Here is a 72,089-nt window from a genome sequence, read left to right on the forward strand (position 1 = left end):
AATGATAATAATAATAATAATGAAATACATACATACAAACAAAAGTGTAGTTACAGTTGAAATTTGATACATTCATCGTGTAATGTAAAGTTGCATTTCAAAAGATTAAGCAGAGAAGTATAATTAATGATATATGTGGAAGACTCAAGTGAACAAAAAAGATATCGATTTTTGAAAATTGTCAGTAAACACTTTTGGCCCTTGCGTCTTCCAAGTATACTAAATAGATCATTCACACAGCAAATCTGGATATCTATGAACTAAATGTTTAAAATTATTTAATAATAATCGAAATTTTCCCGCCATTTCAATATATAAACGGAAAGAAAAAACTGCAATATTAAAAAAAATCACAATTAAAATAATATTTACTTCGATATATACTTTACTACACTGTTTATTTATTCACAATGATTGAATGCTCTTCCCCTCATCAGTGTACACAAAAAATGAATAAAATCACGACGAATAAAATTTGATTTTTCTCTAACAAATATGGAAAACCTGTGAATGCTGGTGCTTTCAAATCATGGAACGTACGTTTTTTTTGGCAAAATCCTTGGCCAATCTATGAAGACGTTTTAATTCAGGACAATTTCATATATTCAGAATAATCCAGAATTGCCGTCTTTCTTGGTCGATAGGTGTGGGTTGAAGCTTCTCTTATTATAAAATTTTAGGTAAACAATGTTTCCAATATGGAAAATCACAAGATATTTTGATGGAAATTGTATCGGGATTTTTTTTTACATTCCCCCGGTATCTTATTCCTTGATTGAGTTTTTGCATATAATAAATAATGAATCTTGGTGAAAAGATAAACTATAACATCACTCTCTGATGACAAGTTGTTTTTTCTTTGGTAAGCGAATACTTGTACGTGTAATATTTCAGAATTTTTCTTTTTCAGTAACAGATACGATTTCTTTCGGAAGAACAGCATGCAAGAGCTTACATGCGGTTGGCCCCTTTAAAATCATATATTCTTGATCTGCAGACTGCAAGATTCGTAAGCATGTGTTTTTTGTACAAGTTTAAAAAGTTATATTGCCAGATGTCAGGGGGAATTCCCATTTTCCAATCATTTCTAATTCAGCTTCTTTTGGGGGTTCATTCTGAGTGACAGATGTTTTGATTTCTCGCGTTGAGATAATGATGCCAATTGATCTAAGCCGATGAATTGCTGGTAAATGTCTGAAAATTTCACGGATATGTCAATCTTCTTCAGTGAAATCTTCGTGCTTTTAAGTCGTTTTACTTGTTTTCTCACCTGGTGAAAACTATGCACATAGTTTAAACAATGTTTTGTCGTCTTTGCATTTTGCATTGTGTTTTTACAATGATTTGAAAAATCAAGCAAATCGGAAATAATTTCCATATTTTCATCCATGGCCTTTCTTGCTGATTTCATTGCTTTTGCCAACTTCTCTAGATGATCATTTTCAAGGCTATCTAATTTTTCGATAATTTGTTGTTTAATTTTCTTTGTTTCCCCTGTTATTTCATCGGCTTTATCTTCAATTTTGGTTCGATTTTTTTCCTGACGGTTCTTGAATTCATGTAGATGTCGATGAATGTTTTCTATTTCAGACAACAAAACATCATCTTCTCCTCCTTCGTCTATCAAGTCAGCCTCGTTTTCGATCGTGCCTTTATTTCTGCATAGCCCGTGCTCATCAATGCTGCATACGACACAACAAGAAGTTTTGTGATCATAACAAAAGACCTCTAATGGTCTTGAATCATGCCTTTCACAAACCATCTCTTGTTGACCACCATGCACTAATTTTTCGAATTCATGCAATGGAATGACATCATGGTGTCTTGTAACCGTTCCACGTTTATGATATTTTGCACACATTTTACATAATGGTTCCATACAGGTCCTACACATCTCATTGGCTTCTTCTTCTTCGTTGTCGTTTTGGCACGGTTTGCAGTGTTTCAGGGCTGCAGTACCTCCGTTGTCGATGATAAATTCTACGGCAGGGTTTTTCGGAAAATATTCCGCCCATTTCTCCGGCTCCGCAAACTTTGCTGGATTAGGAACAAATTCACGACAGATTGGACAATGGAATCCCATTAACGATGCTTTTTTGGACATTGCTGCCACAATATGTTTATGTAAACAATCCTGACAAAAGGTATGTAAGCAAGGAATGTACCTTGGAGTTTTAAATGTATCAAAGCAAACGGGACATGCCGTTATATCCTTAACATCCTCAAAGAAGTCCTGTGAAGCCATTTTTGTAGTAAATATTTCACTAGGAATTCAGAGAAAATCTACTTTCGATTTAGCTTGACATTTCTTCTAAATTCAAGTCGGTTTTACTCTTCCTGGTGTGATTTATATATGACAACCCCAAACGAGCGCAAGCACCCTGAAATATCTTGTCGGAAATTATCGGAATCACGGGCAGAATACCAGTGATACTTAGGGCTGGATTCTTTTTACTCCAATTCCTTGTGTTGGCTTCATGACTGAATGGATTTTAATTTAAATATGTACGACGTATTTCGTAATTGTCATGTATCTATGAGTTATCTATCTCATAATATCAGACCATTCGAATGAAGAACATTGAGTACATTTTTTATTGCATTTTACTGAACTATAGAGTGTTCTTTTCATCAAATGAATAATAATTGTTGTTGAAATGTTGCTCATTGTTTGAGAATCAATCGGGGAATATTTAATTTTTACGATTTTATATTTTCCGTGAAGAAGCAGTCGTTAGATTTTTATAAAGTTTAGGAATCTAGCGTAGGTAGGGCTGATCGAACTTTATCATTGATGTTAATTTTTAAGGCTTGAAAATTTAATCATAAGAAAGTAAACATTGAGCACAGGCGCTTGACGTTTTTAACCTTTCTTTTCATAAATAAAAATATCCTATATACTATGATAATATTTTTTTATGAAAAGGAAGGTAAAAAACGTCAAGCGCCTGTGACTTGAGTAAAAATTGGATTTCAGAAGAATTCAGACTTCTTCTACAATGCATTGTATATCGTTCTTGTACATCTTTGAATTCTCTAAACTCGACTCTTTCAAGTTTTTTTTTAAATATCAAAGACACCTTTAAAAAATTACGCATTTCAAATTAATACTCTAAGGACTGATACTGCCCCCCAAAAAAATGCTTGGATCGATATATATTTTTAAACCTATTTTGATTATAAATGATGTCACCCATTCCTGCATTCATGTTTCAACTTGATAAACTTTACAATTTTGTTGAATCATTTTTTGTCACTTTAAATACCATTATTGTGGAAACGCTAAATATAAGATAAATACATACGCTCTTAAACTTTTTTGTAAAAAAAAAAAATTAAACATAAGTTGTTTTTTCAAGAATTTAATAAACTTAAAGTTTATTTGTGTCATCTGTAATGTGAAATGAATTCTTATGAACATCACATTTGTGAAATTACCTTTATATTGTTCATGTTAAAAATAGCTTGAATCTAATAATATATTACGTGATATATATATATGCTTTTCAACAAAAAAGATCCACTTTATCTTAAGAACTTTCAAATGACTTAAAGAAAAGATATGAAAGTAAATATCTAATTCTAAAATTAGTTTCCGATTAGTTCTTTTGTTGAAGACATGTGTTAAAAAAAGAAGTAGAAACCCCTAATCTTTTTATATCATTCTTGTAGATATTGGAGACAGTGAAAGAGAAATATACAAACATGCTATGTAAATTAATAATTTGAAATCTATAAGACAAAAAATGAGGAACTGACTTTTCTCTGCCTCTTTCTAGTTTTTTTTTTAAAAATCAAACGTTCGTACATATAATAACAACTTCTCATCAAAAAACTTTAATTACTGCAAAAAGTATATTAATATTTATATCTATATGATACTGAAAGTAAATACATGTACAAGTATTTCTTTTATATATTTTATAACATTACTATTAATTTACAATAAATCATTCTCCATTTGATATTTCTTTTTTTTCAAAATTGACATGGATTTCGATTTCAAAGGAAATATTTTTAAAAATTGAACATAATCAATTATCAATTAAATGACGCACACTTGACAGTCTATGAGTGCGACGCGTTGTCAAGGGATGCTTACTCGCCCATGGCACCCGATTCTACTTCTGGTGTTTTAAGAGGGTCTTTTTTGCGCTGCAAACTATTTGTGATGGCCATTTGGGCTTGTTTCTATCCGTTATCTTTATATTGCATTGCACTCAATTCCTTTTTATGTAAGTTCTATGAACGATATAATGACCTTGTCAGCAAATACAATTACTTATCACTGAGTCAAATGATGACTGATGTTTTCATACTAATTGTTAGTCCATTGTTTGTACACTGAATTGGCGACAGATTTCTCCGTCATTTCCAGATCATGATGGGGAGCACACGGCGGGTGTGACCGGTCAGCAGGGGATAGTCACTCCTCCATGGCACCCGATCCCACCTCTGATGTTTTGGAGGTCCGTGTTTGCTCTGCTCCTATTTTGTATTGTTTTATTGACTTTTGATCTTTAATACTGTTCGTTACCTTCATATGCTTCATCTTTGATATCAAAAATTAATTGCTGAAATAAGACCATATTACAATGAGCCTGATTATCTAATACTGTGATAGGGAAGTGGAGATATCAGAGTGAATAATTTTTCAGAGCCTATATAATGCTTTGAAATTGATGGGACCCCATTATTACTTACACGAGGAATTATTTATCTTGTTTAATAATTTCGAATTATATCGGGTATCTACTTTAAATAACTATATATATTGTTTTTCATGAATGTAATTAAAATCTCCCTGACAATTACATTCATGAATAGTAAACTATAGTTTTTTACAGTAGTAAATTAAAGCTAGTTCCAAAGTTCTTACTACAGTAAATCAAAGTCGGGTTTGTAAATTAATGTTCGCTGAAGATTTTATGAGTTTTGACAAAAAATATCTTAAAATGTTAAGATTTGGAATCAAAACGTAAACATAATTCCACAAGATTTTATAAAGTTTATCAAAGTATCACTTTGATGATGTAGTTTTCCTATAGTAAATCAAAGTGTCAAAGTAGTTCTATTGTTTTAATCAAAATTGCAAAGTTTTTACAATATAGTAAATCAAAGTTCTAAAGTTCTTATTAAAGTTAATTTATAAATTAATTTTAAAAAAATATTTAAGGTTTTATCAATTTTGACTAAGAAATACTTTCCTATTAGTAAATCAAAGTCTAAAATAAATCAAAATTTCAAACTGTTTTTACCATAGAAAATCAACGTATCAAAGTTTAAACTATGGTTAATTAAAGTTTAAAAGTTTTCTCTATAGTATAGAGTCAAAGCACCAAAGTTTTCAATATAGTAATTTTAGTCAAAGCACCAAAGTTATCAATACAGTAAAGTCAAGGCTCCAAAGTTTTCAATATAGTAATTTTAGTCAAAGCACCAAAGTTTTCAATATAGTTAAGTCAAAGCTCCAAAGTTTTCGATATAGTAAAGTCAAAGCTCAAAAGTTTTCAATATAGTTATTTTAGTCAAAGCACCAAAGTTTTCAATATAATAATTTTAGTAAAAGCACCAAAGTTTTCAATATAGTAAAGTCAAATCTCAAAAGTTTTCAATATAGCTATTTTAGTCAAAGCACAAAAGTTTTCATTATAGAAAAGTCAAAGCTCTAAAGTTTTCACTTTTATTTACTATAGTACTTTTTGATAGAACATGCAAATTCTAAATAATGTGTATTTGCATAAATGATCTATTTTTTTACCCTGTTTACTTTAAAAACACATTTTTTTGTGATAGCATAAGCAGTAAAAAATTTAATTGCATACTTCAGGCCGTCCAACAAGCGACATCAGAATTTCAAGACAATGATAACTAAGGCGATTTCTTGAGAATCATTAACATCTTACAATTTACTAAAAAAAATATATATATATAATAATAATAAAAATAAGCAGAGGGCGTATGTATAAATAGTAAAATATTAAATATCCTCGGGGACGTACTGTATATTTGTGCTGTGCTTAGTTTTGAAACTTAAGGACTTTAAAGTTTCTATTTATAGAATCCTCTAAGACATTAAATATTTGGCAAGACATTTTTTGAAAATAAGGAAATTCCAAAATATATTTATAGGTTTAAGTGTCTTTAAATAAAACGTCACATGTTCCGGTAAAATATAAACCACATGCACATTCCACGTACATCTTGTACATGCGCAGAAGTTTGGCAAATCTACCAGATATTGATCAAATCGAAAAATCTTAAGGTAAGAAAAATATATAGTTTTATATTTCTTTTTATATATCATACAATTTTTGTTTATCTTTATGGACTATTATTATGCTATGCTATTTGTACATTATGACAATGTCCAGACTGATGCTAAATTTAACTCATACAAATTGACCATATCCTCTGATTAAAAAGGAATTTAGATTTAAAGTTTTAATATAAATTGAAAAATTTATAATGATCTGATTTATTCTTCATTATTAAAGTTATTTTGAAGTTTATATTTTTTCATTACTAAGATCTTCTTAAAGTATATGTAATTTGTTCATTTTACAATACAAACAAAATGCTCCAAACAAATCTAACTCAGATATTACGTAATATATGAAAAGTATGAATTGAATTGTTTTATGAATGCTATATTTAATACTATTAAATATAGCATTCATAAAACAATTCAATTCATACTTTTCATATATTACGTAATATCTGAGTTAGATTTGTTTGGAGCATTTTGTTTGTATTGTAAAATGAACAAAGCCTCGTTCCAGACGCTTTTGTATGATAGTGAATCGTGCGGATTAATTAAACATCTAGATTTCTTAAATGCACCTTAAAAAAAATCAATTCCAATACATTTCAATATATTTTCTCTGAAAGGCGAAGCTTCCAGGATCTTATTAATTGTATCCAAAAAAGATTTATTTTCTTATCTAGTCAATTTTATTTTCGAATCATAAAAAAATTAATGATTCTGTATTTTTATTTTAGTGATAACTGTTTTCGTAACTATTTAGATATATCCTAAGTACATAAAATGTAGAGATTATATATAATTTTACATTGAACATTTTGTCTTTTCGCGAAATTGTATCTTTCTATATTTTTGTACTTGTACAAAGGACAAGATAGAGTAACGACTGACTTTGGCTCCTTATTTGATGGAAAACACTGGTAAAATTGTGATAGTTTGCTTTAAGGAGGCTAGGGGATCAACAAATTAACCACCAGATATAACTTCATTTTTAAGATATGATATCTTAAGCTGTCAATTATCAATTGGCAAAGAAAAAAATCATTAATTTTAATTTTAAAATTTAATCATTTTATTACATATTTATATGGAGCTCTTCTTCTAAAGGAGATCAAAATAGCCTAAAAATGGCCACAACCAGTCAGCTCCTTTAAAACCAGCACTTATTTGGCTTCAAAGCTTACATAGAGGTCAAGAGAGGATGAAGAAGTGGGACATTTTTCCAAATTACTTCACTTCTGGAGAATTCAAATTTGGTAGATAGGCAAGCTTGTGCTCTATGTTTTCCGAAACAAAATGTGCTTTAAAATCGATGAAAATTTGCATAAAATCGAGAAAATTCGAAAATTGACCCTTTTTTGACCTCTCTGTGACCATTGTATTTTCCAAAACTTAGAACCATTACTCATTTTGTGGCATTTTTGTTGACAACAGGTTTTTATTGATAAACTGTTGCATCATTCTACAAGACACGCAAAATCAGGGGCCAAACAGAGGTCTTAACTTATCTTGTCCTTTCAAATGTACAAGTTAAAAAGACAAAAATAAATAGATCGTATATACAAATCGTATATTTGATTATAGATAGGCCGTCGTTTTATTTCAAAGAGGTCTTGCATATGAGTGTATTTTTATGTAGATATGTGATATAATTTTTTTGGCAACATTGATGATCATGATAGCTTGTCTAAAAATAAAATCGACTCAATCAATTCACACTTATTGATTTTCAATACCTATACATTGCACACATGGCACCTAGAAATCTTTTTTTATAGAAATTATTTTCAAAGAGTTTAATCAACCGTGCTGGTATATGCTGTCTGCATTTGTCTGCAAGTGTTCTTTCAATGTATTTTAAAAAATCAAATAACTGATCTCTAAGCGCACGAAATTTAGAAATCCTGAAAGAAAAACTATTTCAAAATTATTTGGATTGTTGATGTCAGGCAATACGTCACATGTGGACAAATGTTCAAAATCATTTGCCAAGTCTGGAGTAACCTAACGCCAAATATACAGTATATATATCGATTTTCCTATTATACGTATCTATACAGCTGTATTTTAAAATTCGAATATTCAAGAACCCATTTCAAATAGTATAATTGAGTAAATTTACATGAAAAGAGAATAATAACTATGGGTTATTACTCTTTGCAGATTTTTGAAAGAAAGAATAATAGCTGAAAAATTGAATTAAATTTTTCTTTGGCTGGGTTTTTTCGGGTTTGTTTCCTTTCTGTCTATATATATCTTTTGTTTTGTTTTGTTTTGTTTTTTTTCAAATTTTATACATGTTGAAAAATCAGTAATTACGAATTGATTGAGCCGAAATTATTTTTAGAAAAGCTTTGGATTTTTTGAATTTATTATTATTATGTTCTTTTTTTTTAAACCGTGCTAAAAGTCATTTGAAATTAGATATATTCTTCTTAAAGTTATATGGTTATATTAATGATGGATTTCGCAATATACATCATGGCATATGATAGTTGAAATTCTTTTTTATACCCCGGGAGGGTATATATATAGTGATCTGTATGTCCGTCTGTCTGTATGTTACGCTTTGGGGTACCCATCTCTTATCCGTAAAATCCTCTCATACCACTGAATGAAATTTGATGAGACTTTCACAGAATATTACATATTGCCATTGTGCACCTCCTATTTTACTTTTTTGATCCGACACATATATATTTTGGGTTTCCAATAGCAAAGCATGGACACTGCCATTATATTCATATGGGAGGCGGGGGTATCATTTACTGAGCTCTTTGCTCATAGTACCTCTAGTTACATTTGTTTTGAGCGAAGAAAAATTTTATTTTGTCATATATATGTATATAACACTCTGAATGCCATAATCCTATGAAAGGGAAAAATACAGATTTTTACAGAAATGTGAAGATGCCAAATTTTGACGAGTATTCAAAATCATTTGCCAAGCCTGAAGTAACCTAACGCCTTGTATATATCAATTTTACTATATTTATCCACATTTCAAGTTACAATCCGGATAATTGAGAACCCACTTCAGAGAAGTATAATTGAGTAAATTTATGAATGGAGAAAATTAAAATAAGTACGGGTTTTAACTGTTTGCTGATTTTTTGAAAGAAAGAATAATAGCTAAATGTTAATTTCAATTTTTCTTTGTTTATTTGTTTTTCTTCGATTATTTTTAAAGTTGATTTTAATTTTTGTACATGTTAAAAATCAATTAGTAAGAATTGATTGAGTAGAATTTATTTTTAGAAAAGCTTTGGGGTTTTTTTTTGGAAGGAGGGGGGTCATTCTTTCTTTTCTTTCTTTCTTCTACTTCTTTTTTTTTTTTTTTTTTTTTTTTTTTTTTTTTACTTTTATTGCACCTTGTATTCTTTCTAAAGTTATGGGATAACATTTATGAAGGATTTTGCAATATTATATATGATGGCATCTGAAAATTGAAATTCCTAAGTTTTTTTTACATCTCTCTCGAGCAGAGAAATTATATATTTGTCATACATATGTACATTTTGTTCATAAAAAGTTTAAATGTCTTACATACATGTCTGCGTAATCCTATAAAAGGACCGGTGTAACGTTGAATTTTTAACCGGGTTGAAAATTGACCAGGGGGTCATTTTTCAACGTTGAAAACTGAGACCAAAGGTGTTGAATTTAGAACCTAGTCCGTTGAAAACTGAGCCGGGTCGTGGAATTATGATCATAAAACAGGTTCAAAATTCAACAGTATAAAAACGCATATTTATGACTAGGTTTGCACAACTGTGATTTAATCCATAGGTCTGAGGCGCCGTTTTGGTATTTACTGCCAAAAAGTTATATCACCTGTTTGAATAGGTGATATCACCTATTCAATTGGTGATATCACATATTCGAGTAAGTGATATCATCTATTCAGATTTTGAATACTAGTAGGTGATATAACCAATTAGAATGGGCGATATTACTTATTCGAATAAGTTATTTCATGCACCTATTCAAACTTAATATTAGGTGATATCACCTATTTGAATAGGTGATATATCCATATCATTTTAAAAATGGATATAATTTATTCGAATAAGTGACATCACCTATTCAAATTATGTATGAAATAACAACGGCTCCCAGGACTATAGGTCCCTAATTCTTATTTACGTTCACTTTCGTTTTATAACTTACTAGTATCATTCTAGGAGACAATGGATTACAGTTTTGCAATTAATTTTAAGCAATAGTAGTTTGTTTTGCTCACAAATATGAAAACTGGGTAGTCCGAATTTTTTTGGTTCCAGTGGTAATCTATATATTATAGGCAGCATTCATTATTTATTGTTGTAAGAAATTCAAATAGGTATTATCACCTATTTGAATTGGTAATAACACCAATTCAAACTGAATAGGTGATATCACTTATTCAAATAGGTACATGATATTACCCATTCAGCACGAATAGGTGATATCACGTACTCATTTCCAATAAGTGATATCACAAATTCGAATTGGTGATATCACCTATTTGAATAAGTGGTATCACCTATTCGAATAGGTAATATCATCTATTCAATTCCAATAGGTGATATCACCAATTCGAATGGGTGGTATCACCTACTTGAATAAGTGATATCACCTATTTGAATCACCTATTGGAAATGAAGGTGATATCAACAATTAGAATAGGTGATATCACCTTTTCGAATAAGTGACATCACCTTTTCAAATAGGTGATATCACTTATTGGTAGTAAATACCAAAACGTACTCATACATAGGCGTCGGGAACGGGGAGCAGAATCAGAATATATATTTTTAAAAAAACTTTACATGACAAGAAGAAAACACTTGCTGTAGGATTCAACTCAAAATTTAGATACACCGATGACGTATGATCAAGTAACAATAGTTAGTTCATATGTCGACTCGATATATCCCAGTGAACTTTAAATTAAAGTCACCACTAAATGTGCCACAACTATTTCATGTTTGGAAGTTTTACTGACTATGGAAGATGAAGGCCAACTGAGACTTTACTGTATAAGAAAAGAAATGATTTCTTTTTCTTCTTTTCCAAAGTGAACTTTCCTTATTTGTAAAGTAATGTTCCGCTATTACCTGTTTATGGTATTGCGAGTAAAAAGTTGCATAAATATACTTTTATGTTATCTAAAATGTTGGTTTCTTTTTCTAAACCATGTCATTTCTGTTCGATATACTAGTAATATAATTCCTATTCGATTAGTTGTGAGTCTTTGCGAAAAAAAAATTTTATTTATCGAGAATTCATCACCTTCAAGTTGTTATTCTAATCGAAAATTTGTGTTTCCTATTCGATAGTTTTGTCATTTCTATTCGATAATAAAAATGATTTTTATTCGATAATACCGTATAGCGGGATTTCTTGGCGGGTGTAATATTTGGCGTTTTACTTGCTCAAAGGTATGCCATTATTTTGGTGCAATTTATTTTAGCGGACACAGCGTTTCAGCTCTTTGCAGATTCACACTTAGAAGAGAACTTACTATTTTAGCGATTAAAATTTTAGCGGGCTACCATTAAAATGCCAAAATTAGCACCCCGCTAAAATAACCCGCTATACGGTAATGTAAAACGTGTCATTCCTATTTAATTGAGTTTACGACCAGTTCCAGTTTTATCATATTTCCCAGAACGCAATTATTGAAAAAGAATAAGAAAAACATCGCATACTGTGGAATCATCAATGTTCGTGGGGGACCAATGTTCGTGGATTTCGTGGGTCACCTTTATCCACGAATTTACATCCCCACAAACATTTATTTTGTCAACATATTTATTGATTGAATCTTCTGTATATATGAGTTACCCACTAGATATGTCCCCACGACCCAACAAAATATTGCTTACCCACGAACATTAACCCCCACGAATTAAAATGATTCCACAATAGAAGAGATAAAATTATGCAATAAGATAAGAAGTTTATCGAATAGGAATCGTATTTTTCGAATAGAAATGGATGCTAGTATGTTTTCGAACAACAACTTTATTGCATATAAACCAAATAATTATCGAATAAGAAAGATAAAATTATCGAATAGAAATGGCAAAATTAGCGAATATGAATCGCATGTTTTTAAATGTGAATGACATCGAATAGGAAATGCGTGTTTTCGAAGAGAATGATATATCAATATGAATCATACTGTCACATTTCCTCCAGTGGGAATAGGAATTCATCGAACACAAATTACAAATTATTGAAAAGAAATAACAACTTATTTAATAGGAATCACATATTATCGAATAACAGTGGTACTTTTAAGAATAAGAATAATCTCATTCTCAAGATTATGCTCAGAAAACGATCAATTTTTAGGCCGAGGCAGGCTACTGCACAGATAAGTTTGTTACAGGGATTTCACCAACCTTATTTAAAGTCAGCATTACTTATATCCAATGGTCGGTATATTGATATTTTTTACAAATATAACCTATCATTGGATTAATTTTGACCGATGTGTTTTATTCTAATTTTTCGGCTATTAATTTTGTTAATTTTTATGTTGATTTTGACTAGATGGCCAGGGATGTTCCGACCACCTGATCAATATATATAGGGCGGCTCACTTTCTAGACACCAGATCTCCAGGATTTTTGTTTTATGCCCTTTTCATAGTTTTGCAGTTATTTATGGATGCTATGGATTTAAAAATAAAGTTGTCATGTTTGAAGATAACTGAAATCGTGCACAGATCATAGTGTACATATATACACGGGATGATATGTTTATTTCTATTAATCTTGAAAAGGGAAAACATTGAAACCGAAATATAAATATAGAGATACTGATAAATCCCGTAAAACAACTTCCCAGTTCAAAAAATGTTCAAACTCTGAGATGGGGTCAATATTCAACAGGGTCAATTTTCAACTTGTTGAGGTCATCAGGGATAAGAAAACAAAATATGAAGCTGTTGAAAAATGACCCGGGTATAAATTCAACGACTTTCGGTCTCAATTTTCAACGGAGAAAAAACACCCCCGGTTCAATATTCAACGTTGAAAAATGACCCCCGGGTCAATTTTCAACTCGGATCAATATTCAACGTTACACCGGAAATAAAATTTTACAGAGATGTGAAGCTTGTCTATTTTTTAAAATCTTTTTCAACCAGGTACGATATGCAAGATAATCTGATTTTTCATCATGTTTCAAATTAAAAAAAATCAAATAAGTTTGAAAGGACGATATGCTGAAACGTAACTTACAAATTAACATTGTGATATCAATTTATTCTATTGATATCTTTATTTTTATAATTTTTATAATAATAATTATTATAAATTGTTATAATGGAACTGTAATTAAAACATTTTATTGTAAATTTTGATGTGTAATTGTGTATGTTTTACGTATTTGATAATTTAGGGGTTTTTTGTTTTCAGAAATGAAGCTGTTAATGCCCGGAGTCACTAAGGCATTTTTCTTCCATATCATCATATCAATTACATGCACTTCTGCACTTCCTCTGCATCTTGAGGCAAAAGACGTTTGTGAGGAAATTGGAAAACAAACTATGCAGTGTTGCTTTCATAACAGAAAAAATAATAGAAATAGAGATATCTGTTTAAGAACTGAAGAAGAGACAAGAAACACATGCTACGAGTTTCAAAATAATTCGAAAAAAAATCTTATGAAAAAGTACACGGAGTTCGTAAATTTTAAAAGTGATAACTATATATCAAAGAAAATTGTTTTTATCTGTACAAACGTTTGGAAGTATTCAATAGATATTTCTATTCATAACTCATTTATGGACAAAAATACAATAAAAAATGGTTCTAGAATGGCAAACGAAACCGAAACAAATTGTTCTGAAGGTTTAAGACAAATATTTTTAGATGCATTCAAAAATTTTATTTAATCCTCTCTGCTTAGAATTTTTTATGTCAAATTTTAAACGAAAATTAAAAAATAGACCCCATTTCAGAATCTAGTAAATGTATGTACATTAACAATGAAACAAATTATACACACCTTTTTAAGGCATGTTGTACATACAAAATTGATTCGAGATAAGAGATGATGTAATTTATATAAGGCGAGGAAAAGAGATGTTGACTTCAGTGTGTTAAAAAAAATCCATGGAGAAACCTTCAAATGATTGCGAGAAAGAGAAATGTTGATGTCAGCGTGTGAAGAATAAAAAATTCCACAGAGAAACCTTCAAATGAATATTTATTACGATTGTCCGATATACCGGTATAATAGACAAGGAGAACATGGCGGCTGTGCCCAGTCTTAAGGGGATGCTTACTTCTCCATGGCACCTAATCCAACCTCTGATATTTCTGGAGATTCCTGTTTGATCTGCTCCAATTATATATTGTTTCTATGAACTTTTGAGTTGGATATTAACTGTTCGTTTTCTCCATATTTCAACTCAGCATAGTGGAATATGAAGCAAAAAAAAGAGAGACACACGGTTAAAAAGACTAGATGAAAAAAGGGAGGATCCACAACGGAGATGTTTAAGAGATCCGTGTTTACACTGCTTCAGATTTGTAATGTTTTAATGGAATTTTGTGCTTGGATATTGTTCGTTATCTCCATATTTCAATTAAAAGGTCAGATTGGAATATGAAGCAGGAAAAGAGGCACAAGGTGAAAAAGACCTGTCAGAGAAGAAAAGGGATGATCCACCTCAAAGGTCCGTGTTTGCTCTGCTCATTATTTGTTTTCAGAATGGACTCTAGTGCTTGAATACTGTTCGTTATCTCCATTTTCGATGAAAATTCGGGGATGAATAGCACGTGCATACAGGAACACTTAAAAGAAATTGGTTGTCAAGGCATATTTGTGTGCATGGCATTCTGTCTACTGTTTGTGCTTAACCGTTGACAACATAAAAACATAAGAAATTCAAACATCTGGCGCTCGGGGAAAAAACTGGAAAGAAAGGAAAAACTAAAGCAAAAAAAAAAAAAGAAAAAAAAAACAAAAAACAAAACAAAACAAAAAAAAAACAACAAAATAAAATAAAACAAAACAAAAACAGATCAACAAAAACAAAAACAAACAAACAGCCAAAAACAAGAAAAATAACAGATCACAACAACAAGAACAACAACAGAAGGAAGGTAAACTTCAAAAATTAAACATGTTGCTCTCTTACTTCAATCCTCCTTTTTGACATACCTACCAAACAATTAAGTGCATGTTATAAATACATGCAACTACATACAGATACTTGTACATTGTCCATTGAAAAGATGATATTTGCCGATTGTGTTTGAAAGTTGGAAGATTAAACTTACACCAGTAAAAATACATAAAAAAAATTGCTTCTTATCTTTCTTAACTTTTTGTAATCTAGATGAATTTGACGATCAAGGAAATTTATTTAGAAATTCTATCAGTATATTCATTCCAGAATTACACGGTTTACGGCATTTTATATTTCTTGCAGACTTGTTTTTAAGAGACAGATGCAAAAGCTTACGAATAAAAAGAAAATGTAATCTTGTACTGTGAAATCCTACAAGTGCTTTGCAATGGAAAACAAGTGGAAAGTGGTGCAAATGTACAAAAGACGTTCTATAATAGGCATGCTTTCTATATGTAGTACTGTAGTAATCAATTTGAATGTACATGTTTGTTTTAGTATTGCATTTGTAATGTTTCAAATCAAATGATAATAATTTATATAATTATTTTGTTTCTTTGTTATTTCTTGTTTTTTTTTCCTTGGTGTGTGTGTAACTTCCTTTTGTACTGCAATACTTCATATATATCATGATATATGAACTATTTTATTTCATATGTTTCTTATGTCAATACTATATATCCTGGTGAGCTTGAGATAAAAGATACCACAGAGTCTGACACATTTGTTTCATATTTGGATATTTTACTTGAAAAAGACGTTAATAGTAATCTAACAGCAAAGCTCTCTGATAAACGTTTTGACTTTTGATAAATTTTTGATAAACTTTTCTGTCGTCAACTTCCTGTACTTGTAAGGCAATATACCCTCATCACCTGCATACGGTGTTTATATATCTCAGTTGATTCGATGCGCAAGAGCATGCTCTACGTACGAACAGTTTCTAAAACGAGGTTTATTATTGACAAACAAGTTGATGAAACAAAAATATCAGCAGTCTCGTTTAAAGTCATCATTTCGTAAGTTCTATGGTCGATACAATGACCTTGTCAGCAAATACAATTTTTCATTGAGTCAAATGCTGACTGGCGTTTTTCATACTAATTGTTAGTCCATTATTTATACACCGAATTGACAACGGATTTTTCCGTTATTTCCCAATCATGACAAGGTGCACACGGCGGGTGTGACCGGTCGGCAAGGAATGCTCACTCCTCCATGGCACCTGATCCCACCTCTGATGTTTTAGAGGTCCGTGTTTGCTCCGCTCAAATTTTGTATTGTTTTATGGATACTGTTCCTCATCACCATACATGTATGTGTCATGGAATCATACTTAATGGTACATGTTGGTACATGTATGTCTTCATTAAAATACCATTTGACTTCAACTTGTAAAATGCAGACATCAAAAAATAACACAATTCAGTAATATCAATATCTTGATCAATGTTTCTAGCATCTCATTATACCTGGATTCTACTATATGTCTACTGATAATTTATACACGCAAAGGTCTGAACAAGATCAATGTTTTAATTGATACCTGATTAAAAAAAAAAAATCTTCAAATGTGAGCATTATTATCTGTCATTATTAAAATTCTTATTGGTCTTATTATTTTTCAAACAATGGTCAATATTCAACCAAATGATTGCCATGTTTTACAAAATGTTCACTATAAATTAGACAATTGAAACCATTGAAACATCAATTGATTTGTCAGTTGCGAATGTACTTTTCAAAATATTGATTATAGCCAAAAAATTCTCCCGAGTAATAAATCAGTCGTGAGATATAAACAGCATATACAGTGATAATTCAGATGGTAGGTGTTCCCTTTGTGATCAGAAGGCAGTGAGTTCGAATCTCGGCCGCAACTAACTTCTTAGTCAATAAAAAAAATAGGTGTTAACTGTTCCTTTGCCATGTGCTCGGCACTTTGAAGTGAGCACTGTGGGTCCTTTGCATAAATCCTTAAAAAACTAGGTCCCGTGTTGCAGAAGGCATCAGCAGGATAAAGATCCCTCATTGCCAAATGGCCCTAGTGCCAAGTAAAGATCTAAATTTGAAGCCCTCTACCGGCCAATGGTGACATCTCTATACGAGTAAAAATTCTTGAATGGGACCTCAACAAAATACAATTAATCAATCATAATAAAGTGACAAGTTTGCCATTAATGTTTCTCTCCAGTAATTCACCCATTACTGTATACAGGGTTATTTTCGCCCCATGTTATTTTCACCCTTTTGAACTTGTGAACAATATTGCCACTTTTAAAATTTGCCCAATCATAGTTCTGTTTAAGAAATTATGAGGTGTAATTTGAATTCGCCCCATTTTAAATTCGCCCAATCAAGGAGAGGGTGAAAGGGGTGAAAATAAAATGGGCGCAAAAATTTCCCTGTATACAGCATTCAAATCAGGAAAAATTATGCACTGTTTAAAATTATGTTTCCCAATCTTGTCTTTTTAAAGTCTTGACCATAATATCTCAGTATCACACAGAAATAAGTACTACTTATTGTGATTTTCCTTTAATGATATCAAATAGTTGTACATAATTCAACTCTGCATCATACAAGTAATCTTGTTTTTCAAAAAAAAGAAAAATATGTAAATATGTTATTGTTCCCTGCTTCAGGTAAAAAGATTAGGTAAAAAGATCGACCTGCACAAAATGAAAAGAATAAGATTACAGAAAATCAAAGAGACTGGTTAATGGTTCAATACATAGTACTGGACAATGGCTGTATCACTAAATTAAAAATTGATTTCGACTATATCTTATGACAGCGGTTTCTAACCGGAAGAGCTAAAAATGATACACATGCATGAGCATACATGCAGAAACATAAACGAATGTATCTGTACAACTAAACATTAGCATAAATAATACTTTGACACAATAATTGTCAAATACAACACTTTCTCATGAAATATATTACATGTAAGTCTTGCATTCCTCATGAGAAATGCAGAAAAAATTATGTGTACCTAAAATCCATAAAAAAAGATTTAAAAGGTTGTACACTATTCCTCAAGATAATTATTATAACAAACTATAATAACACATCATATTTTACATTGATCATAATCATAATTGTTCTGAATAATATGAAGTTGAATGAAAATGTATGCTTCAACTCAATTTTGATGGATAAAAAATTGGGGGCAATTATACTCTTGAATGGAAATACACACTTCAATCTTATCAGAAGTGTGTATTTTCTTACCCTATTATTTTCTGAATGAGCACAAATTCCTGGTCAGTAAACATAAAACCTTGCACATCATGACTTAAAACTCTTGATATAATTTTAAAATGGAGCTTCCACTGGGCCCATTTCCACATAGACAGATTTAACCTGTGTGTAATAGTCCAATGTGTCAGGGCCATTTTCTCGACCTAACCCTGATTTCTTGTATCCTCCAAAGGGGACCCCCACGGGATAAACATTGTAGTTGTTAATGTAGAGTGACCCTGCCTCTAACGCTGAAGCTACTCGGTATGCTCTCTGAAGGTTGCTGAAAGAGAAATAAATCTTCTTGAATCATACCGAAAGAATAACATGTATACACCACAATTCTACCTATAGACAACTTTCACATTAACAGAAGTTGTTCCCTTTTGCGGGGTCAATCCAGGGTCAACCGGGACAAGGCACTGTTTTCCCTCTATAACCTTACCAACTTTATGGGTCAGTATCTTAGAAATAAAATCTACGTGAGTATGTTCATTATGTTTTTCATGTTGCCCCATACTCTGGCAATACAGATTCAGATCAAAATTGTCCCATAACATTTGAAGATTAAAAATATTAACAGGTAACTTCATAGGCGTAGTCACAGGGGGGGGGGGGGGGGAGGGGGCAGCAGGGGCACTAGCCCCCCCCCCCCACTTTCAGATCTGGGGGGGGGGGGGGCAAGAGTATGTCTGTGCCCCCCCCCCCCACTTATTAATGTAGAACAAAATCACAGCTATGTTGAAATAATATTAAACCTCATTTTATGGCAATTTTTCTTATTTTCAACAACAACAACTGAGTAAGCATTTCTCTTGAAGTAATAGCTGTATAAAATAGTAATGTATTAAATATAGTAATTAAATCTGTCAAGACCTCTTGTGTTCGCCAGTTTGGGATAGGGAGTGTGGGTCATAAATTTAAGTTTAGACGTTTCTGTTTCACTCAGCATCTGTGTGTTATCTAACAAAATTAAATGAGAATCACAAGCTACCCCTTGTACATCTGAAAGTCATTATTTATTTGCTGTATCCCATTTCTTGTATAACACATAGTCACAAAGTAAGTTTTGTCAAACCTTTTGGTATAGCTGTGATGAATGTCAATCAACTTTAAAAACACTATTTGAAATCCTCTCATTCAGCTTAGACAGGGGTTTGATATCACTTTGGCTAGCTGATTTAAGGGGGCGTGAGGGACGCACACCCTTAAAATTTTTAAAGTATGATATGATTAATATTATTAATGCCATACTTTGATACATATCTAACCACTGCCTCTATTTTTGTTTCTGGTTTTACTATTAAACTACAGAAAACTCAAAAGCTTCCAGGGGCTTTGCCCCCTAGGCCCCACCATTCAAAGTGTGATATGACTAATATTATTTCATGCCATACCCCCGTATTACATATCCTGTATTCGCCCTTGGATATTACATGTTGGAGGGTTGGCAATATATAATATAGAATACAACAGAAAACTTAGGTACTATATGCTGGTGCCCCCTCACTAAAACCGTCTGATGACCTTTTTTTTTTTTTGCTTGTCAAAGAATTTCTGGAGTTGAGCCCCCCCCCCCTTTTAAGTTTGTGACTACGCCTCTGAACTTACAAAGGACAAGTTGGAAAAATGAGCGTTAAACCAACAACGGGAGATAACTCTTAGGAATGTGAAATTCGTCTATAACCTTGCCTTTGTTAGTCAAATATTTCTCTGACAATTATATGTTCTCTCCTAATACAATGTAATTCACCCAATTAGCCAAACAACTGCTGATTTTAATTTAGTTCATTTATAATTATTGCTGTACAAATTTAATAGAGTATTATTTTGGCCATTTGAATGACGGCACAGAATTTTTTTTTTAATTTTTACTCTGCTGTACACTTTTAAAATTGTCTAAAATAAATTGTCACATTTGTGAAATAAATTCCATATCCAGCTAACACCATTTCTTGCTGGGAAAGTCCAGAATGCCCTCTTTGTATATGATTAAGTGAACTTTTGATTTATGTTTTACAACACATTAAATAATCTTACTTTGTAAAGATCCCAGCAGCTAGTCCAAACTCTGTATTGTTGGCTCGACTGATGACCTCATCCTCTGTGTCAAAGGTCAATATGGACATGACAGATCCAAAAATCTCATCCTTGACTACGGTCATGTGATCCTCACAGTTGACCAGTATACAGGGGCTGACAAAATATCCCCCCAAACTAGGGTCAGGATGTACTCTCTCACCCCCACACACCACAGACGCACCCTATGATTAGAAAAGATATTGGGCTTAAATGTATAACCCAATACATAGATTTGCAATAATACCATACTGACTTTTGCAGTATACTGTAGATTCCTGTATACACAGAGAATTCAAAATTATTATCTCATAATATTTCACTAGAAGAACCACTCAACAGGAAATAGAAAAATTTATTATACTTCTGTTAAAATGTTTCCTATATAAAGTTCAGAAGGTAAAATAGCTATCTTTCATAGTTCACCCATAGCAAAGCTATACCCTGGGGTATAGTTTTTGCTATCCACCCTCGGAAAAATTTCATGCAATTTTTGCCGCTAATTTAGATTTCCAGCAATAAATCTGTTGACTGATGATGTCATAATGACTTCAGTAGCCTTGTGACATCATCAGGATTTCAGATTATTCTTGCAGTATTATCTTACTCCCAAAAAATTCAAACCTCAGAAATTATATTATACATCAGTATAATAAAACGCTTATCCACTGGGTGTGAGTGGGATAGCTCTTTTATCAAACCCTTGACAGGGACTATTCCCCTCGGGCAAGTCCTCGGGGAATAGTTCCCTGTCGCAGGTTTGATAAAAGAGCTATCCCACTCATGCCTAGTAGATAAGTGTATACTGTTTATTTTTATGGTGCTGCAATCTTTATACATATATATCTTTTAACCTTGAGGAAAGATTTTCACATTTGCAGAAACTCATGGATGCAGATACCTCTTTTTTAGCAATTTCAATGTACTGCATGACTTTGTCAAACTGCTCTTTGCTAATGGTGGCTCCAACGGTTATATCATCATGGAATGGATTTCCAATCTTCATACGTTTGGTCCTTTCTACCAGCTGTGCCAGAAATGGTCCCATAATGCTCTTGTGAACAAACACTCGTGTTCCATTGGAACAAACCTAGAATATTTTGTAATTGCAACATTATACTTCTTTACAATAACAAAGTGGCCTAATTGGCTCAATATGATCAGTAAAATGTACACATAATTTGCTGCAAGCAATTTTTCTTGAATAACATTGTCACCTTCAAATAGGCTATCTTTATTATCTTTTTTTCAGGAATACCAATAATTAGTGATTTCACAACACTTTTCTAAATTCCTGACAAAAAGAGTTTCTTGAAATCTGTTCGATATGAAACTTCATCAATATTTTAACTGGATGCAGTAATCTTAACTGCATAGAAGTGTAAAATTTGAATGAAGATTACAAAAAATCCAAGTCAAATACCCCTTGTCGGTGATCAGCTTTAAGACCTAGTGCTATTTTTGAGTGAAAAACTAAGGAAAATGTGTTAATCACTAAAATGTGTGAAATTATGTCAAATGCATCTGCTTCTGTATAAGGTGACGTGATTTTCAAATGACGTCATAATAGACTTGACGTCTGACTGTAGAAGTAAAATTTTAATTCGCATTGGTTTACTTCGCATTAGGTTTCTTGTGAACGCAATTTAATTTGCATTAGTTTGATTTGCATTAGTTTACTTCCCATTAATTTATTGCAAATTAAACTTTTCATGTGAACAGGGCATAACGTTGGACTTACTTGTCCCTGTGTTAAGAAGTTGGCCAGCATGGCTCCAGATACTGCATTGTGGAGATCAGCATCCTCAAAAATAATACAGGGGGATTTCCCTCCTAATTCCAGAGTTACATGTTTTATATCCTGAAAGTGAGGATACCAGTCTAAAATGTTATTGAAGAAAACTAGCTATAGGGTAAAACTTATCATACAATATGCATTTTATTATTTTAATGAATGTTTTCTGAAAAGATGTTATTTAAAGCACAAATACAAATACCTGTGAAAATTCAATCAGTTTACAATTACATGTACAGATAAACTTTAGTATTTGCAAAGTTCTAAGGACCTGCAAATCTACACTTCTATACCAGTACTTGTTTATAGCTGAAGAAATTTATATCTTACTGTATATTCTTAAATCTTGAAAATGACTATTGGAAAAATGAGCACATTTACATTCAATGGAAGAGAACAAAATACCTTACAGTTTTTGAATTGGTAATTGGGCTTTTGAATGGCCTCAAATACAGACTATGGAGAGCCCTGTACAAAACTGTTACCTTGGCACAGGTTGCCATAATTTTGCTGCCAGTTGGCACACTACCAGTGAATGACACCTTGGCAACATCAGGGTGAGAGGTTATCAGCTGTCCTGTCTCAGTCTCTCCCTATATAATAGACACACACACAAAGTGAGAGCTATTAATATGAATAACATTATACACTGTTGTTATGAGTGTCCTGTACTAAAATACCACATACTTTCAATATTCACTTATTTCATGTCTTTGAGAGGAACAGTCGTGCTCTAAAAAGTTGCCTGTAGTATTTTCAGCTTTGCTCTGCGGTCAATGTATTTATAATATTTTCAAAGACTATGCAGAGCTACCAACATTCTGAAATGACAAATAGTAAGGCGGGGTCCGGGGACCACCTAAGCCCAAAGCCACTGAAGATATTTTGTAAATGGACATGCAATCGGAGCAATTTGAGGCATGTTTCAAATTTTGTTTACTTTAAAACATTGACATGAATACGATCGTCTTCCTTAAACCGAAACACAAGCAAGCGTTGTAAGGATTATGAATATTTAATTATAATAGTAGAAACTGTAGACAGGCCGGTAAAATAAACTTTGATCGAGAAAATCCGTAATCGGAAGAATATAGAGAGAAATCGTAAGGTGTATTTTAGATGCTAATTTTGTAAGACTTACGCCAAAATCGTAAGGGTTGGCAGCTCTGGCTATGTAAAAAATATTAAAAAAGAAAATCATATTCCTCTGAACTCCAGATTATTCAAGGACACTCTTGATACAGTCCAAAGATTACAGTATTACTTTAGTACAAACCTGTATCACACTGTAGCAGCCATCAGGAAGCCCCGCCTCCTTATAAGCTTCTCCTAACATGACAGCTGTCAGAGGGGTCAAAGGTGAAGGTTTAAACACAAAGGTGTTACCACAGGCAAGGGCGGGGCTTGACTTCCAGGAGGCCATCTGAAGGGGGTAATTCCAGGCCCCTATACCCCCCACCACTCCCAGAGGCTCACGGACTGTGTAACTAAAGCTTCCATTGGATAAAGGTAGAAATTCTCCTAAAAATTAAGAAAAGAGTAACAAGGGTAAAAGGTTTACAGACAAAAAAGACATAAGGCCAAAAAAAAATTAATCAATAGTTTCTCAGGCACCGTCGCATCACTTCAAAAATGGCAGCATTGATCAATTTTATTGAAATATTGAAAAGGGAAATAACTCGATTTTCTATTTTTCCAAGTTGATAATTAGTAGACATTATCATTTCAATGAACAAATGGCTGAAAAAAAGGTGTAAAACCTGCTTCCAAAAAAAAAAGAAGAAGAAGAAGCCTGCCTGCCTGCCGCATTGAATTTTGAATTTTTTGGCCTGAGAAACTATTGATTTATTTTTTGGGCCTGAGGCACATTAATGGATGAACACAAACACTTTTAGATAAATTTCCTTTTCAAAAATTCAAAATTACAAAAGTAATTAAAAAAATTCTCTCTGCAATGAATCAGTAATTTTATTTCAAAATAGAATATTTTAAACACCCAATTTTATGTTAACGCCCCCAAAATCTACCTGATTCAAGATCAACAATTTACCGCCTGTCAATCATTAACAAAACAATAACTTCTGATTTGATTGACAGGCCAGCTACCCGTGCTACCTGATAGTCAGAGTTTGTGTCCTTTGAAAACGATTGCCTGGTCATGCGTCAAACACTTTCATGTAGCCGCCTTGTATACACGGGGATTAAAAAAGAATCTTGGTAAAATTTTATTTTAAAAACAATTGAGAGTAGGTAATTAAAACATGACTTCATAAAATATTTGCTTTTAATCTCAATGGCTATAATCGTATTTTAGGCGATATGTTGTCCAAGATATCTGCTCTGTAGAATTTAGATCAGTCCATGCACAGAAATGCTAATTGCTGATTAAAATTGAAATATGATAAATAAGAAAAGATATTTAGCACAAACGGCACGGATAAAAAATTCATTTATCCCATGTTTTATCTACGTATATATTAGTCCGAAAAATCTGACGTTTTCCTGGCTTTTTTACGATTTTGATATTTTACATGCCAGAAAAAATGTTTTCCTGGCATGTAAAATATCAAAATCGTAAAAAAGCCAGGAAAACGTCAGATTTTTCGGACTATGTATATATGAATACAGTCTATAGCATGTTCCGTTGTAAAGTTCTGAAATCTAAGAAACAGCTAGGAGTTTCAAGATTGTAACTTTTAGTTCGAATTTCCTAACATCTGTCAATACCCAATATTCAAAATTAAAAAGTGAATATATACAGCCAAAGATCAATTCTTAAATGTATAAAAGAAATCTTGCAAACAATAAAAAAATTTTTAAACACACGAACACCTGGAAATGGTGAATATTTTCGACACTATTGTTGATCAGAACGTAGGCAATATTCCTATCATGGTACGGTACATTGTATGTGTTCACACGACGGATAGGCCTACCTATGAATGGAATATTTTTTTTTTTTTTTTTTAATTTTGATATTTAAACAAGTTTAATTAAAAAAAGGTATGTTTACTTTGTAGTTTTACTCTGTGTTCTTTTCTTTAATTTGTCATTTTCTTAAAATATAAAAACGATATTTCTGTATATAATTTTTTCTTCATTAGATATCGCTGAAAGTATTTATAAATTTTTTTTTATTGAAATATTTCAATTATTTCAAGTAGTTTCACTCAAATTTAGACACGAAACGGAATATTGACCCTGATCACCAGACACAGACTTCCTGTGTAATGCTACGTGTATATAGATTTTTGACATCTTGGGTATTGGGGGTCTCCAGGTAAATAACACCACTGTTACTAAGACCACTCCCCCTCCTCAGGTAACCGTACGGTAAAAAAAATTGGGTCTTTAAGCCTATTACATTTAGATGTGTATTCCTTACAGCATCTTGGGCAGAAAGAAAATAAATCTCCTAATTTAAGCACATCGCTAAATGATTTGCACAGGTATACATAAATAAGATCATATAGAAAATAATGTGCAACATCCAATCTTAATAACTTTTTCAAAAATCAATTTCCACCAAATCTTGTACTTTTAAATATAATACATTTGCAATATTCCTGCCCTAACCTGAGATCCTGGCAGCTAGTCCCCCGTAGTAATCGATGGTATCGGCACACCCCGCGATATCAAACCTCGCCTCCCAGATTGGTTTCCCTGTATCTAATACCTCAGCCTGGGCAAACTTTTCTAGCTGCTCCTAATCAACATTAAAAAGTCAACTCATTGTCAAGGTATCCATTCTTTTTATCAATATTCTTCTTATCTACAACCATCTTCCACAAAAAATGTTTGCTATACCTTTAAAAAAATTTCCTATATTAATCAATAATCAATACTATTAAAATGCTAACATTTCCAATGTTTTTTCAGAGCAATAATAAACAAGACACCCATGGGCCACATCGCTCACCTGAGCAATGTGGCTAGGAAAAAAGCATAAATCAGTTTATTTTTGAAAAGTTGAAACCCAATAGTGGTCCCAAACAATCCTTAAAAGGGAGAGGGTATGATCTGAACAAACTTGAATCTACACTAACTAAGGATGCTTGCATATTTCTTTGACTACCAGTAGCTTTATTGCCCTTTACATTTGAACTTACACTGTGGCCCCGCCCTACCCCCAGGGGTCATGACTTGAAAAAAATTGAATCTACACTGCCTGAAAATGCTTCCATATGAATAGAGCTATTCATGGCTTTGCTATTTTTGAAAAGAAGTTATTTAAATATTTTTTCTATATGTTTCTATGTAAAACTTGGATTCCATGTTGTGGCCCCGCCCTACCCCCTGGGGTCATGATTTGAACAAAATTGAATGTCCACTACCTGAGAATGCTTCCATAAAAATATGATTATTCATGCCTTTGCTATTCAAGAGAAGAAGATTTTTAAAGAATTTTCCTATATATTTCTATGTAAAACTTTGATCGGCCATTGTGGCCCCGCCCTACCCCTGGGGATCATAATTTGAATAAACTTGAATCTACACTACCTGAGAATGCTTCCCTATAAGTTTCATCTTTCCTGGCACAGTGGTTCTTGAGAAGAAGATTTTTTAAACATGCCATCAAATTTTCACTATTTCTAAATTACATCCCCTTGAATAAGGGCGTGGCCCTTCATTTAAACAAACTTGAATCCCCTCCACCTAAGGATACTTTGTGCCAAGTTTGGTTGAAATTAGCCTAGTGGTTCTTGAGAAGAAGTCGAAAATGTGAAAAATTAATGACAACAACGACGATGACGACAACGACGACAGACAACGGACAAATTTTGATCAGAAAAGGCTCAGGTGAGCTAAAAAGTTGATGATTGAACAGGGAATGAGATGTTGGAATGCTTACTTCAAACAAAGGGCAGGGTCAGCAACATCTCATTTGCATTCATTGACAAAATGAAAAAAAAGGTACATATATAGCAATACATTTATTGACTGTGTTTTCGGTCAAAATGCTTTTTTGTCCACCCCTCAAACTAAACTGTTTGCCCTGGGCCTAAAGACCCATGGAAAATAGTCTTGTTCGTGGGTCTAACAAAACATGCCCTTGAACTCAGTCAATAAATGTATATTATTGCTAGCTCTCTCCCAACTGACTGATTAAAAATTACCCTTATAATGTTTGCTGTTCTCTTTAACACATTGCCCCGTTCAAATCCTGACAGCTTCGACCATGACCTGAAGGACTCCTTGGCCTGACCCACGGCTTCATCAACGTCCTTCTGACCCGAGGAAGGCACTTGTCTTAAAACTTCATCTGCATTGAAAAGCACAAAAATACCTAAGAAATAATTGCTTTCTGGGGGTTGAAAAAAGAAACCAGCCAGTTTAATAAGTTAGACTTCAGATGGCTACCAAACAAATTTTTAAAGATGGCCCAACTAAAATGATGTAAATATTTGGTTTGAATTGTGATGGTTTTGTTTTATTTTTATGTCAGAGTTATTTCGCTTTGTCCGTCTGGGTTGTGTATGCACAAGCCGGGACTGTCGAGCCCGGCCAGTGGGGGTCTTTTAGGGAGCCGTTACTTTATACATGTACAGATCAGATGTACTTTTGGGGATCAGGGCTAAATTATCTGAGATTATAATGGTAAATATCACATTCTCTTGGATTTCAATATTATGATAATGTTTCATACGTAATCTGTTTACAGTTAATCATTACAGAATATAATACCGTATAGCGGGTTTTCTTGGCGGGTGCAAAATTTGGAGTTTTGCCTACTCAGAGGTATGCCAATAATGTTGGCGTAATTTATTTTAAGGGACGCAGGGTTTTAACTCTTTGCAAATGGACACTAAGAAGATTATTGACTATTTTAGCGATTAAAATTTTAGCTATCATCAAAATGCCAAAATTAGCACCCTGCTAAAATAACCTGCTATAGGTATCATTTAAAACACAATTGATTTTAAAACGTGACTAACCCTAGTCGGTCCCATTACAGAATAGATTTTACCTGTTGCTGGATACTTTAAATCGAATTTGTTCGCAGAATCTGTAGGATCACAGCGTTTACCCTGGAGGAAGTTCAAGGGTTGCTGGACCTGGGGGGAGGATCCAGTGACGGACACCACATGTAGACTGCGATGGAAACAACGGACAAACTGACAGGGTCTTAACATCTCCAGTCTGTAAGGAAAAATCAAGCTGAAAAGGTAATAAAAAAATTTCAGACACATGGGATTGAACTCGGGACGCCAGTGTGAAAATTCTAGGAGGTAACCATTTACAATATACACTGAATGACTGATTTTCGTGTGTCTCATACCAATTACCATACATCTCAATTATGGTTTGGGAAAAGCATAAAATACAAGAAATGACATCCAAATTAAGTGACCAAAAAGCAGTGGCATAAAACAAAGGCTTTTGCAACACTTTGGTCTTGGTAGCTCTCTGCTTTGTCTGTCCAATTTTTCTCTGCAACTACACTTGAGAGCATTTGTTAAGTTGTAATATAAATATTTTTAAAAATATGTGCACTAGCCTTTATGGTTTCACCATCAGACATGTTAATTTTTATAGCTTATTTTATAATCTTTATGTCAATTTCTAGTTCTATATCTCAGCCTTTTTTGGCTTTTGTGTATATTTTAAATTGTCTAAAAATAATTTTACATACCTATATTATCATGATTGTAAATGTGCTTTGGTGCTTTATGAAATAATTCAAAGATGTTTCTAAATATATATGTTTATCTCAAACAAATGAAATTTCAGAAATGAAATTAAGTATTCAAATGCCATCTTTAGCATATTAACTTTTCTTATCACGTGTATCATGATTCATGTAAACAAAACGTGATACTGATAAGCACTTTTGGCTAGATCTGTTTGTGTCTGCTATGCAATGTACAATTCTGACCATCAGAAATCTTTAAAAGTAATTTCTTTTTACAATAATTATTTTTGTTTTTCTTTGGTAAAGAGCAGCACTTACCCTTCTCAATTCCTTTTATTTTCTGAGAACTCTAGACTGAAGGAAATTCAGAATATTCACCGGTGAGCTTTTCTACCTTCTTTACTAGAGAGGCGGTCATGGAGGTTGGGTAACTCTGTCTGGAAGTTGACTTATTTCACACATTTTACTTTGTTCTTCAACATTCATTTTTTTAAACTTCTTATATTGCTGTATATAAAAAAAATCTTTCTGATGTTCATTTTTGTTTACTGTGTACCATGTTTAACATGCTTGTTTAATGATTTGTGTTTCACTTTTTAACTTAAAGTTTGTATTCATACCGGCTTAAAATTTTGCAATTTGTAGAACCAGATATATACTACATGTATATTCATATAGATTTACTGCAGGGGCAACCTTACTTATGCTATAGGAAATGCTAATTGAAAGCCTGGTTCCCCCCCCCCCCACTTTCAGTGATTCAGTGATGTACCGAAAATGTAGTATTAGAATTGGTACTGAAAGTAGTTGACACTGAGAAAAGGTTTACCCCCCCCCCTTTCCCCCACGTAATGGGGTTCTCGACTTTGGGCAACTTTTTTTTTTGCTTGTCATCTTTTTTCAGGTAAGTAAAAAAAAATTTTTCTCTGGCTGCCCCCCCCCCCCCCCCCCCACTTTCAAAAACGATGCTACGCGCCTGTACTGTATATCATCTTATTCAATAATTTACTCAGTAATTTTTTTCCAGAGCTACAAGCTAAAATAGTTTTATCTAAGCCTTATGCTTGATCCTTGATCAGTATTAATATAATAAATTTTTTATCACTGATAAATCGATCATGTACAATGTAGGAATATAAGCAGTATGTTGCACATACTTTTTATTTTATTTTATTTAGATTCAATTCAATTCAATTTATTTATTTATTTAAAAAAAAATATTTGATTTTATTTATTAATTGATTGGTTTTTATTATGATTATTAATAAATTTTTGTTTGGTAATTATTTTCAGCTATAGTTGCAAATATTATTTCTATTTTATCACAGTGAATTAAAACAGTTTTAAAATTAAATTTAATAAATTGATTGCCGTTCAGTTATACGTACAGTTAATAAAATAAAATAGCTAAACATAAACCAAAAAAGCACCGAGCTATGTGTTTGTGTATGTGAGGGAGAGCAGGTACATGCATGTGTTTGTATATATGTGGAGCCGTTGTTTTATATCAGGTCGGACTAATAAATACCCCTTCTGTGCCTCATTCATTTAGCCTGCAAGATAGCTACCAAGATGTCATGCATGTACCTACCGTATTGTGCTAAATATATATATTCTCTTTATTTATAGCGATGTACGAACTTTGCAACTGTCTTAACGAACATCAGATGCAGAGTTTCACAATTCTGCAACGCATCTTGTAGCTAGCGCGGCATAATGGGGGAAAACAATTCCAGGGAGAGCTAGAATAACTAATTCATCGGAGCCCGGAGATTAACACAATTGGACAATACACATAGATAAACATAGGGCTATTAAGGTAAGGCTCAGAATATGTTAACAAAATGAAATGTCATTCAAGCATTGCAATGTATTCACGAATGGAGTGTAGTTTTTAATTAAAGTGCACACACACCTAGCAATTTAATCTGCATATACCGCGGTATGCAGACCCCATGTGTCCAGAATGATTGTAATCATCTTAAACAATACATTGTACATATGTAATGTATTTTAAAAATATATATATGTAAAATCCTCCTAATACCACATTACTATATTTAACAGCATTTCTGTTAATCTAAATTTGAATGTGCAGTATTTACCTGAGCTTTAAAAGTAATTTTAACACCCCAGGCAGTAAAACCAACAAAGTGAACAAAGCGTATTATGTAATATTTTCTTTCCTTTTCTTTTTTTATGATTTGTCTCGGAGTTTCTGCATAATCACTTCCTGAAGTTTTTTGTTTTCTTAAAAAAAAAGTAACCATGCAGATCGAATTGTTTTATGTGCATTTTTGGTTACTTTTTAAGGGTGGGAGAGACATGTAGTTAAGGACTTCTCCTAGGTAAAAACATGTAATTCCGTGTAATAGTTATAAATTTTGACGGAAGGTGTCGCTGATTTTGCTGAGAATGGTATTTATTGCCCTTGAACAGTTTTCATCGGAACCCCCCACCCCCACACACAAAAGGTTATACATGTTCGTTGCACTAAAATATTTCAATGTCTCGTTGCACTAAAATATTTCAATGTCTCATTTTCGAAATTCATTGAATACATTTAGCTTTGGCATGGTTACAAAAAAATCAATAAACTTGTTCTTATCAAATAATAGGTCCTTCTCTCATGCATAATCTTAATCGACTTTAATAAAACTTGAAATGCATGCAAGTTATAAAATTCTGTATGTCCATTTTTTATTTTATTTGACTTTTGATATAAATTATGCATGTTCATTATCTAAGCTCATTCCCCCACTTACCCCCTTATAAGTCTGGTACCGACAATTAACTTTTAACTGCAATTTACTTGTGTACCAAATTTTATTAAAATCAGACAAAACTAAAAAGATTGGTATTGGAGGGAATATTTGGACTGCACAATTGTATCCCATTTCAAGTTTTAAAATGACTTATCCATCACATGACCTATAGGTAGTTCCACCTTTGTATGGCCACACAAAGGATTAATTGTTCATGAATATGAAAACCATCTTCCTTGATTAACTATATAAAAAAAAATCCATCTAGACATTAATTATACCCTTTTACATGATTAATACATTTCGTGTTTTTTTTCACTCCAGAAATCCAAGATGTGGCGGAATCTATGGAAATTAGCGCTTGGTACAGACTTCGGAGATGATGAATTTTTCGAACCTTTTACAGCAAGTCTCGTGTACTTCTCGTTTGTAATGGGATTAGGGATCACTCTCCGGATTCTTAATAGAATGTTTTCTCCAGAAGCTTTCAAAGAATACATTGCGGATTTCCTGGCTACAATGGAAATGTGCGCCTATTTCTTTGAGAACAATTTCATTTTTAAGCACTACGGCTCCGTATGGCTGTTTATCGCTGTTGTCATTGAGTGTTTCATCGCCAACAGAACATATTTTGGTGCATCTGAAAATCCGGTAAAAGCTTTTTACCAATTTTGTAACCGCGAAATAGGACTCACTACGGCTATTCTAAAAATAGCAGTACAAACCCTAGCAGGTTTGGCCTCGTATCGTTTGGCAAAATTAGTCTGGTCCCTTGATCTGGTCCCCGACCACAGGGAAAGATTTTACGAACAAGAATGCGCTTCTGACCTTAACGTGACCTTACTTGTGGGCATGTTGGTGGAGTTTGGCGCCACTCTAATTGACACGTGGTTAGGGATGCAAGTGTTGATGAAAAATTCAATAGCAGATGAGTTAATAAAACTTAGCAATGGATCCCTGATGATTGTAATGGGTAAGTGGGGGAGGAAATCAGCCACTAGTGAATAGCAACATGTATCTCATTCTGAATCTGAGTGGTCGATAGTAATCTAGATATTATTAGAATTTTAAAAATAACTCAAGTTATATTTAGAAAATTCGAACACTTACGTGGAAGCAACATATCTAGAATCTTATCCAATAGTGAGTAGTCAAACGATTATTGTGTCTTTCATTGATTTTAATGGCTATATAATTATACATATACAAAGACTTGTACTGAGATCAATATAGAATTCTCCCATGGTTTGTAGTTGGATATTTGATTTCTTTTCTAGCAAAGAGTTGTGTGCTTTCTTTTTCCCGATAATAATTGAAAAACAAAATTTGTAGGAATATAATTATAGTTCATGTATTATCCAACCAAAAGATGTCGGAAATTTCTTTTATTACACATTGTACAAATAAAGCTATCATGTTTTACTACTGTTTCTACATTAATATGAATAAACTTGATTGATTTTATTACTTTCACGCAGAAAACATCATGAAGTCACAACTGTTGATACGAAATCATCTTATCTATAGTTATAATATATATTGTATGTCTGATATCCTCTATAAACTTGTAATAAAGATTTCTATGAAATTTTCCATCTTTTTGTTTTCAAGGTATTAACCTCACCGGGATGTACTTCAATCCAGCTATGGCCACCGGGCACCTATTTGGTTGTAAGGGGGCGGAGGCATGGGAACACTTCGTGGTTTACTGGATCGGCCCGTTCATTGGCTGCTTCCTAGCTATGGTCCTAGACCGGATGTTACACATCGACGCCACTGCAACTGCACTCGACCAATCAAAAAAGAAAGATTAAGCACCATCTTTTCCCCGCAATTTTTTAAACATAGATTCCTATGCATTCCCTACTGACTAATACTTTTTTTATATTGTTAATATGTTGATGTTTTCCCCATAAAGGATTGTTACAGAATATGTGTACATACTTATTGCACATATGTTTTGTCTAACTTCTCGACAATAGAGAAGAATTTACATGTATGTATAAAAATCATTAAGATTCGGAAAACTCGCACGTGACTGAATGGACTTCTCTGAAGGTCCCAGTATTTTTGTACTCAAATATTTGAACTTGTTGATGCATTTATTTTTTTAATAACAGTATGAAAATTGTAGAACTAGGAGCAAACTCGCTTAGTTATACATAATTATATACCCTCCTTTGCAACGTGTCCATAAAAATGTCGTAAATTGACCTTGAAATTACCAAAAAGACTTGAGTGAAGAGAATGACATAGACCCAAATTATAAACAAGAAAGTGTTTCCATTGGTTCTCCATTATAGTTCACACAAAATTTTTTATACCTTTTCTGTCAGTGGGCTCGTAAAATGATCTTGACATACCCTCTGTTCATAAACAATTCTTTTGCAAGTCTGAGCTTTAAACGATTCTCCAGTTACAGTTTGGACAGTTTTCTTCACAGCATGAATCTCTGCCATTAAGTTGACTGGAAAATGACCGAAAGCCTACTGAAATGGGACTGAATGTCAGAGCTATGACCTATAGTGAACCTTCCAAGTCTTTCGGTGAACATTCATTTAACTGAAGTGCAGTTTCATCACAAGTTTTTCCTTTTTTGTCATTGATCTTGAACTTGCCGAATTAACCTTCAATATCATTAATTTTATCATTTTGTCTATAACAAAATCTGTATACTAGTACAATTATTCTTTGTCATCTTAGACTTTCAGTGAGGCGTGGCATTCTCTCTCAAATTCTCAATGGTTAAGAATTTTAATAGCATCAGCAACTTAAAATTGTTGATGACAACGATGCGATGATTTAAACCCCTCCTCTTTGCTGTACGAGACGCCTTAATTGTAAAATTTCTACACTCGTTGACATTCGCCTAATTTTCTATCCTATGCATATTTCAGCAGTTAATGGAAGGCTGTGTAAATATTTTAGACGCTAGTTATGTAAGTTCGAGAATGCTACGCCTTAATGAAAGTCCAAGGATAACAGGGAATTGTACTAAGTATGAGCTTCCATTGATTTTCCATCGTAAATGTACAGCCCGGCCAATTTTTTCATATCAATTTTCTGTCAGTGACCTTAAACTTGTCGTGATGACCTTGGGTGTAGGTCTGGACATGTTCTCTGGAAATAAGAATCTGTACAAAGTATGGGTTTCCAAAGGTTCTATATTACAAAGTTATTGTCCAGACAAGATTGCACGGCTAGAGGGACCAACACGAACGGACGAACAAGTTGGTTTTTCTATATTCCCATCCCTGAACTTCAATTACAGGGAATATTATTATAGAATTATAATGTACAACGTGTATTAAGATTTTTCAAAAATGTTAACGCTAAATGAGATTACTGAAAGCCCTGTAACATCAACTTTTTTTCAGTAGCTTGATAAATCGTACGGTTACGACGCCTTTGCCAAATATAAAACATTTGTGGTAGATTCAGTGTTTTTTTTTTTTAATTTTGGGTCCTCTGGGAAAAAGAATTAACACACAAATGTAAGTAAATAATTTTTTACTAAAACGTTATCGATGTATCTAATGTATTAAACTTAAGTCCAAAGACATACTCCTTCCACATGCAGAAGTTCCAAATTCTGCTTCATGAGAATACCCAAAGCTAGTAAAGTGGACGCATTTTGTGCCAAACAGGAATTCCCTCAGATTATTCCTGAAGTGTCTCCAATTACTTCGTAGATAATACGAATGGTAATCATCGATATCTTTCATGTCATCTTCAGAGTACTGAGTATACAGTTAAGATATAGAATCTGGAAGATGAATAAATCGTAAAGGGTGTTAAGAAAGTTCGTTCCACATTTTTCTTTTATTTTCAAAAAGAAATACGATGAGAAGATATTTACAAGTTGTGATATTTCATGTTTACAGAGTCCATTCTTGCTACTGTTAAGGTTTTAACTGTCTTTTGTTATATCAATAAGGGGAAGGCAGGTATTAAAACAGATGATGTTTTTTCAGAAAAATTAGGGATGACGCATATTTCTGACATATATGAAGCACACAGGTCAAAACATCCTTTCAAATACTATGCAAAACTTATCAAATCTATGGAAAAAAAACTCAAAATGACAAACCTAATTTTCTTTTGAAAACTGATTTAATCGTTCTGATACCTTACTGTCTTCCCACAAACTTTTATTCAAATAGAAAATTTGGTGCAAGATGAAGAAACAACAATAAATTATCCTTTATTTTCACTCAAAATGACCAGCATTTTTATCATTCGTGTGCTTTAAAAGATGTTATATATATTTTCATATGGAAGGAAAATCTTATGATTTCATTCTAGAAATGAATTGCCATAAATCTAAAGCACACTCTTGTGGTTTTGTCAGACTTGAAAATTCATCTCTTTAGTTAAGCACTACTTTGAAATTTTTGAAAATATTTCATCCTGGAACGAACTTTCTTAACACCCCTTATATCCTGTATAGATATGAAAATCGTGCGTTCTGTTTCTATTTTAGAAGTATACATATCCAGCATTGTTTGATTATTTGTGAAGCACGAGGAAGATTTTAAACCAGTGTTGTTCTATTCTCTCTTCAGGGATGTCCGTGTTTTAATATTAAACGAGATTTATCACTGGTGATTATCTTTATATTTTTCCAACATAAAACCGATATTTTTTTATGGTGCTCTCTGCTTATTTTTAATAATTGAGCTATCGCATTACATGCATTACATGTATAATGTGGAATCATTTTAATTTGTACAATCAAGGGGTCTATGTTCGTCGGTAAGCTTAATTTGACTTGTTCGTGGGGACGTAATTTCGTGGGTTACTCGTAAATACGATGGTTCAATGAATCAATATGTTAACAAAATAAACGTTCGTGGGGATGTAAATTCGTGGGAAAGGGTGACCCACAAAATCCACGAACATTGGTCCTCCGAGAACAATGATCACCCCTACTAATGTGTTCGGAACCTTTTATTTTTCGGTGTTCTGCAAAATATAAAACCCGATGAGTTCAGAGTAGCTCTGGCAGTGGCCCTGGCGAGAGTAAGCGAGACTTCAGCGAGATAGGGTAAATTATTCACGGAAATGTGGCTAGGAAGTGACTAGCATGTGGAGGCATGGTAAACAGAAAAGTTATGTTGCGTTTCAGTTTTCACCACCCTAGAATCAGCTGATAATGTCTGTAGAAATGTACTTCAATCAATCGATCTCTTTTACATTCATTCAGACTTAAATAAGTATTCTCTACAATACAATTTTATGCAGTCTTGAACTAAAATTTCTTTTTGGACAAATATTTTTGCATGGTAACCGGGACTATATTTTTTGGCGTCAGATAAGCAAATGAGGTAGCAGCATGACTTTAACTGACCAATCAGCTGAATGAATATTGCATTATGGGTTACTACGAATACTACAAGAATTTAACGCTTGAAAATAGGAAAACCTTATGGTAAATGAAAAGCTTTTTTAAAAATATTATTTTCATGCTCATAATGACAAACAATTCATTTGTTAAATAAACGGTGGAAGTCTAGGTTTCTGAAAGTCATACTCCAAAAGCGATTTTCGTCTGTATTAATTCCTTTGTTGTACTATCGGTGAATACAATTGCCAGGTGAATTCCCTGGCCGAACACGTGATCCCGAACGTAAACAAAGTTTTGTCCATTTAAATGCTACTCGTTTTCCTTACCCTTGAAGCGCTGGTGTTCTGAGTAAGACGCAAACTACATTTTATTAAACATTTTTTTCCATTTAACAACAAATTAAAAACGCCCCTAACATCTTTCGTGGTTTCTTATCTTTGTATTTTGTTCGTAAGAACATTTTTTTTCATTTTGCACTCCAATAACATGATCGAAGACTGACCTGAACTACGTGTTCGAAGTAAAATGTTATCATGTATTTGGCGTAAGCGTTGCTATTCATTCAACGATTGGTCAGTTTCTCGTGGTAAGATCCTCTGTGCGCATTTATAACAATAGCCATATAAGCCAAACAAAGGTTTGTCAGTGTAGATGATTATGCACAATATTTACCAACGAATCGGTCACTAGTGGGCTCTAATTTTCGCCGAAAGTATATAAGATAAATTGTTATTTTAACACCCCCTCCTTTAGCCACCCTTGTGTTGTTGAAAATCATGAAGGTCTTTCAGAAAGGTCTGGAAACATTTATTACAGGATATGTTTTCAACAGAAACAGGCTATAGCAATGTCATGTTTACTACCAATTTTATTTATAAAACCGGTTCTACCCTATAACCTTTGAATAGATCAACCTAAACCACGTGTCTTGAATTTAAATCACAATAACATTAGTAGGGGTGATGATGATTCTACAGTATTTATAAATGACATCCCTGGTGTTAATAATGAAAGAAATTAAACAATTCATGGAATTTTATTTTTATTTTTTGCATCTAAAACATTGAGACATAAATACATGTACTCATAATTAATATTATAAATCGGAATGCTACTTTTGATTTTGATTTAATCGGAAGGTCTCTAGCTTAGAAAAAAACCTCACTATATAAACAATGTAGTAAAACAAAATACGAAGCGTTTTCTTAATTAAAAAAAAAAAAACAAAAACAACGGAATAAACACTTGTAGAGATCTAAAATAATGCAAAATAAAGCATAATTATTTAATTAAAAACACCGGTGGAAAGCATCTCTCTCTCTCCTTCTGTCTCTCTCTCATTGAATACAATTGCTCAAATTTCTGCTATTCTACACACAAAAAGGAAGCTCTATTAATAACGCTGACACACATCAAGCGCTGGTTTTGATCTTCGAATTATACAGGAAATGACGTAAATGGTGCGTAAAGAAAGGTATGGCTGCTTCAAAAGAAAAAACAAGAAGCCCGTGAATCAAACAACGCTCACCTGTTGCACGGTTACCGGCCAATAGAGGAAATGGCACTGTTTTGTCTACAATTGTCCAAAAATTGACAATCATTGTTTAAAGGGGTGGGGTGCGGGTTAAGGTTCAAACTTCTGTTCACAAGCAGTTTTTTTAATCCATTAGGGCCTACCAAATTACGATCAAAAAGTGGGGAGGGGAATCGATCATAAAATTTCAGTGGAAATTTTCAATTATAAAAGGGTCTTGTTGAAAAAGGAGGGAGCCGAGGGGGGCACTTTAGCACTAAACTCTAACTAATGTGACCCAAATTCCTCTCTTGAAGAATTGTCTCATTTTAAGACATGTTTATAAAAAGGATAAGATGTCCGACTGATTTAATACAGTTCAATTTCTGTTGAGAATGTGTCACCTAGAGCATGTTTACTAAATGTTTTAAAAGTAGCCATTTCACATTTGTTGTTGAAAATATTCTTTGATGATTCACATTTCAGTGGATCGACTGCTTGTAGCTCTCCAAAAGCATTTTTTTAAAGAACATCTTTTTCACAAACCATACCTTCGTTTACTCACGACTCTCCATATCTCAATTATTTTTATGACCACACATACAAACTGATACGTATATCAGTATTAAATATTGCACTAGTACTGTTCTCAACTTTCTCGACTCTCGATACTTTTTACATGGATTCTTTGAGAAATATTGCACTTCCTTAAGTTATGGCTCCCGTTATATAGAACTGAGTGCTTTTTGTCAGAAAAAAATCTTTGGGACTATCAAGACTTCTGTTTCTTTTCCTTTGGTACAGTAAATACGGCAATTTCTTTGACTATCACCCAGGTTTCTTGTTTGTTCGTAATGATGATATTCAAACAGTGAATTTTCTGCTGTTTGGTGATAGATCGAACATTCTCAATTTTAATATCGCCATCTTCAAAATAACCCAGAAGTTTATTATCCTTACACTCCGGCCTTCCGGGCCCGTTTGGAACAGAAGCGAGACTGGCCTCAAGTTTGGCGTAATGAATTTTATCACCCGGGTGAGATTCTGTTCCTGTCTGTATGATTATTTTGTCCAGAAGTTGCGGCTCTTCGAACACTACCGAGACCCAATCGTTTGCTTTCCCAATCCTTTTACTCCAGAATACACCGTCTTCCTTGCTGTACGCTTTGTCGGGGTTAAAATATCCCTCGAACGGCATATTGGTGTAGATCCTGGCGGTAGGGTTATCGCCCTTTAAGGTTTTGGGGTGGGCCAAAAAGAAGCGATCTTTGAGAGGTTGTATTTTACCCGGAAGTGACGAGTGATAGCCTACATGTTCAAATATGGTTGGTCGACGAATCCGTCGCTTAAATTGCAACATTTGTACATTGAAATTCAAATATGTTACGTCACAAGGCTGTTGTGCGTAAAACAGAAGCACCATTTTGGCAAGTTTTTCAATATCCCAGGAGTGGTATAACTTTCCTATAAAGCCTAGTTCTGAGAATTCTAAACACACCCAGCGGTCCTTGACCTTGTTTATGTATTCTTTAATGATGGTTAAATAACCTGGTATCGTGTAAATATCATCTTCTAACTGAATGTAATACGTTGCGAGAACTTGACTATACAGAAACAAGAATGCGTAATCTACATTCTGCTTAGCCCGCCATTTTTTCTTGGTCTCCGGATCTACAAACGTGTGTTTTAAATTATCCAATGGCGGATAAAAGGACTCCCATGCTTGGATCACGTGCAGGGTGCCCTTGGAGATAATGTTTTGAAAGTTTTTTCGCAATCGATTGCTTATATCTTCCTTCCATTTTGCGTCAAAATCTGCGAGGAAGACTACAATGTAAATTTCCGAAAGTTCGTGTTCTTTCGTGCAGTTCACTATGGATTGCACCGTGTTCAGAATGTATTCGTCTTTCTCACGTTTTACTGTCGGTATCCCAATCGTCAAGAACCCTACATAAGGCAAAACATTTCATTAGTAAACTTGCTACCAAAAATTCTTGACATCTCTATAATCATACATGAATATGTTTACCCGTATACTGAACGATCATGACAATAAAAGTATCGTTTTACGCTGGGTGCCCATGACCGTTTTGGTAACTCTAGAAAACAAATTAGCATCTGAATATATTGAGAGGTTAGAGTGCATCAGAAAAATGGTTTTAAGTTTCAAGTTTTGTAACTGAAATGATTTCTATATTAATGTCTTACTTTGTTTGTTACTGGCGTTCTGTATAATGCGGGCATCAGCTCTCCAGTTTGCCCGCAGCTTCGTGAGATCTACTGATGGCTGTAAATGAAAATATATGTATTAATAAATTCTTTAGAGGTTTAATAAAATTTCAGAAATTAGCATCACCGTACATGATTTAATGCCAAGTGTTAAGTTTTTCAGAAGTAGGTCAAACATTAAAGTTGAGGTCAAGATAAAAAAAAAACTTGGTTCCTTGTGAAAGGCCTTGTCATAAGAAATATACATGTGAAATACATGTATGAAAGCCTTACCACAACTGTTCAGAAGTTGTGAGATTGGTTAAAGATTTTTTTTTAACGGAAAGGTCAAGGTCATAATGTTAAAAAAAACAATGGTACCCAAAGAAAGGTCTTGACAGAAGACAAGAGGCCCATGGGCCACATCGCTCACCTGAGCACTAAGGGTAGGAAAAAGTAGAAAATGGTTTTTAGTCAGACTTATTGCTCAGAGAGCAATTGCCGGCTTATTAGCCGGGCTTATTGCTCAAAGAGCAATTGCCGGCTTATGTGATCCTGTTCAAGGCAGGATGTTGACCCAACAGTCGCCATTTTAAAGTTACGTGCAAAAATATAGTTCTTACTCTCAACCGCTTTTGAGATAATACAAACGCTAAATAAAGCAACAAAAATAAAACGAAGTTTTATCTATATAAAATAAACATTAGTAGTAATGACTTTGAAAACTTCATAAGTCAAAGAACATAGTTCATTAGCGTAAGGATTTTTGATAATCAGTGTTACCGTAGTTCTCTACACATACGAGGTAAAGCAGGAGAGGGAACCAGAATGGCCTGTTTGTTTACATTCAGCTGCGGTACCAGATTAATTCTGATTCTGACAAAATCGGACCGTGGTATTAGGATTGAAAAACTCACAGCCAGTGTCTTATCATTTATATTGATAGTTTTAAAATGATTTTTTCATCAGAATATAAACGTGATTCATGTAGGAAATCCATTCTACTCTGTAAATGAGCCCGGCTCTCTGTACTTCTGAGTACTTTGATGTCATCCTGTTCAAGGCAGGAAGTCAACCCCATAGTCGCCATTTTAAAGTTACGTGCAAAAATATAGTTCTAACTCTCAACTGCTTTTGAGATAATAAAAACGCTAAATAAAGCAACAAAAATAAAACAAGGTTTTATCTATATAAATAAAAATTAGTAGTAATGACTTTGAAAACTTCAGTCCTAAGCCAAAGAACATAGTTCATTAGCGTAAGGATTTTTGATAATCAGTGTAATCGTAGTTCTCTACACATAAGAGGTAAAGCAGGAGAGGGAACCAGACTGGCCTGTTTGTTTACATTCAGCTGAGGTACCAGATTAATTCTGATTCTGACAAAATCGGACCGTGGTATTAGGATTGAAAAACTCACTGTCAGTGTCTTATCATTTATATTGATAGTTTTAAAACAATTTTTTCATCAGAATATAAACGTGATTCATGTAAGAAATTCATTCTACTCTGTAAATGAGCCCGTCTCTCTGTACTTCTGAATACTTTGATTTATTGTAAAGTTTAAATCCAAAAGTAGTCCCAAGACCAATCATGGATTTGCTATTTTTTAGAAAATGATTTTTAAAGAATTTTCCTATATATATCTTTGAAAACTTTGGTCGGCCATTTTGGCCCCGCCTTACCCCCGGGGGTCATGATTTGAAGAAAGTTGAATCCACACTACCTGAGAATTCTTCCATATAAATATGATGAATTATGGCTTTGTCATTCTTGAGAAGAAGATTTTTAAAGAATTTTCCTATATATTTCTATGTAAAACTTTGGTCGGCCATTTTGGCCCCGCCCTACCCCCGGGGGTCATGATTTGAACAAACTTGAATCTACACTACCTGAGCATGCTTCCATATAAATATGATGAATTATGGCTTTGTCATTCTTGAGAAGAAGATTTTTAAAGAATTTTCCTATATATTTCTATGTAAAACTTTGGTCGGCCATTTCGGCCCCACCCTACCCCCAGGGGTCATGATTTGAACAAACTTGAATCTACACTATCTGAGCATGCTTCCATATAAATATGATGAATTATGGCTTTGTCATTCTTGAGAAGAAGATTTTTAAAGAAATTTCCTATATATTTCTATGTAAAACTTTGGTCGGCCATTTTGGCCCCCCTACCCCCGGGGGTCATGATTTGAACAAATTTGAATCTACACTACCTGAGCATGCTTCCATATATATATGATGAATTATGGCTTTGTCATTCTTGAGAAGAAGATTTTTAAAGAATTTCCCTATATATTTCTATGTAAAACTTTGGTCGGCCATTTCGGCCCCACCCTACCCCCAGGGGTCATGATTTGAACAAAATTGAATCTACACTACCTGAGCATGCTTCCATATAAATATGATGAATTATGGCTTTGTCATTCTTGAGAAGAAGATTTTTAAAGAAATTTCCTATAGGCCTATATTTCTATGTAAAACTTTGGTCGGCCATTTTGGCCCCGCCCTACCCCGGGGGTCATGATTTGAACAAACTTGAATCTACACTACCTGAGCATGCTTCCATATATATATGATGAATTATGGCTTTGTCATTCTTGAGAAGAAGATTTTTAAAGAATTTTCCAATATATTTCTATGTAAAACTTTGGTCGGCCATTTTGGCCCCGCCCTACCCCCAGGGGTCATGATTTGAACAAATTTGAATCTACACTACCTGAGCATGCTTCCATATAAATATGATGAATTATGGCTTTGTCATTCTTGAGAAGAAGATTTTTAAAGAATTTTCCTATATATTTCTATGTAAAACTTTGGTCGGCCATTTTGGCCCCGCCCTACCCCCGGGGGTCATGATTTGTACAAAATTGAATCTACACTACCTGAGGATGTTTCTCCATAAGTTTCATCTTTCCTGGCACAGTGGTTCTTGAGAAGAAGATTTTTAAACTATGCCACCAAATTTTCATTTATTCCCAATTATCTCCCCTTGAATGAGTGCATGGCCCTTCATTTGAACAAACTTGAATCCCCTTTACCTAAGGACACTTTGTGGCAAGTTTGGTTGAAATTGGCCCAGTGGTTCTTGAGAAGAAGTCGAAAATGTGAAAAGTTTACATACAGACGGACAGACAGCTAGACAGACAGACGGACGCCGGACAAAATGTGATCAGAAAAGCTCACTTGAGCTTTCAGCTCAGGTGAGCTAAAAAACGTGTCGAATTTGAAAGCCTTTACTTTAATTCTCAGAAGTTAGGCAAAGACTAACCTTGGTTTAAGTTTTACATAAATATGAACTTAGATAAAATTAAATATTAAATATTAAACTTACATATAATATAGGCCCAGGTCATTAGCTCAATATTGTAATTAACCAATAAAAACGTCTAAAAAGTAAACTTTAGCAAAACTGTTAAAACATTTTAGGCAAGTTTAAAATTGTTATTCAGTTTTATTTGATAGGGTCCCTAGACCATCTTTAAATAATGTTTGCTTGCCCTCTCCCGACTCAGGGTAACATTGAGTCGGTAGGTATTTGGGAAATTCTTTTTCAACAAGAAAATTTCAACATATTTGATGACGGGATGAATAAAAATATCGTGCCCTGGAATGCAGAGAAAGGTTTTTAGTCGGGTCATTTTTAGCCAGTCCGTCAGGAGAAGGCAACCAAACATTTTTTTATAAAGATGGCCTTATGTATATGTAAGTATTCCGGTTTAGAATATGCCCTGTTATGATATGGAACTCTTTTGATCTACATGATTTTAGAACTTGTAGTATGCAGTCCCCGTAAAAAAGTCCCTTTCAAATGTGTTACCTGGTGTGTAAGAAGTTTTAATATGACAGGTGCTGGCATGCGTTACCTGGTTTAAGAAGTCTTGATATGACACTTGTCTTGGTACATAGTCCTTAACATCACTTCCTGGCAACACGTCCTTTGTGTTGGTAGAAAAATCTAAAGAGGAGATTCTTGTAATTACTTGTCTGAGTTATCTTTTCTCCTCCATATTTATCTCTATAACTCAGAAAATACAGATTTGTGAACTTTGTGATTTCTTAAGCCCTTGCTAAGCAATTTCAGAATTATCCTTCAAAACTTATAACTAGCACGGTAGCTCAGTTCGCCAGTCGGTAGAGCGCCGCGTGATCGGGAGTCGTGTGTTCGAATCGAATCACGGTCGCGACTGACCTAAATAAAGAAAAAGATAGGAAGAGATTATTTGCAGGTCATTTGATGAGACCTCTCAAAAAAAACCGAGGTCCCGTGGTGTCAAGCAAGGCGCTGGCACGATAAAGATCCCTCACTGTTCAATGGCCCTAAGTGGCATTTAATCAATATTTCTTTTTCTCCTTTCGACAAACCTTGAACGGAGAGTCGCTATCAGATTATTCTGGGGTGTAATAGAAATATACAGAAATTACTGGGTATCTATCTACATGAATGCTTGTGTGTCATTTCTAGAAGGAGTATAACAAAGTGCAACACGATTGCACAGTTTAACAGAATACCGGATATTCCAGTTTACAAAACAATGTAGAAGGTCCAAATATTTCATATACAGACTTCAATTTACTTATATACTAAAAGGGTTCTCACAAATGTTTTGTTGGAATATGATAACAAATCCAGTGGAGTAGTTTCCATGTATTTTTGTATTCCAAAGCATACATCCTTTTCTCTAAAAAATATATTTTTTTAAAATTCGTAGAGGAAATTAAAGAAAGTACCTTGGATTTCAATATTTTTGCTCCATTTTTTTCTAGCATAATCTTTAAGATGCACTTTCAGAGACTTAATCTAACTCCTAAAATATTCCCAATTAAGAATTTAACGGAGCTCCAGATAATTTCTTCTGAACCGGCCAGGGGGGAGGCCTGGGGGGGGAGGTATATGGCGTCAGCCCCCTTGAATGCCACAAGCAAAATGCACCCATTGTGAATACTAGTATGCAAAATATAAATGTTTGTTGTCCATAATCCACTGCATTTGTTTGGCATCCGTATTAATCATTTGTTTTTCTGTTTTACTTTCAAAGCATACCGGGGTATTTCTTTGTTGTCCGTATAACAGTATAACTTGCGAAGCATATAATTATCTTTTTTATCTGCAGAATTTACGTAGCATATAATAATCTGTTTTTCTGTTAAATTTATTGAGCATATAATTATATCTTTTCATCTGCAGAACTTACGGTGCATATAATCTTTTACTTAACGGAGTATATAATTATCTTTTATCTGCTGAACTTACGGACTGTATAATGTTCTCTACCATATCGACCTTCCTATAAATCGTCAAATTTTATTGCCATGAAACGTATTTATTTAAAAATTCCACATTTTTGAGGAACATTGAACTACTTTTTACCATACAAAATTTGGTCAGTATTGGTTCGAATGTTCACAAAGCTATAGATATTGTCTACGACTTTTGGGACAGCCCTCGCATTTATCTGAATTACTTACGGAGCGTATGATTATCTGTTTGGACTACAGCACTTTCTTTTTCGAGTGTTCCTTTGTCTCTGAATGACGTCCATTGTTGTACACCCTGTCAAATAAAACATATCAATAATTCGCCATCATCAATAACAATTGTCTACAGCATGTCTCGGGATACCCTATGGGAAAAGGGGGAAATGTTACTTTATCAATAATAGAAAATTCACTTCCCATTTATCATTGTCATGTGGGCCGTATGATTATTAAGTATTATTGTATACATTTTTATGACTTTTCCGTAATAAAATTTCATTCCATTCATTTCGACGCATATGTCAACTGCAGAACATGAAAGGGTTATATAAAATGCATCCACATTTAAAAAACAAAACAGTAAAATACAATAGAAAGAAGGAAATGTATTAAGTGCACATACATTTTATCCTTATTGAATGTTTTCACCGAAATCTGCTGATAATATTACGCATGTAACTTTAGTATCAGAAGCACCACACTTTTCCCTTGGGAATAAAATAACCATTTGGATTCTTTTTTGCATTGAATATATGCAAAGTTAAGTCTACACAAACCATTTAATCATAACAAAACAGTTAAGTAATTCAATAAAATCAAGTATGTTTCAATTTGACTAAAAATATATCCTGAAAGACGTCCTAATAGTCTAATGCATGGTCACATTACACGTGATGTTGACATATAATGATGAATTTGTGCTATTTTCCACGAATCGATGCTGCTTTTCCGCAGAATTTCAGCGATTTTTACCCTACTTTTCCGCCTTTTTTGTTAACCCTTCAGTTCGCCAACTATAATTTACCGTAAATGATGCCATCGCTCCCACTTTACCGCACTAAAGTAAGACAGGATTTTAAATTCAAAATGTTTTTAGAATGGAAATGAAAAAAAAAATCTGTAAAGTAAAACCGTAACATGTACTTTCAAGAATGCTCAAAAAATTATACAGCAACTAATATATACAGAAAGTTGCCTGGCGTGACCTCTCTTTGAATTATCTTTAAAAATTTCTAAAAGAGAGAGAGAGAGAGAGTACCTGTTTCACCTTTCCATCATTTGGCCATTTATATTCTTTCTGTGACAAGTCTTTTGCTCGAAAAGAAAGTACATCACCTTGAAATAAAAAACACATTTTTTAAAAATTATTTTTAAATGACATATTGGCCTCAATAATATGACAGGTGATTGTATATGGATGTTGGGGGGGGGGGGGGGGGGTGGGGTTCCACAATATTCTCTGATACAATGTATATGTTTGATAGATTAAACAGAACTTGTCTTTTCAGCTAGTGAAAAAGCAAAGAAAAAAACATAGGTAATCAGAGATTACAGAGCTCACCTCAACGAATGTTGTCTTTAAGTAAGGCAAAGTCACACAATTACCCAACAAAAAGTAAACATTCCAAAAATGAAAATATTTTTAAAAGCAATTTTGATCTCATACTTTGAAATAGACCTACATAAAAAATTTAAACTACTTCTTCTTCATGAAAATGTAATGAAAATCCAGCATCTTAAGCAAATTTGAGAGTTTTCATCTCTTGATGCAGCATTTGTGCAAGTTTGGTTTATACAATGTTATATAAGCCTTATAGTTTTAGGTAATAGACCTGCAACCATAACTTTTACCTTGTCTATTATCTGAAAAATGTATGTCCAATTCAGCATCCGAAGCAAGTCTATTAGTGTGCATCCTTAGATGTATCATCCATGCAAGTTTGCTCATTATAGGACTCATAGTTTATTGGAAATGAAACATGCATCAAAACTAACATTTTCACTCATCCTCAAAAAGTAGGTCAGATTCAGCATCCGAAGCAAGCCTGGAAGTATGCATCCTTAGATGTATCATCTATGCAAGATTGGTCATTAAAGAACTCGTAGTTCCTTGGAAATGAAACCTGCACCAAAAACTGTTAACTAATCACTCAACCGGAAAATGTAGGTCAGATTCAGCATCCGAAGCAAGCCTGGTAGTGTGCATCCTTAGATGTATCATCCATGCAAGTTTGGTCAACATAGGGCTTAAAGTTACTTGCAAATGAAACCTGCACCAAAAACATTAACCTGTTCGCTCAACTGGAAAATGTAGGTCAGATTCAGCATCCGAAGCAAGCCCGGTAGTATGCATCCTAAGATGTATCATCCATGCAATTTTGGTCAACATAGGGCTTATAGTTACTTGGAAATGAAACCTGCACCAAAATTTTAACCTGTTCACTTAACCGGAAAATGTAGGTCAGATTCAGCATCCGAAGCAAGCCCGGTAGTATGCATCCTTAGATGTATCATCCATGCAAGTTTGGTCAACATAGGGCTTATAGTTACTTGGAAATGAAACCTGCACCAAAAACATTAACCTGTTCACTCAACCGGAAAATGTAGGTCAGATTCAGCATCCGAAGCAAGCCCGGTAGTATGCATCCTTAGATGTATCAACCATGCAAGTTTGGTCAACATAGGGCTTATAGTTACTTGGAAATGAAACCTACACCAAAAACTTTAACCTGTTCACTCAACCGGAAAATGTAGGTCAGATTCAGCATCCGAAGCAAGCCCGGTAGTATGCATCCTTAGATGTATCATCCATGCAAGTTTGGTCAACATAGGGCTTATAGTTACTTGGAAATGAAACCCACACCAAAAACTGCACCAAAAATGTTAACCTGCTCCAAAAACATTAACCTGGTAATTCCTTTGCTGAAATTGCAGCATCTGAAACTTTGTCTGGTACAATAAAACACACTAAAACCATCTTCCATGCATGTCTAATCAGTAAAGGACACAGAAGTAATTAAAAAGAAAACTGCTCCAAAAAACTTAACCTTAACCTGGGACGCCGACGGTATCACATAAGCTCCCCCCAACTTCGTTGAGGTGAGCTAAAAATGATAAGACATTTATCATGTATTGATTATGATATTCATCTATTCATTTATAATAAGTTTTTATACAGGTTGTTAGATTTCACTTCAGGAAGAGGCGCGGATTATCAATAATACCATCATGATGGATATTATATCACAGATCAGTAGTATCATTAAAGTGTCAAATCACACACCAGTTTTCAAAGTGAGTGATAAAGGTTTAAAATTTAATTTATAGCTACTCATGCACAGAATTAAACATAAAGTGGGCCTACTCTCGCGATCTAACTGTCTTCTTCTTCGCATTATTTGAAAAATCCATTACAGTTTTATTGAATGCTTAAAATAATAATTTTAACTACCATTCTGTCGTGCTAAATACTAATCAAATTTACAGCTAATTAAGTTTTTTTTTAATATTTTGGTGATATTAATGTTTTTCCTTGGAGACGTGTGTTATTTTGAGGGATATGGTACATAGGCAAATCAACAACTGTTGTTAACATGTAAACCAATATGAAGTTCAACCACAGCGCAAATGAGTTAAATATGGGTTTTTCTATGCAAATGAGCTGATAAAAATGCATAAATTGTATATTTTATGTACAGAGAAAGTTTAAATTGATTTTCTTATACATACTTACTCATACTTAGTACCCACAGTATATTCTTGCAAGTGCACATTATGACGTCATATTATGACGTCATAGTTCTTTCCCATTCAAGGTAATAAAACATCAACAAAACAACGTCGGCACAAGGGCATATCCTATTTAATTTAAAATAAATAACGTACAGACTGTGGACAAAAGTATCGGAACGATTTACGTTAGTTTATTTAAGAAATAAGGTATCATTTTTAAACATCTATCGGGATATAGATACGGGTTGGTCACGAGATTAAATTCCATAAAGCCCGAAGGGCTTTATGATGAATTTAATCTCGTACCAACCCGTATTTATAGCCCGATAGATGTTTTAAAATGATACCTTATTACTTATATTTACATTTGTGACTTATTCATACTTTATATTTGCCTCATTGTGGCTTTTAACGTATAAAATGCATTATTTTTCAAACCCAACGGCAAGTATGTAATCCACTGAACGCGCGTCGACCCTTTATGACATCACTGAGAAATTACGTCAAACGATTATCTATACGCACATCTATGACCTCTTGATCCCGTACCTGTATTTATACAGATATAGATACGGATTCCTTTCAGTAGTGTTATATAAAGGAAAACATTTGCAAATGTAAATATTTATTGATGCACATGTTCGCGTTATTTCTAGCTGGCATTTTCGGTGTAGACACAATTTGATGCTACACCTTGGGTATTTTTAGGTTGATGACTACTTCCTGTTTACATTAACTACGTCATTATTTATCGTCTGCAATCTAAAAGTAAGTAAAATCTGTCCCAAAAAATCATGGCTGAGAATCGTCATTATGCATCGGATGGTCTTAAAAAATCCGTTGTTTTATTAGTTCAAAATGGAAATTCTTTTCAAAAAGTTGCAGATATGCTTAAAATGTCTAAAACAACTGTGCATCGAATTTATAAAAATTTTTGTGAACGAGGAACTGTAAAAACTGCCCCGAAAACAGGTAGGAAAAAAAGTTTGAGCGATCGTGACGGGAGAAAAATTTTGCGAGAAGTGAAAACTAACAGGAAAACTCCGCTGGCTGATTTGACGGAAACATTCAACAACAATGAAAACAGAAATGTGTCTAAAAAGACAGATTGGCGATTTTTGAAGAATCAAAAATATCATCGCTGTGTTTGTAAGAAAAAAATAAGGATTTCCCCTGTAAACAGACAGCGGAGAGTAGCATGGTGTCGTGCGAAATCAACATGGACAGACGATGACTGGAAAAAGGTAATTTTTTCAGACGAGAGTCAAGTTGTTATTGGCAGTGACAATAAAGTTTACATCTGGAGAAAAAGTGACGAAGCATTTAGACCAGAGTGCATTTCACCAATTAAAAATAAGAAACTTTCCGTGATGGTTTGGGGTTGCATAACCTATCATGGCGTCGGGACATTAACACGTGTGGAGGGAAACATAAATTCAGATAAATATATGGCCAGTGATAGCAAGACACTTTCCGGACAATAATTATATTTTTCAAGATGATAATGCACCAGTTCATCGGTCTAGGGCAACGAAAGCTTTCATGGAAAACAGCCATATCAATACAATGGAGTGGCCAGCGCAGAGCCCCGATATTAACATCATAGAAAATTTATGGTTAAAGATTAAAAGAAAAATAGAACAATCCATGCATGAAATAACTACTCTGTGGAACAATTATATGATAAAATATTTTCAATTTGGACTCGTTTTGATTGCGTAACAATTCAAAATTTATATCGATCTCTCCCCTCAAGAATCGCCGCGGTACGTAGGGCCAAAGGATACATCACAAAATATTAAGGTAAGTTTTAAAAAATAACCTTTGTTTTAATCAGAGAAATGCAAAATTGTTTCTTCTTTCAGAAAATGTAATTTATATTTATTAGCTTTTACGTAATATGGCTATTTTAAGCATCGAATCAAACGCGAGTATTTTCCAAATATAAAACGACGACGTAAATCGTTCCGATACTTTTGTCCACAGTCTGTATATTATTAAGGAGAATATTCTTAAAATTAATAAAATTGCTGCACAAATCATATCCTCTTCTTCAATCGATAAAAAATTTACTAAACCTACACTGGACTGAACATTTTTACCCTGTTTCAACTTAGAACTGTACGAATAGTAACTAAACAATTGCAGTGTCAACATTTGTGCAGCAATACCTTAAATCGTTGGAATATTCTGCTTTTCTTTCTATCTTGTTTCTGTAAAACAAAGTAAGGTATGCCCTTGCGCTGAAGCGATTTTGTTGATGTTTCGTATAAACTTGTGTAGTAAAGGTTGATGACGTCATAATATGACGTCATAATGTGTACTGGCAATCGCATATCGTGGGTACCAAGAATGTCTTAACAATTTCTTTGCGGTAAGTATAGCAATTATCGGTCTTAATTAATTATTTTGCATAGAAACCTCCATACGTAGCCTTAACTCACTTGCGAGACGGTGAAACCACTGGCCTTTATAAAACTTTGCAAAATGGGGCGTATAATGCAGACAATCTGGGGGTGCAGGGGGTGGGCATTTTTCCAGACACAAGTTTTTTTTACTAAAAGAAAATTCCCCTCCCCCCTTATAGTTAAATACGGGAAATATGGTAATGTAGTGTCTTTCCGTAAATATCTAAAAATAAGCTTTGCTTTCAATGACTACTTCAACAATGTTTATTTTTAATAAACTTTGTGGAAAGACAGTAATATGAGTATAGAAAAATTGGTACTGAAGAAAATCGGACCTCCCCCTTTCCATGAAATAGATTTTCAAGTTTGGGCGATTTTGCTTCCGTTTTTGTTTGTTTGTTTATTTTTTTTTCAGGTAAGTTTCAGGTCCCCCCCCCGCTTCGTCCCTTGTATACAATTGGGTCGGAAGGACTTCTGTTGCTCACTACTTTGTTGTTTTGGTGTAGTTTATGACTATATATATCATCTACCGTTTATGTATATCTAATGGCTCAAAATCAGAATCTGTCAGGAGCTGGACCGCTTGGATAGATTTCAGGAATCTCGAATACGTAAGGGTTAATGTACGAGTATCGCCCCATTCCTTAAAAGTAATGGAGCCGAGGCCCATTACTTAATATTAAAATCGCTTTTGCAAGTAATGCAAAGTTTTTCCTTTAGTTACCACACACAAAAGTTGTTTGATTAAACTCAGACTAGTATTCACTTATGTTCAGGTCAATAGTAATCTTTTATTCAAAAGTAGTTCACACTCGTGATCGAAGTAAAAATTTTGGTGCCAAAGGGAAGGATTTATTTCAAGTAAATATACACATGTGACATAAGAAAGCTCTATTACTAACCGTTCAAATGTTATGACTGAGCAGTATACAATTATTTAATGCCTGAGCAGTCAATAGACCAGAATATTTTTCCCGAGGTGCAGGGAACAGCTCAGTGTGTTCTATTGCCCGAGGCCCGCGGCCGAGGGCAATAGAACACACTGAGCTGTTCCCTGCACCGAGGGAAAATTTTCTGGTCTATTGACTGCTCAGGCATTAAATAATTGTTTTATTACCTAATTTTATTTTCCGTATTAAGTGTTCACAATTGTATATTCAGTACAGAAGGTTCCCGTACAGTGTACCATATTGTACAAATTTATACCTTGATATGGTGCATCTTTAATATTAATTAAAGATTGATTGTATAGACTGTTGTTTACATTCCTCTCGAAAATTTTTCACTTATATGGAGACGTCACCCGGAGAGGGACCTTTTTCGTGCCAGCAGTGCACCTACTGCGACACAGGACCTCGGTTGATAGGTCTCACCCGAAGGAATGGTCTCCACGTCCCACAGTGTTAAAAAGTAACCCTTATTAAATAAAATATCCGACCATTGAAATCACATAATTTTTAAAACCAATGTCGAAAGATCGAATAAGATGATTGTTTACCATGTCTGTGCAGTGTTACAAACAACTAAATTTAAAACCGGGATCGGTTTTTTCCGAAATACGTCGCCGGTCAATAGAACGCGCAGTCTATTGACCGGTCAATAGAATGCGCAGTCTATTGACCGGTCAATAGATCGCCAGTCAGTAGATCGGTTTGAAAAGATAAGAAAAACTGAAAACACATACAGAATAGATGAAAATATTTAATTTATAATAAAACAACAAAATTCATTGGATTAGGTAATAAAGACTATTATATGTTTCTGGACTGAGCAAGTAGAAAGATTTTGACGACAGACAGACAGACAGACCAGCCCGAATCCTCGGTTTTCTCTTATTTAGTAGACAATAATAATCTTATTTTACTCCTGATCTGCTACCGAATGAAAAACCTCTTCTCGATCGTAGGTTTACTGAACACTTGCTACAGATAAGTTTGCACGTGATATCGATCTGAATGGCTTTTGTTCAAGATTATCATCAATAACCCCCCCCCCCCCTTCCATCTGTTTCGTTTCATTAGGTATTACATGTACATCAGCTGTGACCTACTTTTCGTTTTAGCTAAATTCCACGTATTATCATGATTATTGAGTGTTAATGACTCAGAAAATCCTTCTTCCTTGTCTATATTGATAAAATATCTCTCTCTTGATATATGTGTGTGCGCGGTTCTTATAATATATATGATATGCATTATTTCTCCATTCATTTCTAATACTGACACACTTATTACCCGGTAAAACAGTGGGCAAGTTGTCTTGTGTGAAAAATAACATTTTCACTACTCTTAAGTATATATTTTCATCAATTCACATATGTGTATTTTATTTTATAGTTTCCTTGAATGTTTTATTTTAATTTGTTTAATTATGACGACGTGGGCATTTCATACGTTGAAAAGTCTCTATTATAATAGTTGTTCAATAGCCTCTTTGTTAAATATTACGAGTTCTTCAAACATCTTAAAGTACAATCTATACAGAAAATCAATAGAATGTTTACATATTTGATAATTTGCCTTTTTTTGGCTTCTGTTCCATTTGTTTGGAATATTTTAAGGCTTTAATTGTTTTCCACTGACTCCATTATTCGATTTTGTATTACATGTACGTATTTTTAGTGGGGTGAATAAAATTGCTAAAATTTCAAACAACAAAATAAAGTCCTTTTGAGTGTTAAACTCCGTTTCATTCTCTGTCTTAAAAATGTTCAGAAGAAAAATTCACAGCAAAATGTTTCGTCATTTTACGTTTCACTTTGGCATGTAACTTTATTTTCAATACGGGTTAGAGAAAAAGGCAGAATTACTGACGACCAAGATTGGGGGCTTGAAAAAGAATATGACCAACAAAAGACAATCCCAAAATTGTGGGGATGAATATACAAAAAAATTGGGGAGGGAAGGGCCTACTTTGACGGTGCATTGAATTTTAAAACAGCATACGACAATTGTTAGACCCCCCCCCCACCCCCTCTCAGTTGCCGTGAGTCTGAATATAGATATGGAAAACATTGCTACTACGAAAATGCAAATATTTTAAAAATTCCCAAATTATAATATTGGCCATTGAGTACAAAATGGTATAGGCTTTATGCCGCTTATATAGTCACATCACAAGGAATATTACTTCACCTTTTATATATATTAAATGAGTTTATGGTCAAGTAAAAATTATTAGCCGCGTGGAAGGAAAATCAATGTTAATACAAGTCTCTGTAGAAGTACTAAACAAATGATCGATAGTTCCTGGTAAAATGTATAGGCACCACCTCTGCCGACATCGTCTCAAGCCACGGGATTTGTGTCCATTTCATTTTCACAATTTATTTTTTGGACCAGAAATAGAGTGAACACAAAAGCCCAGCGTGGCTTGCGAAGATGCTCTGTCGACAGGGTTTTAATGGATTGGCAAACAACTAAACCCTGGATATTATATAAAAAAGATTACATGTACAACGTGCATGATTGAAACATTTTCTGGAATCCTTCCGGGGTCCCCTCCCAGAAATGTATTTTTCCTTTCCACATGAATTTTTTCTAAGGCAAAGCAATTGTATGTTTACACAATACAATTCCACTGTGTCCTTCATGCATAAAGAGACCGCGTTTTATGCATTTGACTAAATTTCGAATTAACCTTTTTTCTATCGATGGTTATCTGGTAGTTCTTGGCTTTATCATGTTTATCTCTGTGTTGTAGACATGCACAGATAAAATTATTTCTCTGGGTAGAAATGCAGGTGTCTTATTCAATAATAACTGTAAACAGGCATGTTGAAGGAAACATAATATCTGGTTTGAATTGAATTTTAGGGATCACTTTACATTTTGAAAAGAAAATTTGACCTTCATTATACAATGGGTAATTCAGTTGGTAGTCAACATCGTCAATGTGGCATATTATTTCCAGAGGGAGCAAATCGTGTTATTGCATACATTTAAACCAGCATGCAAAAATCCTGTGCAACATTTTCTAGCTCTGAGTTTTAGGAGAGACGGGCGTGCATAATTTTTTTAGCGTGCATATTTTTTAAAAGTATATTATCATTACCAAGGAGGGTGGTGACTATGTTAACACGTTGCAATTTAAATAGTAGCAAACGAGATAACAAAATTATCAGCAAAATAATCTTTCTTGGAAGAAACAGGGATCAGACGCCCCCCTGATTCCCCATATTACGTGCCCTGAAATGTTACATAAATCAGAAGCTGTTGGAGATAGGTCCATTAATAAAGAAACCGTCTGCCTGGCCGAGCGATTCTGTATTGATTTCTTCCTTTTATACTTGTCTATCTTCCTTTCCCCATTATACAGTATACACTCCTATTTACTGAGTACGTTAAACCAACGGTTCTTTTGGAGGACCTTACACCCTTGTTTAATAAGCATTGTCTTTTAGCTGTATACGTGTATACACATAAATAAACACACACGCACACACCCTCTCTCACACACGCGCGCAGAGAGAGAGAAAGAAAGAGAGAGAGAGAGAGCTTATTTAATATAGACTCCGGATGGAGAGAACTTATAAATGCATTTTACAGATTTTTTTTTACACGTGATATCCTTCCTGTTTATATCCTTCAGTTAAAAAAAAATTCCGCATTTCCTTGAGAAAATTTTATATATTAGTCGATAAAGAAGGAAATGAACTTCACAAGTTGAAAAAAAAAACAAACACATTTATTAGCTACAATCTTCATGATTTGGCAAGCAGCGTGAACAATTAATCACAAGTTAAATAAAAAATTGACCTTACATACGTACAACGCGCTTATCGAAAATATCTATGTAACATGTGCAAGGTACCCATGGGCATTCTTTCATTGATGAAATAGCGCTGTTGACATTACCATGTTCCGTAAACATTCTATACACTTTATTTAAGTCTTATACAGTAATATAAAAATCTAAATGTCCTCAGGAGGTATACATTAGTGTCGCAAATATCAGGGCTTTTATATTAATTTAAACTATGCACATCGCAAATGACCTTTTAAAGAAACATGTGTTTTATCGACGATGCCGATGGTTTAGAGTAAGATAAAGACTTACTTGATCGGCGCTTATTAAGCACAGTCACATGGAATATTATCGTTAGACCACAAAGTATCAGAATTCCATATCCGATCCGTTTAAAGAACCCCAGCTTCATTCTACCATCCTCACATGTTCATTGTGAGTAAACGTCACAATGAACCGCTTATCAGGGGGCGCCGTAAGGGGAAATCGATAGACTGTACATGTCGGGCTACAGGAAACTCAATAAGAACGTAGATTTTGATTATTCCAGGAAGTAAATCTCATAGGAGTGGTTCTGCAATTTCTTGGTTTTTGATCCTAATTTTCACAGACTTTGCATGGATTTAAAAATAACATATATTTAACTTCAATGTACATGTATAATGACCATATTTTGTACCTAATAAATGAATGATCCGATATTTATTATCATTGTAGCATTTGAAGATCTATGTTATCAAATAAAAATGCTCCACCAAAGGAATTTACAAAATTTTGATTTTTGTCCAATTGATTGCACCTTGAATTTTACATTGAAGTCTATGGACAGCGCATGTTTTCATCAGATATTGTAAAACTAAAACGTGATTTGAATTTCAAATAAATCTCTTGGTAAATATAATTATGTATAAACTCCCTCTTTATTAAACTATGAAATAAATAAATTATTTACCGCAGAAATTTTGAGAAAAACAAAAAATTTCTTCTTTTCATCTAGGGCAGATCACTCTTCAAACACTTAAATTTTAAAATGTGCAAAATGACTGTCTCTTTGCACATTATCAGTCTTGTGAATTTGGTTCATTTTAGTTTTATCGTTATCTATCAATGCGTTTTTAACTAGTTTAAAATTATTCAAAATCGTTCAAAATCCCTTCATTATACATTGAATACCTTAATTTATGGACATTTTAGTTTTGCATTATACATGTAGATCCAGGGGCCTGTACTAATTTAGTTGCACAATGTTGGGATGAATATATTTTGCTGTACGATTGTCTTCCTCTGTAGTACATGTAATTGATTTGCCATAATTAATTCGATCTATCTGATAGGAAGCCAGACTTACAGTAATTACATACTAGTAGCTAAAGGAGGGGGGGGGGGGGGTAGAGGAAAAAATCTTACACTGCGGAAGTGATAGAGATAGGTAGATTTTCACTTCTTTCAGAACCAAATGTTATGCATAATTAAATATAGAGTACTACATAAACCCTATTTATTCTGCTGCCACAGATTTAGGAATGAAGCTCATTTCAACTTTTGTTACTGTATACTATATAACATAACTTGGGGCAGTTTAAGCTTTGTAAACCTCGAAGCGCTTTATAAAAAAGCGTAAACTGCCCCAAGTTATGTTATATCGTATAAGATAAGTTGAAATAAGCTTCATTCCTTATGATTTAATATCAGTGTAGACAATGAGACAATTTTCCCCTCGGAAAAAGGCTTCAAATTTAGCATATTTTAAAAGTAACGTTTTTGACGTAACTCATTGTGACGTAGGCAAGTTATGTTATACAAAATGGATTAAATCTTTCACCCAATCAAATGACGTGTTACAAGTAAAATTAAATAATGATGGGATAGTCCGAAATATCTGACGTTTTCCATGCACCTTTTTACGAAACAGATCTTTCATTATGTATTTGCATATTTTGGATCAGAGGTTGTGCTCTATACGAAATATTGAAAAAAAATACTTCAAATTTAGGCCATTTTCAAAGGAATTTACAAGATATGAGGTTTATGGCGCATTTTATGACGTCATAATGCATTGACTAGAGGGAAAATTGCGTCATAATTAAAAGCTATATATGGTCACCAACACTCCAAGTGGTAATTACTACATTTGCAACCTAAACTGAGTGGTTTTGGTTTTTCAGAAATTTTCAAGGCCAAATAAGGCCCAAAGTGGCTCTTACTCTTTAACCATAAATTTTGAAGAGTTAGTACATGTAGTAGAGATTTTCTATTTCACATTGAATTGAATTATGGGTTTTGCAGAAAAAGAAGTAAATGTACTATCCAGCGAATATATGTGTTTTTAAAAAAAATTACTTTGTCATAATGTTCCTATTTAAATTCTATATAATGATTAAATTTGAAATCTTTGTTCTAAAAATCATTGTCAAATCCAAATATCAAATCATGTATTTAATTTGAAAAATTCCTATAATGCATGAATAATTAAAAAAAATCCTTGAGAAAGAAAACTTCAAATTATATCGTAGAATTGTTAATTGATACTCTTCTATATATATGATTTAGAATTCAGTTCTTTTATTTATAATATTTATTAGAATATGATACTTGTTGCTGAGCATTAAAAAGAATAAACAATACCAACATATATACCTCGATCTACATATCTACATCAAAATATTCCACCTCAATTAATATTAACTTACTTAAAACCGAACCTTTACGATATTCCGAGTCGTTTATTTTAATTGTAAAGAGAAATTGCATATTTTTTTCACAAGAAAATGATTGAAATAGTAAAACCAAGAAGCTTCAGGGGGCTTTGCATCTGGCCATTGGCCCCCATCAGGCCTTCTCACAGCACTTGTTTCGTATACGGGGCACCCCCTACTGTCCCGTATAATACATGTATAACCAGATAAATTTTGGTTATAAAATATGAAAACTGATTCCTGGACTAAATCCGTTGATGAATGTAAACGGGGAAGAAGGAATGTTGGCAGGTAAAATGAAGTAGAGGCGCTGTGGGGCCGTAATAAAACGAAAAGGGTAAAGGTACCGTATTCCTTATGATCTTCCAATATAAAGTCCAAAAATTGGAAAAATCAGGTTTCCGAATTTATTAAAGACGATGGTAAATAACAAACATGAATTTTAACAATATCTTGCGAGACAATCGAGTTAGTTGTGGCCGGTAGAGCATTCGGCCTCTAAACAGAAGAGATTATAATGGACATAGATATTTGACAATAATATATTTATGACACTAGCTGAGTTAATTGATGGACATGTGTGTTTCTTTGATAGAGTGGACATGAAAGAGCTTATAAAGTAATTGTACAAATATAAAGTAATTGATCCAGGATTAACAAATCCCGAGGCATTAACACTTAATGAGTAGATTCTTTTGGCAGAGTCACCGAGTGTCAATTAGACTGTCTTAATCCGGCTTCAAAGGGAATGAGATAAATAAAACTTAATTCAATATTAGCACAGCAAAAATGGATAAAGAATTTCACAGATAAAAGTCCAAATTTAGTATAATATTAAAAAGTTATTTTATTTTAAAAAATGTTAATTTTGCTCGGTGATGCATGTACGAAACAAGCGCCTGTGGGGCTTCTCCTTGGACCTATACATGCTATAGGGGCCCCACTGTGCCTCCTTTCGCCCCAGACCCAGGTTGCTCTTTGGGTACTGGTCAGTGTATGCTTCTTTTAAATTCTGGCTGCGCACCTGATACATCTGAAGTACGTGTAAAGTATGAGAGCATCAGTGAAATCTGTTTAATTAAAAATATTTTGTCGTGGTTATTTTTTTCTTCAAAATAATGTCACGCCACTTGAGGTCAAAGGATCAAAATTGCTGTTACTCAGAAGGTTTTAGGGATTGTTACAAGAAATACGTGTAGCATTATCTAATGGTTTTATATTTTAGTCTTTGGCCACTGAAAGACTAAAATATATATAAACCATAATATGCTATACAGTTCTGCAGCTACTTTGAAATAAGAAACCCTAGTCCTAATCCTAATCCTAATGCTAATTGTTAAAAAAAATTATTACAAGAGTAACCTCTAGTAACCTTTCAAAAGTAATGGTCAAGGTACTAGTAAAAGTTTATTCATAAAACGGTAAAAGTGGGTCAAACTGCAAGTCTAAGAATATATAAGAAGTCAAATATTTGAGTACCCTCCTCCCCTCGTGAAAAAGGGTTAAATTAGTGTTGCCAGGGGAAATGCATGGAAAACGTCAGATATTTCGGACTAACATTAGTCCGACATATACGTCTAGTCACTCTAGTGCCTATACAGTTTTAAATAAGTCAAGATGGGTAAATTATATCAGAGTTCATAGAAACAATTTTTTTTTCGTGTAGTCTTTCTAGTTCTTTTTATAGATTCTATGAAAACAGAAGGATAGATGGTTGGCACTCACATCTCATTTGATTATCGAAATATGTATTGTACACCCTATCCAATGACAGAAAACCGGAAGTAAATAAGATTTAGCGCGCTCTTTCAAAACACAAAACAACATGGGACAAATATCGATAGAATACGTGGTCTCATTCACTTCACAGGTAAATTTGCATTGTGATCTATGTGTATATTTAGAAATAGGGGGTTTAACTACGTGTTTCGTTGTAAATTCTCTGACATATGGTCATTTTTGCATAAAAAGTTCAACATGTACGCGGGAATCTTGATCACGGCCAAAATGAAGGATCCTAAGATTCCTATCCCAGTCAGAGGGGTATGAGCGGACTCAGGACAGAGGCTTAGACAATGGAGGAAACATGTTAGATTTGGGTTATAATTTTCTTAAACTTGCAATTTTTGAGGGGCTAAATTAATAAACATATTATTGTTAAAGCAATTACATAATGGTATACAGTGGACCTTCATATATCCGGACGCCAGATATCCGGATGCTTCAGTATCCGGACGCTTTTTCATCGGAACAGAAATTCAAAATGTTATTATGTCTTGTTTAACTGGTGATTCAGGTATCCGGACACTTCACATATCCGGACAATTTGACTGGGAACCAAAGCGTCCGGATAAATGAGGCTTCACTGTAGATATGTCACTTTTATGTGTCGCTGATATGTGATCACACAGTAACCATGGTAATTAAATTTTGAATTGAAATTATATCAGTCTGGCCTGGAGGTAAATTAAACATATATATTTATTAAAAGCTTTTGAGAAATGAAATTAAATATGTTAAAAAAATTGCTTTTAGGCCTAAAATAAAATATTGTTTGTTTGCAGTTGCCGACCGACCCACTGAAAATGTACCCGACCCAAACTTTTTTTTAGCCATTTTGTAATATAATTTTTTTTCTCCAATTTTTCAGGATATTAAAACCGTTTCATTTTCAATTTTTGTCTTCATCAATCATTAGTTTATACCAAGAGTGCAGATTATTCATGTAAAGTAGGCCTATGAAAAACTTTATTTTATGTTATCTAACAAAGATCTGGAAACAATTTAAAAAAAAAAAAATTGCCTACCTACCTACCCAGACTAAAAATTATAGGTCGGCAACTGCAAACAAAGAATTTTTTAAGCTTGGCCTTATTTAATAATATGTTGACGGAGCAACCGTTAGGGCGAGCGTAGATACTTATCCAGTTTTCATTTAGTTCGGACTCGTCCAACTGCACGTGACATTTGGTGCATATAAGACTCTGACGTCACATGACGTCGTTTGCATGTAGCTTTACCAAACCGAAGCTTGAACAGGGCTGATTTCAATAATCCAATCCACACTTTTCAAAAGTTATGTCCCTTGGCCGCCATCTTAGGGGATAAACCCATACAATCCACACAGTAGCCTTTGTAGTTTTCAGGTTTGTATTACTTCATCAATTGACTTTTAAAAAGCTCTGCCTTTTGTGTACTGATTGCCCCAAGATGGGGCTACACACACACTGAAAGAAAAAAAGTTAAACACAATGGATTTATCACAGCAAGCCCAAATATTTGGTAGCATAAAGAGGAGAAATGACGTTTCTTTCCCTTTTGACCTTTTGGTTGACCCCGCAAAGGGAAACAACTTTTGCAAGGTGTGGATTGGACTATCAGTTTATGATTATTTTTCTGGAATAAACAAAAGAATTCATTAAATCAAGGCAAGTTTTATTTAATAGCCTTTGTCTTTGTTCTCACGAGAATGTGGCTTTAGCATTTGTGTACAAAGCGATGCATTGTGGGTCAAAATTACTGCAGAAAAAATTTTATTGAATGAATGTGCAGTAGTCCGAATTTACTCTGCCCAGGCATTGTCGTTAGAGCTCGCAGTTTTGAGCTGCGCTCACTATTATTTTTTTTTTTTTTTTTTGCAGGATGAAAAGTTTAAAGCAAACAATCTGACAAGTAACACAGGGTATAAAAAGTGGCTGACGTCCCCGTCGGACAGGTCAGGGCAGGCAGTGGTAACAGTTCAGCTGAAACGACCAGTAATCATCTCGTACATAGATTTAGGTACAAGATTCATTTATATTAAGTCAGGTTTATCAACACTTTGTTATCTACCTGAAACAGTACCTTTCTCCTTTGTCAACATTTTTACATATAATATTTAACATTTATACACGTAACATTTAAAAATATATTTTTTGATAAGTTGGGAAATGACAAGTACATCAGCTTCATGCTCAAAATACAAGTTTTTGCAACATTTATCTAAAATATTTGAAAGTCAATTTCTTATTAAATAAATCCGTATATTTTATCCACCTTGCATGCCTTTATGGTCGTCTTCACAGTCCAATTTACTTTCTTGCTTTGAATATTTGCCGGATGGCAGACAAGCCAGTTTATTGGTCTATAGAGATGACTTCAAAGGGTTGGGAGGTGTGAGCTTGACTTTAAATCAATCTTTTTTATGCATGCATATGCATACCATATCAGTAGATCCATGATGAAATAGGTGAAAACAAATTTATGAAATCATAAATTTCATTTCATAAAGGTAATATACATTTTTGGCCATATATTTGCCAATGGACAATCTTGAGTTGTGAATCCATAGAAGTTTTGGACTAAATGGGTTCAATTTTTTTATGGAACATTGAAGTTCAGATTCAATATCCTCACCCTTTTTTTCCCACATGATATTTCTTAAAATAATCACACATGTTTTTACTAAGGAACCATATGGTGTGCCACAGTGGAGGTCAAGGTTGGACGATCTGAATGGCCCCTAGATAAGGAATTTCTGACCCTTGTCCCTACCTCCAGTATAATGACCCCCCAGGACTGCAGGACAGAATCCAGCGGTGGACAAACACGCATGTTTGGACCAGGTACTGATGACAGAAGAGAACAGTTAATTAAACAAGAGGAAGGGGTTACTATTTATAGACTACAGTTGAACTTCGGTATCTCAAACTCTAGTATCTTGAATACCATGGATGTGTCGAAATGATGGGAAGTCCCAACCACATATCTGTCATTATTTTACCCTCAATATCTCGAATCTTTGGATATCTCAAAGGTTTTTCTCAGCTCCATCAGGTTTAGGTAATGAAGTTTTGCTGTATTTTCACCTTTGGGAGAGAACTTTGTATAAAAGTATTGAAATTGTTCTAAATTGCATAGCTGGAAATTAAGCTTTTTCTATAATTATTTTTTCTGTCAAGAGATTTATTTTATGGTGGATTTTTTTGCCTAATTTGTTGAAAACCCATCTTTAAAATATTAGCCTGATATTGGCCTTGGTTGAAAAATAACTGGTTTGTTTGAGTTGTTGAACTTGAAGACAAAAATATTGCCCTGAGCTGAAGGCTAAAGGCAACTTTTTTCTGAGAGTTTAAGATCAAATGTTGCCCAAATCTCAGTCATGATCTCTTGTATTATATCTTCTACTGGTAATAATGTTGTTAACAGTCTTATGATTTTGAAATCTGTCCAGTACATGTATCTGCATCATATCTTGTACAATAATGAAATTTGTGGACTGTCTCTCTCAGCATCCGATTTATTTGACTTTTTCCGCATAAATTGTAGAATGAAACATTTTCGCTTTGTTACAATGTTTACGATTAACACACAAATGTTAAGGGATTAATGTTCTAATAAACATACTAATTTTAATGTACTTTGTCTTTTAGCTGACTTTTCCGCTGATATTGTGAAACAAAAATGGGACAGAGTGAAGATTATTTGTCGCCAACCATTCAAAAGATATGTACAGATGGGACTGTCTTTCATCTGTGTTAAAACTCCAGGAAATGAGGAGACATCTCCAGAAAAGAAAACAAGCACACCTAAGACTGTCAAATCCATACAAAAACATTTCTTTGGAAAATTATCTTCCAGGTAAAAATTTTATGTAAGGACTGGCAGCAATCAGCAATCATTGTCTGAGCTTTTTTAATATAGCAATTCATCAGGAAACTTAACAAAATGAATTTAACTTTTCTTTTTTTTAATTCTACAATTCATCATAGTACACAAAATGATAGAATATAATATATCTAATTTATCTTTTCTTTTTTGTTGCAATTTAACCTTAAAAATTCAAACATAATTAACTGAAACATTGATTTCTCTTTTTAGGTCACCTGAGTAACTCACGTGACCTATTGCTATCCGTTTTCGTCCGTCGTCGTCCGTCGTGCGTCGTGTGTTAACATTTGAACATTTTCAGCTTCTTCTCTGAAACCACTGAACCAATTTCAACCAAATTTGGTATACATCATCCATAGGTAAAGGGGAACAAAAATTATGAATTTCATGGTCCCCACCCCCCTGGGGCCTGAGGGGTGGGGCCAAAACCACTAAAATTAGTGCAATCTTTAAAAATCTTCTTCTTTACTCCTGGACATCAAGCAGGCAAACTGTTGACATGAATGTAATGAGCATTGAGTCCTCTACCAAAATTGTGAAATTCATGGCCCCAGGGTCAGGGGTTCTAGTGCTAGGGCGGGGCTATATAGATTATATAGTGAAAATGCATGAATTCTTTGAAAATCTTCTTCTCTGCTCCTGGGTATTAAATAAACTAACTAAGTACATAGTTATGATGAGCAAGAGTGCCTCTTCCAGATTTGTGAATTTTATGGCCCAAGGGTCAGGGGTTCTGGTGTTAGGGCGGGGCTCTATGAATTATATAGTGAAAATGCATTTATTCTTTGAAAATCTTCTTCTCTGCTTCTGGGTATTAAATAAACTAACTAAGTACATAGTTATGATGAGCAAGAGTGCCTCTTCCAGATTTGTGAATTTTATGGCCCCAGGGTCAGGGGTTCTGGTGTTAGGGCGGGGCTCTATGAATTATATAGTGAAAATGCATTTATTCTTTGAAAATCTTCTTCTCTGCTTCTGGGTATTAAATAAACTAACTAAGCACATAGTTATGATGAGCAAGAGTGCCTTTTCCAAAATTGTGAATTTTATGGCCCCAGGGTCAGGGATTCTGGTGTTAGGGCAGGGCTCTATTGATTACAAAGTGAAAATGCAATTATTCTTTGAAAATCTTCTCCTCTGATTCTGAGTATTAAATAAACTAACTAAGCACATAGTTATGATGAGCAAGAGTGCCTCTTCCAGATTTGTGAATTTATGGCCCCAGGGTTAAGGGTTCTGGTGTTAGGGGGAGGGGGGCTCTATTGATCATATAGTGAAAATGCATTTATTCTTTGAAAATCTTCTTCTCTGCTTTTGGGTATTAAATGAATTAACTAAGCACATAGTTATGATGAGCAAGAGTGCCTCCTATAAAATTCTGAATTTTATGCCCCCTGGGTCAGAGGAGAGGGGGGGGGCTATATAGTCTGAAAATAGATTAATGCTTTTAAATCTGCTCTTTGGTATTAATCAACCATTTTGTTTTAAAATTTGCAAAATTTTGAAATATGTGGCCCCTGGGTCAGTGGTTCCTTTAGGGTGAGGTGCACAGCTGGGTATAAAGTGGAAGTGGATTTTCTCTTTGTTACTCTGATCTACCTCTGGGTATTAAGTAAATAGAGTAAGCATGTTAAGTTAATAATTATGATAAGCAATGGTGCCTCTTTCAAAATTGTGAATTGTGAATTTCATAGCCTCTGGTTTAATCCAAATTCAAGTGTTTGAAAGTTGTTACAAATACTCAGGTGACCTATAAGGCCCGTGGGCCTCTTGTTTTATAAACAAAGGAAAGTAACTCTGACATTAAATTTTCCGGATTTTCTTGAGTGAGTTTGATTTTGTTATTTGTCTACTTCTTTGTTTACCAAATAGGAAAGCATGGCAATGAAATGTCAGACGACACTAAAAAGGTGATCGTACAATTAATAGAAAGTGGACACAGGGCATCAGAAGTTTCAAAATGTTTAAAGATAAACAAGTCTGCAATTTCGTAATTTTTAAGCCACAGTCACAATTTCATATTAAAAAAGTTTATTGTCACATTTATGATTTTAACAAACCCCTGCTGAAAAAGAAACTTAAAGCAATGAATGTCTGCTTTAATGCATGAAGCTTAGGGTAAAAATATTTTATTTAAAAAAGACCTCATAGTGTAGTGATTTATGACATCTGATCCCATCTCTGATGTTTTTTTATGAGGTAATTCTTTGTTTTGCTCCTGAAATGTTAGTCCATTATTTATACACTGAATTGACGACAGATAATCACATGACCTGAGCTGGAGTCAGTTGATTCCCAATATCTGTTACTAATGTAAATAATTGGTCAAGCTGTGTGGGATCGTGAACAAAAATTTTAAAAATTCATGTATAAACTATTCTTTATTTGATCGGGAATAAAAAATTAATAAATAGTCTTTATTTAACACCAATGCCAACAGACTACATTTGACAGTGATTTGTCTGTTTATTAAACAAAAATCCATGTACATGCCCTTGAAAAAAAATATATATGTGCAGAAGTAAATTTTACAAATCAAGTTTAGGTAAAATAATATTTTATTGATTTTCTTCATTGCATAAAATATTCATTTCTTACACAAGAAAAATTGTTGCTTTTATGGGGGATAATGTATTTACATTGTAAGATACAATATACAAAAATTTATTAATTTTCTAGGATTAATTGAATTTTGGTTGAATTCAACCACAGAAGTCATGCATATTAAAAAAAAAAACTAGTGCTAATTGTAACGGGGACCGTTACAGATGTTCCCCAAACGCTCCCCAACTCCCTTTTGGTGCCATATTCCCTATAAGCTTCATTAAATAAGACAAACTCTATGCATTTGAGACTTCAACAACGTTTACCTAGAAGTTTACCAATTTCATTCATATTTTAGCATTGCACGCGTGCCCATGTGAATGCACGTGCGTAATGACCATATTATCTTGTCTTCACAATCTGTAGATTTTAATATATTAAATATCAAAGTATTTAATCCAAAAGTATTAAAAAATACGCTAATTCAAGTGTATTTTTGATTTTACTCATTTCACGTGCACGCACGTGCATACATGAGCATGGTAACCATACTTTCTTGTAGAAGTCCATTACATCTATAATGTGTTCTAAATCCCATCCCGTTTGGTTAAAAACCAAGGGAGTTATAGCTGTTTAAAGTTTCAGCCAATCAGATTGCAGTGCACGTACACGCACGTGTATGCATGTGTATGGTGACCATGTCTTCTTGTAGAAGTCCATTATATCTATCCATGTTCCAAATCCCATACTGTTTGGTTGAAGACCAAGGGAGTTATAGCTATTTAAAGCATAAGCCAATCAGATTGCAGCGCACGTGCATGCACGCGTTTTCATGATAATTGCTATATATCTTATTGTAGGATATCCTAATACATGCCTATATTTAAAATTTCAAAGGATTTCGTCAAAAAACAAGAAAGATATTGAGACTTTAGTTTCAGCCAATCAGAGCGAAGCGCACGTGCATGCGCGTGAGATCTTGCTTTTTTGACCATGTCATCTTGTTAATGCTTCTAATATATACTTCTAATATGAGTTTTAAAGCATATCATCAATAGTTTAAATAGTTACGTCTGTATCAATTATATTGGACATTTCTCGTGTTGCACGTGCGAGCTCTTGCAAGCACACGTGCGTGCACATGCTTTCATGATATTTCTTTTATTACGGGCTGTATATCTCCCTAATGTATGACTATGTTAAAAATTTCAAAGGATTTTATCAAAAAACAAGAAAGATATTGAGACTTTAGTTTCAGCCAATCAGAGCGAAGCGCACGTGCTTGCACGTGCGATCTTGCTATTTTGACCATGTCATCTTGTGCATACTACTCATATATCCTTACATTATGAGTTTGAAAACATTTCGTCTAAAAATAGAAAAGTTACGGTTATATCCATAATATATTGGTCGTTTCAAGTTTTGCACGTGCGCGCTCTTGCAAGCACGTGCACGCAAAATGACCTTGATTCCGCAAATCTACATAACATGCCTACTTACCCTAAAAAGGTTTCCCCTTAATCGGATGTGTACTTTACAAGATCATTCGCGGACAAAATTTTCCCGAGAAGAAAAATAATAATAACTAGATGCGTTCTTGTTGCTGGTGCAACAAGCAGGTCTTCCGACCGATTTTCGTTAGAATTCTATGCTGTGTCATCCCATAAAATTTCATAATGTATTTTTTTTCGTTTACGTTCATTTACAGCAGCCTCTTAACATATCTCATGATTATTGCATGTATTCCTCAAAATATCTCAAAAATAGCTTTTAAAAATCGGCAAAATCTTCCATACATGTTAAAAAAGAGATAAAAGTTATTTGCAACTGAAAAAAGACAGAAACAAAGAAAAAAAATTCAACGCCCACAGCGGGATTCGAAGTTCCGACAGTGGGACAAAGTTTGGTTTGGTCATATCTTCTCAATATATGCACACATCAAGATACTAAACACATATTATAGCAACATCAAGATACTCCGCGAACAAAATGTCATTTTAAAATCAGAAAATTGTCCGTAACTTGGCACCAGAAAGGAATTTCCAAAAAATCTCTCGGATAAAATAACTTCAGATAACAACACATGCAAATTTCATTACACAAAATTAGATGGTCAGAAAAATAACAATAAAAACGAGCTCAGACAAGCTTCAACGCTTTATGCGCTGGAAAGATATAAACTCAAAAAGCAATTCAGCAATCCTTCCTCTACACAATAAAAACCCTGTGAATATTAAAGAAAAAATATTGAAAAACAAAAAAGTTGAGAAATGTGACTTTTTTAATTCACTTCCGTTTACGACCGGAAGTGCCGACGACGAAAAATAAAGGTCGTTCCCCATAATGGAGTTCGATGTTCTATCACCTCAGTGAGTTTCACTTTCATATCTTTAGCCGTTCTCAGTGAGTTTCACTTTCATATCTTTAAAAAACTGCTGGACAAAATGCCTTTTAAAAAATACAAAAATCCCCAAAAATCGCGAACGAAAGTGAATTTTGAAAAAATGAAAAACATGTCTGGAGATATTCTCATGATGCATCATCCCTGTAAAAATCTTCTCAATCCGTCCACGCACAGCTGAGATATCGCCCTAACTATGAAAAAAAGAAAAATAATAATAAAAAACAGACGAATAACAGTAAGGTCTTCCGAAGGAAGTCGGAAGACCTTAACTAGATGCGATCTCGTTGCAAGCAACGAGTAGGTCTTCCGTCCAATATCTGATGGAATAAGACCTGTGTTAGGATAATTCCACTGATAGGATAAAAAAATGTCAAAAAGGCACAAGAATTCTTCAAATATGTTTAGAAACACGAAAAAAATGTAGGATCTATCAATTCCAATCAACTTCCGGTTCTATTTCCTCACTTCCGGTGCGACCGTATGTGCTCAAAACTACTTTCAACTCTACATCGAGCAAACAGTAATCATCCCTGAAAGTTTCGATGGGAAATACTCAATTTTAGACAACTTCCGGTTTGAACAAACCGTACTTCGGTGGAAATATTAAGATGCTACTAATTCTTTAAATCTCTATAATGAACAATTACATTCATTAGAAAATGAAGAAAAAAAATCGCTATACATGTACCTGTATTTAAATTTCATGTACTTCCGGTTTACACCGGAAGTGTTGACGGAAAAAATGAACACATTAAAAGTATGCATATTGTTGGGAACATTATTTGACCATCTTTCGTTCAATATTGCTTATCAAAATATTCACGCTTTCCGAGATATGAAGCGTCAAAGATATAGCATTCTAGCCCCCTGTGACCCTTTATCACGTAACATATGATCAATTTTTTAGTATATATTGTTGCAAATTGTTAAGTTGAATATCTTTGTTTCAGTAATGTTTTACAAAATATTGATAATTAAAGAGTTAAAGACGAGAGACTTTAGGCCCCTCTATGCCCCTAATATGAAGGGCTAACCCCATTTTCTTCAAATCAAATGAAAGGTCTTACTTTATTGCACATTTTTTATTATATATGTCTTAACAAAATATTAACCAGTAAAAAGATATAAAAGAAAACGTATCAATTTTTGCGAGATGCGTATGAGCCTATTTTTCGAGCCCAGGCGAGCGTCGATGCCTTTTTACCTGGAAAGCTCTATATGCAAAATGTCACATCTACTATCCTTCCTCTACCTTCACTGAAAATCTCAAGTCGATATCTTCAGTCGTTTAGGAGGAGATCTCAGGACAAGCCGACCCTCTAAAAATCAGAAAATCGTCCATATCTCACGGCTGGAAGTGACGTCATCAACGTCGAAAATTTCCGACAAGGTTCAGATGAATATCTATCAGATCTGAAAGTTTGGTGAAAATCGGGCGAGCCGTTTCCGAGAAATCGCGTGCACAAAATCGGTAAGAAAAAAAATTATAATAATAGGGAAAAAGAAACCGAACGAAAACAATAAGGTCTTCCGTTGGAGATGGAAGACCTTAATAATAATAATAACTAGAAACGATCTCGTTGCGAGCAACGAGAGGTCTTCCGTCCGATTCTGAAAAAAAAAACCCCAGTAAAATCGAGCTGAAAATTTAATTTGAAAAA

At 33.9% G+C, this 72,089-nt stretch overlaps 4 protein-coding genes and 1 pseudogene across 6 annotated transcripts; 2 read left to right on the forward strand and 3 right to left on the reverse strand.

The window, feature by feature from the left end:
* Nucleotides 1–1,087: 1,087 nt before the first annotated feature.
* LOC134236656 (E3 ubiquitin-protein ligase TRIM56-like) lies at nt 1,088–2,245 on the reverse strand. The gene has a single exon (XM_062718829.1). The coding sequence runs from the start codon at nt 2,243–2,245 to the stop codon at nt 1,088–1,090; it is 1,158 nt and encodes a 385-aa protein (XP_062574813.1).
* A 16,205-nt stretch (nt 2,246–18,450) lies between these two features.
* LOC134236661 (4-trimethylaminobutyraldehyde dehydrogenase-like) lies at nt 18,451–29,604 on the reverse strand. 2 transcript variants are annotated; one of them, XM_062718835.1, is made up of 10 exons: nt 29,471–29,604; nt 28,487–28,659; nt 27,636–27,781; nt 26,095–26,224; nt 23,795–24,039; nt 23,004–23,111; nt 22,465–22,584; nt 21,625–21,813; nt 20,685–20,908; nt 18,451–18,927 (listed from the first exon to the last, which is right to left on the reverse strand). In XM_062718835.1, exons 2-10 carry the CDS (start codon nt 28,650–28,652, stop codon nt 18,720–18,722), a joined length of 1,536 nt encoding a protein of 511 aa, XP_062574819.1. In that variant the 5' UTR covers nt 28,653–28,659; nt 29,471–29,604; the 3' UTR covers nt 18,451–18,719. The 2 variants fall into 2 exon arrangements, with proteins under 2 accessions (XP_062574819.1, XP_062574818.1); XM_062718834.1 differs by having other exon boundaries at nt 28,487–28,677; nt 29,471–29,560.
* A 1,111-nt stretch (nt 29,605–30,715) lies between these two features.
* On the forward strand, nt 30,716–33,850 carry LOC134236673 (aquaporin-11-like). Its single transcript, XM_062718850.1, has 3 exons — nt 30,716–30,971; nt 32,242–32,890; nt 33,529–33,850. Exons 2-3 carry the CDS (start codon nt 32,251–32,253, stop codon nt 33,729–33,731), a joined length of 843 nt encoding a protein of 280 aa, XP_062574834.1. The 5' UTR covers nt 30,716–30,971; nt 32,242–32,250; the 3' UTR covers nt 33,732–33,850.
* Nucleotides 33,851–38,481: 4,631 nt separating this feature from the next.
* Nucleotides 38,482–57,602, reverse strand: LOC134236663 (alpha-1,3-mannosyl-glycoprotein 4-beta-N-acetylglucosaminyltransferase C-like). 2 transcript variants are annotated; one of them, XM_062718837.1, is made up of 6 exons: nt 57,448–57,602; nt 47,517–47,584; nt 46,460–46,544; nt 44,857–44,948; nt 40,986–41,064; nt 38,482–40,724 (listed from the first exon to the last, which is right to left on the reverse strand). In XM_062718837.1, exons 1-6 carry the CDS (start codon nt 57,545–57,547, stop codon nt 39,550–39,552), a joined length of 1,599 nt encoding a protein of 532 aa, XP_062574821.1. In that variant the 5' UTR covers nt 57,548–57,602; the 3' UTR covers nt 38,482–39,549. The 2 variants fall into 2 exon arrangements, with proteins under 2 accessions (XP_062574821.1, XP_062574820.1); XM_062718836.1 differs by having other exon boundaries at nt 47,508–47,584.
* A 3,964-nt stretch (nt 57,603–61,566) lies between these two features.
* LOC134236657 (uncharacterized) overlaps nt 61,567–72,089 on the forward strand; it is a 21,903-nt pseudogene continuing 11,380 nt past the window's right edge.

The sequence above is a fragment of the Saccostrea cucullata genome, unplaced genomic scaffold, assembly GCF_032062105.1.
Source record: "Saccostrea cucullata isolate Sc308-1 unplaced genomic scaffold, CSIRO_AGI_Scuc_v1 ctg443, whole genome shotgun sequence".
Lineage (NCBI taxonomy): Eukaryota > Metazoa > Mollusca > Bivalvia > Ostreida > Ostreidae > Saccostrea > Saccostrea cuccullata.

Coding starts and splice junctions, on each gene's coding strand:
- LOC134236663 (XM_062718836.1), bottom strand. CDS start 57,547: ATGAAGCTGGGGTTCTTTAAACGGATCGGATATGGAATTCTGATACTT. Junction 46,545..47,507: donor ATGATGGAAAGGTGAAACAG/GTACTCTCTCTC, acceptor TTTATTTGACAG/GGTGTACAACAATGGACGTC. Junction 41,065..44,856: donor ATCAAGACTTCTTAAACCAG/GTAACGCATGCC, acceptor TTTCATTTACAG/CCATCAGTAGATCTCACGAA.
- LOC134236673 (XM_062718850.1), top strand. CDS start 32,251: ATGTGGCGGAATCTATGGAAATTAGCGCTTGGTACAGACTTCGGAGAT. Junction 32,891..33,528: donor ATCCCTGATGATTGTAATGG/GTAAGTGGGGGA, acceptor TTTGTTTTCAAG/GTATTAACCTCACCGGGATG.
- LOC134236656 (XM_062718829.1), bottom strand. CDS start 2,245: ATGGCTTCACAGGACTTCTTTGAGGATGTTAAGGATATAACGGCATGT.
- LOC134236661 (XM_062718835.1), bottom strand. CDS start 28,652: ATGTTAAGACCCTGTCAGTTTGTCCGTTGTTTCCATCGCAGTCTACAT. Junction 27,782..28,486: donor TTTAAAGTATCCAGCAACAG/GTAAAATCTATT, acceptor TTTTCAATGCAG/ATGAAGTTTTAAGACAAGTG. Junction 22,585..23,003: donor TTATGGCAACCTGTGCCAAG/GTAACAGTTTTG, acceptor CCTCACTTTCAG/GATATAAAACATGTAACTCT.